At 31.9% G+C, this 60,948-nt stretch overlaps 6 protein-coding genes and 1 long non-coding RNA gene across 7 annotated transcripts; 4 read left to right on the top strand and 3 right to left on the bottom strand.

Moving 5' to 3' along the window:
• Window positions 1-286: 286 nt before the first annotated feature.
• Window positions 287-844, bottom strand: LOC135961264 (craniofacial development protein 2-like). The gene has a single exon (XM_065512762.1). The coding sequence runs from the start codon at window positions 842-844 to the stop codon at window positions 287-289; it is 558 nt and encodes a 185-aa protein (XP_065368834.1).
• A 9,204-nt stretch (window positions 845-10,048) lies between these two features.
• Lamtor2 (Late endosomal/lysosomal adaptor, MAPK and MTOR activator 2) lies at window positions 10,049-11,075 on the top strand. Its single transcript, XM_065511687.1, has 3 exons — window positions 10,049-10,207; window positions 10,266-10,458; window positions 10,800-11,075. Exons 1-3 carry the CDS (start codon window positions 10,140-10,142, stop codon window positions 10,920-10,922), a joined length of 384 nt encoding a protein of 127 aa, XP_065367759.1. The 5' UTR covers window positions 10,049-10,139; the 3' UTR covers window positions 10,923-11,075.
• On the bottom strand, window positions 10,959-35,842 carry Prp19 (pre-mRNA processing factor 19). Its single transcript, XM_065511686.1, has 4 exons — window positions 35,688-35,842; window positions 34,557-35,575; window positions 34,153-34,493; window positions 10,959-11,416 (listed from the first exon to the last, which is right to left on the bottom strand). Exons 1-4 carry the CDS (start codon window positions 35,704-35,706, stop codon window positions 11,272-11,274), a joined length of 1,524 nt encoding a protein of 507 aa, XP_065367758.1. The 5' UTR covers window positions 35,707-35,842; the 3' UTR covers window positions 10,959-11,271.
• Window positions 16,955-34,072, top strand: LOC135962421 (uncharacterized). The gene is made up of 10 exons (XM_065514342.1): window positions 16,955-17,003; window positions 17,101-17,177; window positions 17,242-17,351; window positions 23,534-23,666; window positions 27,967-28,158; window positions 31,991-32,212; window positions 32,272-32,370; window positions 32,437-32,570; window positions 32,652-32,886; window positions 33,899-34,072. Exons 1-10 carry the CDS (start codon window positions 16,955-16,957, stop codon window positions 34,070-34,072), a joined length of 1,425 nt encoding a protein of 474 aa, XP_065370414.1.
• Window positions 35,843-37,565: 1,723 nt separating the features above from the next.
• On the top strand, window positions 37,566-39,509 carry rswl (roswell). The gene is made up of 3 exons (XM_065513659.1): window positions 37,566-38,286; window positions 38,351-38,717; window positions 38,782-39,509. Exons 1-3 carry the CDS (start codon window positions 37,685-37,687, stop codon window positions 39,181-39,183), a joined length of 1,371 nt encoding a protein of 456 aa, XP_065369731.1. The 5' UTR covers window positions 37,566-37,684; the 3' UTR covers window positions 39,184-39,509.
• A 2,443-nt stretch (window positions 39,510-41,952) lies between these two features.
• LOC135961263 (uncharacterized) lies at window positions 41,953-48,436 on the bottom strand. Its single transcript, XM_065512761.1, has 3 exons — window positions 48,291-48,436; window positions 48,003-48,217; window positions 41,953-41,966 (listed from the first exon to the last, which is right to left on the bottom strand). The coding sequence occupies exons 1-3, from the start codon at window positions 48,434-48,436 to the stop codon at window positions 41,953-41,955; spliced, it is 375 nt and encodes a 124-aa protein (XP_065368833.1).
• Window positions 48,437-50,693: 2,257 nt separating this feature from the next.
• Window positions 50,694-51,828, top strand: LOC135962493 (uncharacterized). The gene is made up of 3 exons (XR_010576653.1): window positions 50,694-50,895; window positions 50,951-51,136; window positions 51,202-51,828. It is a non-coding gene; the product is annotated as an uncharacterized LOC135962493 (long non-coding RNA).
• The last annotated feature ends 9,120 nt before the right edge of the window (window positions 51,829-60,948 follow it).

Here is a 60,948-nt window from a genome sequence, read left to right as displayed (position 1 = left end):
TGGCTGTTTTTTGAGGTGATGAGATCTCCATTGTTGTTTCGCAACGGTTTTGAGGAATTAAAGTTTTTATTAGCTAGCTTTTTCGTTATCCTGTATAAGTCGCGGGTTCTACCTGATTCGGCTGCCGTTTGTGCTTCTGTTGCCAAATCATCCGTCCATTTCCGCTTGTCCCTGCGAGCGCTGCGCTTTACTTCTTTATCCAGAGAAGTGTAGTTGTCCTGGAGCCTGGATTTCTCCATACGGGTTCTGGCAACGTTTAGTTGGGTCTTTATCCTCTTTCTCGTTGTTATGAGATTCCACGTATCATCGGATATCCACTGTTTCCTTTCATGAATCTTGTATCCAAAATGATTCGCTGCTGCATCACATATGAGCGTTCAAATTCAGCTTGGAAAGTTTGGTTGGTTTCAGCTGAATCCTTCAAGGCATATGTGTAAGCGGTTTTAATACGGGTGTCATTTAGCTTCTGGACGTCAAATCTTTTGTGAGTTCCAAGTCCTTTCTTTACCGCCGCAACTCTTAATCGAATGGTTCCCACAAGCAAATGGTGATCGCTGGAGCAATCAGCGCCACGTTTGTTTCGTACATCTAGTAGAGAGCCGCGCCATGTCCTGCTGATGGCGATGTGGTCAATCTGGTTCTCCGTGCGATGATCCGGTGATACCCACGTGACTTTGTGGACTGTTTTGTGTGGAAAGATTGTGCCACCTACTACAAGTTTATTGCCTAAGCACATTTCGGTGAACAACTCACCATTTTCGGTCAATCTTCCAATACCATGGCCGCCCATTACTCGTTCGCGGTTTGAGTTATCATTGCCCACTTGAGCATTGAAATCACCCATCACTAATAGTATGTCGCCCTTGTTAACGTTTGAGATTACGCTGGTTAGCTGGCTATAAAATTCTTCCTTCGGCTGTGTGTCCGTAGTTTCAGTGGGTGCATAGCATTGCACACATGCAATATTCCGTGCATGAGTACGGAGTCGTGCCACAATAATCCTGTCGGAGTGTGGGTGCCAGTTAGACTTGCCAACCGTCCCGTTTTCGTCGGAACAGACCAGTTTTAGAGTCGAATGTCCCGTGTCCCGTCGATACTCTGAACGGGACGCCATTTGTCCCGTTTAAAAAAAAACATAACTTTTTCATTAATTACCACAAAAAATATAAAAAAATCAAAAACTCTGAACGGGACGCCATTTGTCCCGTTTAAAAAAAAACATAACTTTTTCATTAATTACCACAAAAAATATAAAAAAATCAAAGACAAGGATGCTTTATTTTCTGAAATATAGTATTTTCTAAAAACTGAATATCACTATTTAACAATATACATAGGTACTTATTGCATTAACTTCTATGAGTTTCAATAAACTCATTAGTAAACATTATTTAACTTTCATGAACAATAAATGGCACTATACTCGCTCTAGGATGCTTGTACCTTTAGTTAAAGGTGAGTTGTTGATCCATTGAAATGGACTGAGTTTGTTGAATTTATTACTTCTAATAATAATAAAAAAGCTGATAAAAGCGATTAAAAATATAAATTTTAAATTATGGACTGAAATAGGTAAACTTTATTAAATAACCCGCTGCGCTTCGTTACTCATACGTAGTAAAATAAAATTTAAAGATTTTATAAACTATTTTTTAATGAGATGAAACAAATTAGGTAATATTATAAAAAATAAATTTTCAGACAATGTTTGAAGAATCTCGCAATTTTAATTATCCAGATATTCAAAATTTACTATGTACTTTGAATGGAAAGTTTCACACCCACTGTTCCGATCTAGACCATTTTAGCTAAACTCTGTACAGTGATATCTAGCTATTCATACAAAGTTTAAATACATTACAATTATAGTACTCCAGATATTCGAAATTAACTATATACTTTGTATGGGAGGTGTCACTCCCACTAATCCAATCCCGACCATTTCACAGCCAAACTATGTAAAATGATAAGTGAGCTACCGGACAAGTTTGAGGAATCTCGCAATTATAGTTCTGAAAATATTTATTTTCCTTTGTGTTGTAGGTGACTTAAACCTTGTTCCGATTCTTCTCAATTTGGTTAAACTTCAAGTCGTGATATAAAATTGATTCACATAAAGTTTGAAGAATTTCACAATTATAGTACTCCAGATATTTGAAAATAACTATTTACTTTAAAAAATTCAGTCTCGCATAGTGTTTATAAAAAACCGACATTTTAAAAAACCTGTTTTTCGGTTAACCGACATCGAAAAAACCGGTTAAACCGGTTAACCGTCATATATATGTAGAAAACATAAAATGTCCAATAAAGTATATATAGCTTTAAATTTTGTAATTTTTAGTAGTCAGGAATGGTTAATATTAGATAACTATAAATACACAAAATTGCTATGTCCATTTATTTTGTAAAAATTTCAAAATTATTATCTCAGTCAAATGGAATTGAGTATAAATATGTTACTAAATATATAATACTTTATTCATTAAATTTCAACCAAAAAATGTAATCACTTTTTTAATTTAATATTTGATAACTTTGAAATTTATTTTCACCTCTACTTTCTGATATGAAAGAGAAAATGTTCCAAGTCCCAAAAAAGGACCTATAAGTTGTAAATGTACTTCCTCTTAGCTGTGATTATTTGTTATTATAAAAAATCTGCATTATCAGATTTCATAAATATTTAAAATAATTTATTTTAGAACGTTTTTTGTCTCTCCTGTAATAATTCTGAAAACCTAACGAAATGATTAATAAATTAAAATTTTAAGAACAAAACACACTAATGAAGTCAAATTTATTGAAGGAAGGTATGTACATCGAATTCAATTTAACGTTTGGTAAGATCATCACTAAGTTTTTAATGAATCATTAGTAAGATTTAGCCCAAACTTATTGATTTTTAATAGGTTCATTATGTGAAATTTATTCTTAAAAAGTTTTTAAGTAAACTCATCGTCCTCTACTATTCAGAATCATTGTAATTCATAAAAATATTAATCTGAAGAGGTTTGTATTGTAAATCATCAGTTTAGGTTTCAAATCAGACCAATAATGTGTATACAATGAATATTAAAAATGCACAAAAACGTGAGATTTATCAATTTTAGTCCCATATATTAAAAACCGGTTAACCGAGTGATAAAAACCGGATAAACCGGTTAACCGAAAATCAACATTTTAAATTAACCGGTTCGCAAAAAACCGAGAATTCGAAGAAAAACCGTTTTTTCGGTTAACCGGTTTATAAACACTAGTCTCGCCCATTTTCAGCCTTTATACTTTACAATTATAGTACACCAGATATTCGAAATTAACTATTTACTCTGTATGAGAGATGCCACGCCCACTAATACAATAACATTTTCACCCAAAAAATGTAGAATAGTAAGGGTGATATTAGGGCAACATTTTAAGACTTCCACAATTATAGTTCTCCAGATATTCGAAAAAAACTATTTACTCCTGTATAAAGTTCGACTACTTTCACAGTAATAGTTCTCCAGATTTTTTTTCGTAATTTTTCAAATTCAACAATAGTTATTTTATTTTTTTTTCTATGAAAACCAAATTTTTATTGCACAGTGCTTTAAAGACAATTTTATATAGACAAAAAGGAGATATTACTTAAGGTATTTATAGACGGCAATACTGAGTATTAACACTTTTCAAATTTAAAATATTATTGAAATCAGTAGGTATTTCAAAAAATCGTTTCGAAAAAACATTTATTGTTTACACGATAGTATTACAAATATTTTATTTCTTTGTTGATTGATATTTTTCTGAAAATTTTATTTTTATTTTATATTTTCTTGACATTTTTATTTGCCTTATTTGTTTTTATAAATACATACCCGATACATATGAAAATAAAAAGTTTTTGAATTGTTTTAAACAAATTTTCAATACCGACCGTATATCAAAAAAATCATTTGTATTTTTTGAAAATCTAATACAAATGTTGTTTAGACGATGAAATTATGATACTTGAGTTTTTGACAAATATTAATAATCAGTATTGCCGTCTATAAATACCTTTATTAAAATCGGTTTATATTTGCAAAACTTTTTCGAAAAAAGTTCGAAAATATTTACCCTGTTTTTTACATTTATATGCGCTGGGGGAGAAAATACTCAAAAAGGTATTAATGAAAAGTTGAATAACTTTTAGAGTTTTCATCCGATTTGAAAAATTAAAACCATGTTTTATTAAGAACTTTTCTTTATACATTGATATAAATTTTTATAAGCTTTCATATCAAAATAAGCAATGAAAAGCGACTCAAATCAAAAAAGATCGTAACAAAAACAATACTTATAACTTACAAATGTATCAATAAATGCATGTCATTTTGAAGTGTAATAAGTTTTCTTTCCCAACACGTTAAACAAATAAAAATTGAACAAAAACTGACTGAGTTACAGATCGATAAGTTGAAAAACATCACTGTAAACGGTTTTTTCAGAATAACATCTGAATTTGAAGGTGTTTCTGAAATTTTTTGACACAATTTGTAATGTACTCAGCAAGTCCTATAACCCACGCTAGGTCATTTTCCATGTTTTTTTCCATCGTTCTCTGATCATTTAGTGGTGTCCCGTTTTGGAAATTTCAAAAGGTGGCAAGTCTAGTGCCAGTCTATCAGCGCATTACGCGTTTCCCTGTTTAGTAGTATCCCTACGCCACTAGAGCGTTGTTGATCAGATGGTTTGCCAGAGTATATCAATGTAAATCCATCAGATGTTAAGAACTCCCCAGAATCCGGCCATCGGGTTTCTGAAAGACCCAGAAAGCCGAAGTTGTAGTTGTTTGCCTACTGACAAATCTGTGCAAGTTTTGATGAATCTAAAAGCGTCCTGACGTTCCAAATGGAGTCCGGTGTTTAAAGCTGAAGGTTGTCATCAAAGGGGTTGATTGGGTATTATTTTCATTTCTTGAGGTTTCGGTAATCGGTTTGTTTAAGATGAGTAGCTGATTGGGCTTCTGCATCCGATCCTGGAACTGGGGCTGCCAGCATGGCCTCCAGGCGGGCTGGCTTAGAAGCCTTACATCACGTTTATATAGCGAGCCGCTTGTTACAAGATCCGACGCCCGCTTCCAGCCGCCTCTAACATGAGGGACAGTCGCTGGTAGTTGTTGGCTATTGGTTATTTGAAGGCGCCAATCACTCGCCTTGACGTTCCAAGTATCATAGGCACTCAGAACTTGATAGGAGTCCGGCGCCACCCGGAAGCCCTCTGACACTCTCCACTCGGAACCGCTGATTGTCCGCGACTGCCATGGCAGCTGCTCAACATATCTACGGAACTTTCCACTATCCGCAACCTGTGGACGCGCCCGGTAGCATTCAGCTATGCTTCCTTAGGTCGTGGAATGAACACACTTGAATAAGACCATAGATCTCATTTTCGTGCATTGCTCAATCCATTCCCGACGGCGGGAATACTTTAATAGTTATTAATTTCGCACGGAAAAAGTTATACTTTGAACTATTTTTTTTTTTTTTAGAATTTAAATTTGGTTGGCGGAGTTGAAAAACTCTCAAATTGCCAGGTTATCCCACGTTGATTTGTAGTTCCCAGTCGACCTATATCTTCATATAGGAAGCTGGAACTTTAAATCATTTATTAAAAAGTTAGGTTATGAAAACCAAAAACGATTGCATGTGGACAATGTAAACTTCGAGAAACTGTAACGCGGTACAGTTAGACGACGCCAAACATTATCCAATGCGAGAGTGAGCCGCAAAACTCTCGAAGGCAGCGAAAAAGGGACGGCCTGATTGCCCTTAAGCGATAATGACAATGACGCGCGAGCTCTTTCTCCACCCAGAGCTGAATTACGACTGCTTTGAACTATAGTGCATTAGAATAAAGAAAAAGTACCATAAAGACCCAGCTTACTCACTTACTTATGACCATATATGCTTAATTTCATGTTTCTAGGTCCATTATTATAGAAAATAAAAAAGTTCCATTAGAAGAACGAAAAATTACCTAAATTTTATCCCTTATTTCTAACTCTAATTTCATTCAGATACATATCAGCTAACTTTAATGTCGATTAGTTAAATAATTTAAAATATTAAAAAAGTACCATTAGGAGAAAATTACAAATTTCTTTTCCTTCTTGAACACACTTCAAGTTTGAAATTTAAAAAATATTTAAATTTTTGACTTTTTTGCAAAATGAAAAACTTTGACTGTTTTTTCAAAATGGACCCTTTTTTATTTTTTTTTTCGCTCAAAATAATGCTTAGGTTTTTATACCCTTCACCTTCGTGAGAAGTAATTTCTACATTTTTCATTTCCGACCCTATAAAGTATATATAATCTGGATCCTTATAGATAGCGGAGTCGATTAAGCCATGTCCGTCTGTCTGTCCGTCTGTCTGTTGAAATCAATTTTCTGAAAACCCCAGATATCTTCGTGATCTAAATCTTAAATAATTCTGTCAGACATGCTTTCGAGATGTTTGCTATTTAAAATCAGCAAAATCGGTCCATAAATAACGGAGATATGAGCAAAAAACCGGGACAACATCGATTTTTGACCTATTTTTGATCTATATCTGGATTACTAAGTCAATAATATAGACATATGGATATCTAATGATAGATATTTCAAAATCCATTGCAACGAAGGCTATAGTAAGTTAGACCTACAATGGGTCAATATCGGGAAAAATATTATTTAACCCGAATTTTTTTTTCAAGAAAAATTTTTTTTGTCATACATTTTATTTCCAAAAAAAAAATTTAAAAACTAAAAAAAAAAAATTTAAAAAAAATTAAAAAACAATTTAAAAAAAAAAAATTGGAAAAACAATTAAAAAAAATTAAATTTTGTTTACCTAAAAATATTTAAAAAAATTTATTTTAAAGTATAATTTGGTGAAGGGTATATAAGATTCGGCACAGCCGAATATAGCTCTCTTACTTGTTTCCTTGAAGAGCTTTTTGGTCACTTAGTGGGATGCGAGTGGGATATCTATCAAAATAAATATTTTGTAACTCAAGACTTACAATTTTTGACCCTTCATGAGAAGGGTATATATAAGTTTGTCATTCCGTTTGTAATTTCCACAATATAATTTTCCGACCCTATAAAGTATATATATTCTGGATCCTTATAGATAGCGGAGTCGATTAAGCCATGTCCGTCTGTCTGTTGAAATCAACTTTCCAAAGCCCCCCAAAAACTTACATACTCGATTCATACATCAATATCTCCGGAATTCTTCCGGCTCGGTTGCTATTTAAAATCGAGAAAATCGGTCCACAAATGGCTGAGATATAAGGAAAAAAATATGACAACCTAGATTTTTGACCTATTTTTGACCTATATCTGGAATAATAAGTCATTAATGTTGTCAATATGGATATTTAATGAAAGATATTTCAAAGACCTTTACAACGACGTATATAAGACCATAGTAAGTTGGACCTACAATTTTCGCTAAATATTCAAAAAAAATATTTCAAAATTTTATTTTGAAGTATAATTTGGTGAAGGGTATAAGATTGTTTTTAATTTTTTTTTTTTGGCTCAAAAGAAAGCTTATATCTTTGGTCGCTTAATGGGATGCGAGTGGAATATATATCAACATAAATATTTTGTTAATCAAGGCATAATTTGTTTGACTTTTTTTTGCAAAATCGAAATTTTTTTTCCAAATTGGACCTTTTTTTAAAAAATATTAACAACAACACTAATGGTAGTTTTTGCAACTCTAGCAAGGATCCATTATTTGGAGTATTATTTTCGTGAATAATGACTACTAGGGTTCTATAAGTCGATTGTTCGAAGAATCGACTTTTTGCTGCAAAAAGTCGAAAAGTCGAAATCGACTTTTTGGTCGGAAAAAAGTCGAACAATCTATTATGTTATCTCAAAAGTCGAAAAAAGTCGACTATCCTAAGAAGACAAAAACTCATATACAAGTAAATATGGATATATTCTAAGTAAAAAGAAACTTTTATTTTAATATTTCTCAAAATATGTTAATTTTGATCCTACATTTCATTTTCTAGTGGCCTGAGACACGTTAATGGCCTGGCGATTTTTTAATAACTTTAACATTTTTTAACCAATTTATTTATTTATTTAGATATTTATTATAATTAAAATTACAATAAATCTTATAACTAAAAGCACTAGCAACTTAGGCTATCGGCTTAAACCAATTTTTGTCTTTTATATCTTATTAGAACGACAATTACGTACACATTTCGATTCTTTTAAATTAAATTGCAAAAGTAATTATTTAATGGCAAAATTTTTAGAAAAACTGAAAAAAATGCATTTTTCCCCTTGTAAATGCACCTCAAAACTAAATCGCTAAGACCCCTTTTACAATGCAGAAATTGAAAGGCAGACAGACGAAGTTTGTTGGCGAGGGGTTGAAGAGGTAGAGTGTGTTTTACACAGGTTTAGGTTAGTTCAAAAGAGAATGAGAAAAATGTCTGCCTTTCAATTTCTGCATTGTAAAAGGGGACTAAGTCGGCACGGGTTGCCCTTCTTAGAACAAGCTAAAAATTAGGTTGGTGGTATTTTATGTCATTACACAAGTTTTCAGGGGGTACCGTCTCAATATTTCCAAAAATTTAATTCTAAGGGACACTCTAAAATACATAGTTTCTACATTTATTGATGCGCCTTTTGTAATGTTTAGCAATAAAAATGAAATTTATCAAGGCGATAATAGAAGAATGTTGTGTAGAAAAAAGCTTTAATTTATAAACATTTATTTATTATTTATATTAGCATACACTACAAAAAATGCAAGTGTACCAAATTGCAATAGTTTTAGTATAATGTTGCAATTAAATATTTTTTTAACATTCTAAAAAGTCGACTTTTATCGACTATTCGATTTTTTTCGACTTTTATCGACTATTTTCTACTTTTATCGACTTAGTATGACCAAAAAAAATTATTTTTTTAACGGCAGTTTCAAAACTCCATTTTTAAATTTTTGTTAAATAAATTTCAGAATTTTTTGATCATCACATGGGGATTTATTAACAACATAATAGGGAATAAAAATATGAAAAAAATATGACCAAGGCGTATTAACAAGGTGAGTGCGTCCCGGCAACAAATACAACAATGCAAAAACAACAGGCAATTTGTTTTTGTTAAAATGTACGTTAAATGTCAAAATCAAGGCGAATTAAAATATTACTATGTTATTTACAATAACAAATGTAAACATAAACAATGTTTGACATATAGTGTACATAAAATCACAGCGAATTAAGAAACAGCTGATTTTATGCACTCACCTTGTTAATACGCCTTGAATATGACAATACCTCCCATAGTTTTTAATAATACGCCTTGAGTCGACTTTTTAGATTGTTTAAAAAAATATTGCACTTGCATTTTTTGTAGTGTATGCTAATATATGTAAATAATAAATAAATGTTTATAAAATAAAGCTTTTTTCTACACAAAATTCTTACAACATTATTCTAACTATTATCGCCTTGATAAATTTAATTTTTATTGCTAAACATTACAAAAGGCGCATCAATAAATGTAGAAACCATGTATTTTTTACAAGAAATGGTAAATAGTTGAAAAAAGTCGAAAATAGTCGGAAAGTCGAAATGTCGAAAAAATTCGATTAACTAAAAAGTCGACTTTTCATAAACTACCAAAAGTCGACTTTTTAAAAAACGGAAAAAGTCGAAAAGTCGACTTTTTGTTTCAGCTATAGAACCCTAGCTATTAGGTGGTGTCGACATCTCAGCTGATTATTCTTTTCTTTAGTTTGGTACAAGGCGAATTTGTTCAAGGTGGAGTCAGTCGAACAGCTGATATTTTTTTTTTCGCTTTTTGGTTCTAACAATTGTCAAAACTTGTTTTTATATTTCAACATCTACATATTCTAATCATTAACAAAATATTTATTTTTTACATAAATAAGTAAAGCCCTCATTATACAATTATCTACACTACATTAAGTTTTAATACATATTTGTTTAATTTTTCATTTTTGACATTTGTTAAGACCAATTGTTGTATTTGTAGAACTGATAGCACCTTGTATGAATTCGCCTTGGTATTTACCTTGTTTACATTCACTGAATTTTTCGAAGAAATTAAAATAACTTTTCAGAGGAAAATGTTAAAACCGAAAGCATTAACTCAAGTTCTTAGCCAAGCAAATACAGGTGGTGTCCAGAATACGTTGTAAGTAACTTAAAAATTAAATATTTGTAAAGACTTACATATTTATTACCATTCGCAGGCTTCTAAGCCAAGAAGGTGCTTTACTGGCATATTCCGGATATGGTGATAAAGATAAGGATGCTAGGGTAACTGCAGCAATTGCCAGCAATATTTGGGCTGCTTATGAAAAGCATGGACGCAATGCTTTCCGGGAAGATCGTTTACAATTCGTGTTGCTAGACTGCGAATGTGGTCATGTAGCAATAACAAAGGTACAATACAGAAAATAAAGGGTCGATTATGGATGGCAACCGAACCAAAGTTGCTTTGTCAGAGGGCAACCTCAAATTTCTGGTTGCTTATTTGGCAACAGAAAATGGTAGCTCCCAGTTAGCGTCTGTAATTCCACTTTGCAAACTGGCAACGCAACTTCGGTTGTCATCCATAATTGCCTCAGAAATTATTACCATAGAAAATACTGTTCACCTGATTAGCATCTATTGCTTTAGAAGAATAATAAAACTAAAGAGAAAATGATCTTTAGTTCTCATTAAAAATTAATTCTAATTGTATATGATGACAATAGTACGTTTGTTTTTTTTATTTATTTCAGGTTGCTAGTATACTGTTGTGTCTCTACGCCAAAGAAAATGTCGGTCTTGGTCTTCTAAAACAAAAATCTATGGCTTTAGCTGCTTACCTTGAAGGACCACTTAAACAAATTGCGGCATCATAAAATATACACACATACAACTAATAATATCTTCGAAGATTAACGATTTACTGTGTATTTTTTATTATTTTATTAAAATTTCATCATACATATTATTTATAATTTAACGCTTATGAGTGAAAATGAAAAAAAAATTAATAAATAGCATAATTTCTCTTTCTCTTTATTTTTTTGAAAATGTATAAAATAATATAAAATAATCAAACATACTGACACCCATTAACACGGTTTGTTTGAAAACTTTCAGTATAACTGTTAGTTAACACATGTGTTAATGGGGGTGAAAGACAGAAGAGTCTTTCCCAATACAAAAAAATCCTTAATGTTAAATTAAAATTCCAAAATGCACAGCTTAATCGATTGAATATAACTTCAATGTCCTATCCATACTTGTTGATGCTATATATTGAGCATTTTTGCCAAACCGGACACCAGTAGCCAGTGCCGTGTGATCATTAAAAACTTTTAAATCTTGCCATTGTTTGCACATATAAACTCTGTAAATAAAAGAAAAAAATGTATACGTATTTTAATTAATTTCATCCCAAAAATGCAACAGAATAAATAAATCAAATGAAGTAAACATTGAAAAACTGTCACCATAATGACAATTATGGCAAAAAATAATGCAACATAAATATTTTCAGTTGTTTGTTAACGGCAAATTTCAGCAAAATTAATATCAGTTTATCTAAAAATTCTTAATAAAAAAATAATAAAAGACTTCTATTTTAGAATGAAGAAAATTTTCTTTCAACAAATTTTAAAATAAAAATATTAAGGAACACTAGATTGGAATAATAAAGGCAAAATTTATAAAGTTATTGAATTTACAAATTAACAAGTTAACACCCCTTCTCAATAACATAATATTTTGTTATTCAATTAAACCTAGAGGGTTCCTAAATTTACAATATTTAATTCTTGATAGTGGTTTTTATTTTCTCAGATTCCAAAATTTTTAAAGTGCTTTGATTATCAACAAACAATTTTGGTATTGAGTCGAGTCCGAAATCTTTTAATAATTGGATTATCCATACAGCTTGTTGGCTAGCTTCAGTTAAGGCTACTAGTTCTGCTTCTGTAGAAGAAAGGGTCACAATATTCTGTTTTCTGGCAGCATAATGAATTGTTGAATTTCCTAATTTGAAAAGACAGCCACTTGTAGATTTTCTTCCATTGTTATCACCAGCTCAATCTGAATCAGTAAAGCCTTCCAATATTAGTTCTTCATTTGTTCCAACACGTAACTTATAATTTCGAGTTCCTTTTAAATAACGCATTACTCTCTTCACTTCGTTCCAATCTGTTGAATTTGGCTTGCTAACTTTTCTTGATAAAATAGAAATTGCTAATGCGATGTCTGGTCTAGTGTTTCCTGCTAAATATAGCAACGATCCAATTACTTTTCCATATTGATTATTATTTTCTAAAATTTGATCATCTTCTAGCTTGAAATATCCTGGATCTAACGGTATTTTTGAATCTTCTTTCCATATTGTTTTCTTTCAAAATTTTGTTGATGTATTCTTCTTGGTCCATGAAAAAGATACAATTTCTGTCTCTTGTTATTTTAATTCCTAAATATAGCTTTAAAGATCCCAAATCTGTAATTTCAAAATTTGATTGTATTTATTAATGTGCTGTTTTTCTATAGCGAACGAGTACTTTGAGTGGAAATTTAACATGTGTTTTGTTATTGTAACAAAAACAAAACAGCACACAAATCTTTAACAACTTTTTCATGCTTGCAGGCAATTATGATGTCATCAACATATATAAGAACATAAATAAAATCGTTTTGGTATTTTTTAACATATAAGCAATTATCAGCTTTTCCCCTTCTGAATCCGAATTTAATGAAAACATCATTTATTCGCTGATTCCAGCATCTAGCTGATTGCTTAAGGCCATATATGCTACGATTTAATTTACATACCAGTTTTTCTTTTCCTGGTTCTACAAAACCTTCTGGTTGCTTGATGTAAATTTCGGTGTCTATTTCACCGTTCAAAAAAATGCAGTTTTCACGTCTATATGGTGTACAAACATATTTTTATAAGAAGCTACTGTTAGTAACGTTCTTAGTGTTGTTATCTTGACAACGGGAGCAAATATATCATCGTAGTCTTAACCATATTTTTGCGAATAACCTTTCGCGACTAATCGAGCTTTGAACTTCTTATTACCATCAACCATTGACTTTATTTTATATACCCATCTACAGCCAACTAGAGTTTTATTTTTCGGCATTTCAACAAGATCCCATGTGTTATTCATTACCATGGAATTAATTTCATCTTGCATAGCCAAAAACCATTCATTACATGAGCTTTCATTCCCACGACAGCCGGTTCTACGCACCGGAATGACCCGAGTTCACTTGGCCAAGGGCTGTCAACTAAGCAAACACTGCTGCTACAACAACAACATGAGCTTTCGATAGCTTCTTTAAAACTTTTAGGTTCCTCTGAAGTCGATGTCATATTATCGTATCTTTTAGGTGGTATTCCTTTCGTGGATCTTGATGATACTCTTTGGTTTACTTGATTTTCTTCTTCAGAACTTGTATTATTATCTGCTGTTTCAAATCCAGCAAAATCACCGCTTTCAGAAGTAATAACATCGTCACTACTAATATTAATGACACTGTCGGTTATCTCAGTGTCGTTGTCTTCTTCAGCTGTTTGAATTGGCTCTGCATTTACATTTTGTTCTTCATTGTGGGTTAGATCAAACGATATTAATTCCGGAAACTTATCATCAATGTTTATTTCTTTTATAATTCAACTGGTATCTGTAGTTGACTTTTTATTTTCAAATTCACCATCAATAAAAGTTACATCTCTGCTTATGGTAATCTCATCATTTTCTGGATTTAAAAATCGATACGCCTTTGATTCCTCACTATAACCCAGTAGAATTTGCTTCTTAGAAACAGGATCAAGTTTACGACATTTCTGTTTATTTATATGTACAAAAGCATAAGAACCAAATTTTCTTACATGTTTCATGTTTGGTTTCGCTCCAAACCATTCTTCATATGGGGTTGTGTTTAATGAACTAGATGGCAAACGATTAAGTAAATAATTTGCTGTATTCACAGCCTCAGACCAATATTTTGAATTTAAATTCGAGTCAAATAACATGCACCTTCCCATTTCGATTAGGTATATGGTGTTGTTAGTTGATGTTTAATGCCTTTACTTTTAAGAAATACATCCATTTCCTTACTACAATATTCACCACCTCTATCACTTCGAATTGTTTTTATTCGCTTTCCAAATTTATTTTCAGTATACGCAACAAATTCTTTGATTTTGTCTATGGTTTCACTCTTATTTTTAAGGAAATATAAAGTACAATAACGGCTCTTATCATCAATTAATGTTAAAATGTATCGACTTCCAGATGGTGAGGGTGTCTGCATTGGTCCACACAAATCACTGTGAATTAAATCTAAAACTTCTGCAGATCGATTTTCAGAAAATTGGTTGGTTTTCTAGACATTTTGGCTTTTAAACATGTTTCACAAACATTATTACAATTACCATTAGAAACACTTAACATTATTATTTAATTCACATTTGACATATTTTGCAGAATTATTTTTATTTTTCTTATTTAAATAACAATTCTTCTTTTTATGTCCTGGTTTGCCACATATAAAACATTTTGAAATAGTATTTTTCTTGTATTCAGTTTTTAAAACTACTTGAGATTTAGATCAGTAGGATTTCTTTTGCTTTCTTGAATTCATTTTTCTTTAATCATATCCAATGTCAGATCTGTTTCTGGACGTACTTCGAGTCCAGATACAATACCATTGTAATTATCCGGCAGGCTTCCTAATAAAAATGCAACAATCTTATGTTTCGGAAATTCTTCACCCATATCTTGTAAACGATCAGCAATATCCAAGAATTCAGCAATATGATCATCCATTGATTCTCCATCTTGAAGTTTCTTCGAAGTTAATTTTCGCAAAAGACTTACTCTGTTTGTTAGATTCGCCTTTTCATGATGTTTCTTCAGCACTTCCCAGTATTCTATAGCAAATTTCAGCATCTTTATTTGTACCTTTTGGTTTTCTTCCAAAGACAATCCAATTACCGCTCGAGCTTTTCCATCTCGTACCAGTCATTTATCATCCGGCTGCTCCGGAATATCAGACGTTATAACATCCCATAACTCTGGAACGTGAGTTCCATTTCCACATTAAATTTCCATGTGTGATAATTATTGTTATTTAGTTTTGGGAACATTGCCTTGATATCCATTTTTATTGAGATAATTTAATTCCGCGTTTATATTTTATTTAGTGAAATAATGGAGGCCCATAACCTCTTGAATTAAAAAATAATAAAAGACTTCTTCTGTCTTTATCCAAATTTTATTTTAGAATGAAGAAAATTTTCTTTCAACAAATTTTAAAATAAAAATATTAAGGAACACTAGATTGGAATAATAAAGACAAAATTTATAAAGTTATTGAATTTACAAATTAACAAGTTAACAAAAATATTCAAACTGTTAGTTTGCCGAACGATTAGTAAAAAAAAATAATTTTCACCATCCTTCGCGAGGAAGCAGATTATGCTACTCTTTAATGTACCTATTTATTAAAATTTTTATGATTAAAATTTGTTGTAATGAATAAACAATTCGATTATCAAGCGTTTTTCTCTAAATATATCGTTACCTTAATAAAACAATAGTGCATAATTTGTTTGCCATTTCGAAATAATTGAGTTTAAAACTTTTGTATTAGTAGACATCTGGAACAAAAGTAATCAGTCTTATCATGTAAGGCGTAGGCGTTTTACGACAACCACAGTTTCGTACTAGATTAATGAAACTGTCGTCGACTACATATAGAATCAGTTATGTAGATTATTATGCAATAAAAAAATAATGGTGTATATGCTTTTACACTATTGTTTTATTGAGGGGACGATATGTTATTCTATATACTTATGTTATTTCTATAATTATATTTCCTTAAAACTAGTTCATTTCAAATCGAATCACTAGTTACGAAGAATTCCTAAGAAGCTGCTCTAAAATTAGTTCTGAGTTCATCAAAATCAATCTGAACGCCAAACTAGAAAATGTACTGTCTAAAACAGGGAAGCGCAAAAAGAGAAATTGTAGTTTGTGTGCATGTATGGGTTAAAAATAAAAAATTCGCAACAACATCAAGCAACAGAATGAAATATTTGTATTTTTACGCTCTATTGTTTGAAACTAAATGAGTTATTTGTATTTTGTACGCTCTTGCTGTGTGTTTTGTTTACTTTCGGGTTGTGTACGTGTAAATTCACGAAAATGTTCGTAATCTCAACAATATGAACTCCTACCAATGGTCTAAAAGAATACATTATAGAATTAATTGTGAACGGATATAGTTTTTCTAGGTTTTTAGATGTTTTAAGAATCAACTTTTGAATATTAATTTAACCTTTGATTTACCAAAGGTTTTTTATGTACATGGTTTACCAATTACCATCCGGCTGGTACTGCACTTCAATACGTATGCGACGAACAAAATTTAAAAAAACCAAAAAAAAACCTTATTAAAAATTTTATCATGTTTTATTAAATTCTACAGAACTCTAAAATTTGTTCAGTGAGTCTAAATTTAATTTAAATCGAAAATAAATTTATAAAGTTATTAAAGAAATAAAACCGAAAAGTTCACCCGGTGGGTGGGTATTGGAAAGCGAAGGTTAAAAAATTAACTTGAATTTTTTATTTATATTTTAGCATTTTTATCAAAATAATCTAGCACAATAGTAATTTATGGGAGTAAAAACAGAAAATAAACATTTTGTGAACAATATTTTATTTCCGTATCTCCGTGACAACAGTGATATTTTTAAACATAGTTACGAGAAAATGTGTTTGTTAATGATATACACCAAAGAACTATTTATTGTTTTCTCAATTATAAGCATTATTTTTCCATTCTGCAATTAATAAAATAACTACCTTGGAAATATTTTATAAAAATATAATAAAATATATGCCAAAATATGTATACAATTTTTAAAAAGAAAAATAAAATATTTCGGTCGTACCAAGGTAAGACCATAGAGAAATACACATGTGTATTTATCTATGGGTAAGACTGTTATTGTCTTGTTGATAATTATTATTTATATTTATTTAATTAATATAGATTTTTACAACGAGAAAGATTTAAAGGATCCTGAAATACCACAACTAATAAATTTAACTATTGAAGACTTCAATGCGGCAAGTGTTTTGTTGTTATTTACTTTTCGATGTCTTAATTCAGATACTCGATTTCTTATTTCAGAAAGGACAAGTTGCCAACCCACGTGCTCCATGCGTGGTAACAACAATTGATCCAGAATACATTGTGGACGCTTCATTGCAACGAAGAACACGAAAGTTTCGTATGAAAACGTAAGTATATACCTACTCAACAATTATGTGGTACATTATAGTGATCCCGTAAGGAAACATGAAATATTCGTATGTTTCGAAGGGTCTTTGAGAGCTCTGGAGGAGAGGTCTTTGAGAGCTCTGGAGGAGAGGTCTTTGAGAGCTCTGGAGGAGAGGAGAGCTCTGGAGGAGCTATTGGTACACTACTCAGTGAGATTGTGTTGGGTGCCAGGGCACTGTGATATACAGGGTAACGAGGTAGCAGATGAACTTGCTAGACATGATTCTGATCTGGACCATGACACTAGGGAACGGGCTGTTAGACCACCCATTTGTCACTACTACAGGGTAATCTACGAAAGATTCCGGGACTGCACGAATCGATCCTGGTGTAGTAGAACAGATTGCAAAGTGTCCAGGGCCTTATGGCCAAGACTGAATGCGAACGCGACTGGGACACTGTTAGAGTTGGATAGGTACAATCTCAGGATTCTAGTAGGAGTGATAACCGGTCATTGCTCAATTGGAGCCTTTAAGGGAAAATGGGATATTGGCACACAGGACTTCTGTAGAGTATGTGGGGATGCAGAGGAGATAGAGACAGTAGAGCACATTATGTGCAACTGCCCTATGCTACAGGGTCACAGACTTAAATGGCTAGGAAATAGATTTCTGGACGAACTTGGTAGTGTTGCTGGCTGCAAACTAAGCAACATACTAGGTTTCATTAAGGGAATAGGGTGGCTATTTAAGGGACGTTCTACGGCAGGTCCAAATCCGTAAAAAGACTTATCTTTCCTTTCTTTCTTCTTTTTATCAGACGGAATTTTGGACTTCTTTTTTGCTTATTCTAATGCTATCATCTTTATCTTTATCTATCTCTATTGAAGGGAATCACAATGGACCTCAAGGTCTCTGGGTGGAAGTACACTTAGTGTACACCCTTCTAAACCTAACCTAACCTAAGGGTCTTTGAAATGCGCTTTCAATGCTATATCAGACATTTCCGAGTAACACAAATTTAAATTTGTCTCTGAATTTGTTTATTTATTGTTTTGTTATGTTTGTTATGTTTTGGATTTTTTGTTATTTTTGTATTTTTAATGACGTTTTTCACTACTTCGAACCAGAGTTCGAGACAAAAGCACTAACATTCCTTATGTTAGTGTTCGATAGATTACTCAAACTGCGAAGCGATTTGCTTGTCTGCAGGTACACCCAGAGTCTCTGACGGGAATCGAACCCGCAACCCTCAGATTAATAGTCCAGCACACTATCGACTGATCTATCGGGGCACCCTTCATCTGTAGTACACATAAACATTCGCTACAAAATGTACGAAATACCCAGCAGTTAAGCAAGTAGTCAAGTATCCCTTATAGACAGTAATTGTTACTAATGGCTGATTACTTGGCTGACTCCAACTTATATATTGTGTGTCACATATATCCCATATAATGTAGCGTGAAGACAAGTGTCACTTAAATGTCTCTAGTAACCTAGGATGTAGTCACTTTAAACGTTAATTGTGTACTGCATTTGTTTATGAGTAGTAATTCGTACAAACTAGTTTAATATAAATTGTGTTGATATAATTCTTACACAGTTTATTTTCTTTTTGCTTAAGTATACAGATATCCCATGTAACCTAGAGTGAAATCAATTGTCACTTTAGTGTCTCTAAATAACATAGAGTGTAGATACTTTAAATATTTGTTTGGAACTGCCCTTTAAAAATTTGTAATTTTACCCAGCAGAAGTAATCTTGGAGAGTTGTCGGATGTAGGTTTGTTTACAAGCAATCGGTTATTGGATTATGAGATGTCTTTTAAGTGACTGTTTCAGGTCAATTAGCACCGGTACATGTTAAAATAACTAGTTATGTAGCTATGACTACTTTAGACCAGCTATTTTGAAATTCGAATTTTCAAAGGGAAAATGGTATCCCTTTTTTGTATGTATCTTTTAGATTTTTTAATGGGATGTTTAAATGTATATAATCTTTGACAAAACCGTTACCAATGTAAACACAAAGCTTTTGTTATTTTTGCATATTAACTAAAAAACGGACGTTAAATTTAAATTATATTTGAAAAAGAACAACGGTTTAATAGTGCTTTGTCCAAATTTTATTATATTAAATCTTTTTATTCACATTTTCATTCATGTTTTTTGATTTAAAATTTTTTTTCTTTGAAAATAAAATTTATTAATTTTTCAAAATAAATTAAGTTTGACAAAACTCAAGCACTTTTAAAATAGATAAATAAAAATCAGCTGTGTTGTTGGTTTCAACTTACTTAGTGCATCCTGTACTTTTTTATTACAATTTATTTTTTCAATAAAAGGAAATATAATTTTCTAATTTCACTTTTTACTGGTAATTATATGAAAATTTTCATAAATTACACGGTGCTACGATGGAAAAAAACTTGGAAAACGACCTAGCGTGGGTTATAGGGCTTGCCGAGTACATTTCAGAAACACCCTCAAATTCAGAAGTTAATCTGAAAAAACCGTTTTCAGTAATGTTCGTCAACTTATCGATTTGTAACTCAGTCAGTCTCTGTCCGACTTAAAATTTTTAAACGGGGTTGGAAAGAAAACTGAATGCGCTTTAATATGACGTGCATTCTTTGATACATTTGTAAGTCATAAGTATTGTTTTTGTTAAGAAACAATACTTATGACTTTATTTAACAACTTTTTTGATTTTAGTCTATTTTCATTGCTTATTTTGATATGGAAGCTTATAAAAATGTATACCAATGTATTAAGGAAATTTAGTTCTTAGCAAACCATCGCACAGAGGGGCCAAACATACTAATTTTGCGGATTAATTGAAAAAACAAATTTCAAGTATCGTGAAAACGAAAGTTCCAGCTTAAAGAGCACAAAATTCTACATCAGCAGGCAAAAAATTAATGTGAAATATTAAAAGGTATTTTTATAGTCACGTGTTAAAATTACATATTGTGAGAAAAAAAATTGCGCAAATAAATACTATTTGTGATAGGTTATTTAAAAAATTTAACAAATCTAATTATGCAACCATCAAGTTCAGGTATTTATGGATATGTTTTCGTTAAATTTAAATTTGAATTATTTGTGGAAGTGGCTTTGATTTTAGTTTTTATAATGGAAGGGCCAAAAATATGGATTTTGTCAGTTCAAATGGACATAAAGTTATTAGCTGGGCTCAGCTGGGAAGAGAGTTTAATATAATTTAAAAGCCTGGACAGTTAGACGTTGTTTCAGAAAAAATTAGGTTGCGCATCGCTGCGCCTCATAAGTTATATGTAAATTAGTAAAAGCCTTTAAGTCTACCATCAAAAACACTTTGCGATTCTGATAAACGTTTTATTGCTGTCGTTGTTGTTCTTGCCATTGTTTTTTTTTTTGTTTTATAAGGGATGTGCAAGTGTTGTGATTAATAATACGAGAGTCACGTGTGAGTCAGGCCTGGACGTGGCTATATTCTTGTATTATAATGAGATAAACAATAGTAAACTTTTACCAATTACTTTTCTTTATTTCAGTTTAGTTTTCCATCCGTTGATTTTCTAATCGTGAATGAATAGCACGCGGAATTTTAACAATTTAACTCTCATGCACTCACGCTTGTATATGCTTGTTTAAAAGTGTTTTTTTTGTGATTAATTCGAAGTTTTTTCTTGTGGTTAATACGAAGTCATCCGATAGCAGGCAATTTAGATTAATAAAAAAATCATGTTAGTGAGCGCGATCGCGAGAATTTTAAAGTTTTATATCGGGAGCCAGTTATCACTCACGTTCAGATCTGTAGTTTTTATATTGTCACATTTCAAATACAGGTAGGCCTCCATTTACGCGGTTTGTTGGGCCCAAAAAAATAGCGTGTAAATCAAATTCGCGTAAAACGAGGTTCTAATTTAGAACGAAATGCTTTTGTGGGGTCAACAATTTTTTATTTCGCGTAAAACAATACATCAGTCACATAACAAAAAAGAAATTGGGACCTAAAAATCGCGTTAAATAGAAAACACATAACGTCACCTTAAATGAAAGGGGACGTTACTACACAACAATTCAAAATCGAGTTTTTGATTGATTGAACAATTGCCAAGAACTCTATTATTGATTTTATAACGTATCCTGTAAAAACAATAAAAATGTAGTTATGTCCGTTTGGATTTAAGGCGACGATATATGTATACTTTAAGTAAACTTATTTTATTTGTACTTTTAAAAACTTACTTAAAACAAAAGTAAAAAAAAATTATTTCTTATCGAAAATTAAGGAAAAAATGTCAATTAAAAAAACAAAATATTCTAATACATAAAAGAGATCAAAACATAACAAAAAATTCATAAAAATTAACGAAGTTTTCAAAAAAAAATCTTTTATTCGCTTGTGTTTTTTTCAATTCTTGTTGTTTGTTGCCGCGTTATATAAAAATCGTGTAAAAAAGTCGCGTATTTGAAAAAATGGTTGCTAATTTGAGTTCGCGTTATATCGAATTCGCGTAAATAAAGTACCGCGTAAATGGAGGCTTATCTGTATTGTATAAATTTCAAAGCAGTGCATTTAAACTTTGCAAGTCTTTTAGTGGCAGGAGTTGGGAAAGATCTCTATTATTCAACCTCCCATTACAATAACAATAACATGCATAAATTTAGTGTGTCTCACTGATGTAGTTCTATAGATACATATAGGAGAATTAATAATTCATTTGTATGGGGGGAACCCGATTCCACCCTCGTATACCCTTCCGATTTTGGCGGAACATGTAGTTTGTTTTTAGAGTTACCCGCAGCAAATTTAGTGTGCATAACTATTGTAGTTCTATAGATATAGAATAGTTAATAATTATTTTATATGGTGGGTAATTGACTTCCCCCACGTATATCCCTAAAATTTTGTTACAATATGCGTATTGGTCTAAGGGCTACCCACTTAAAATTTTGCGAGCGTCGCTATTACTGTTGTTGAGATATTAATAAATCCGTAAAAAAGGGACATTTAACCCCACTGTGCATTGTTTTAATTACTAAAATCAGATGAAAATTGTAAAAGTTATTCAACTTTTCATTAGCACCTTTTTTAGTATTTTCTCCCCCAGCCCATATGAATAAAAAAAAACAAAAAACTTATAATTAATGTCTCATTTTTGTCTATATAAAATTGTCTTTAAAAAACTTTGCAAAGAAAAATAGGTTTTCATAGAAAAAAATTTGAAAAATTAATTAAAAAATAAAAAAGAAAGCGAAACTATTTATAAAAACTTACACAATTTCTAGGAATATAGATTTTATACACACATTTTATAAAAGCTTAATTCTTTACCTAACTTTAATTGTTTAAAATTTTGAAATCGGTCTAAGAATGTGTGAGTTAGAGGTACTAAAGTACTACGACAAAATAACTCAAAATTTTGAGGGTGTTTCAAAATCTTTGAAAACGGTTTTAGTATGTCCTCACCTAGGTCTACAAACTCCATTAGGTGGATTTTCAAGTTCTGACAAGAAGTGTCATTTTGTAGCAGAGTGTTATTTTTACACGGGGAAAAGACCTAAAAACGGGGTAAAACTGGACACTTGATATGATATTGATTCATTTCTGCTATTCTATTTGAATTTAATTTGTTCAATAAAATTATTTTGCTTCCACTGAGATCCGAATCCAGGTTATTCGACTACAGTTCAGTAGTCTAAATCCATGTTTTTTATTTTGAAAAATATAGTTTCTCACCCAATTCTTCATTAGTTGAATTCAAATGGTGTTGAAAATAGCAATCATATGATATGTATAAATTTATATTAGATTCATATTTAACATTTAGCTAATGTGTTAAATTTGCGTCTTATAGATATCATGGGAAGATATTATTAAAAAACAACAAGAGTTATGGGCGAAAAAATATAGTAAGGGTAAAATAAATAAATATGTATAAAGTTTTCATGACTTTTTCGGAATTCTAATGCTGAACAGATTTTTCTAATGAACAGATTTTAATTGTAATTTTGAACATATTTTTTTAACATTGCAAAATTGCTTTATTGCTAATATTTTATTTTCGCTTGAAATTCTTGTATTTGATTTGTGGAGTAATAGAACATTTTAAATGTTTATCGCCAATTTTTGGTTTGCTACCTATAACATTTATTGTTTTTGTAAAGATTTATATGTAATATTTATAATTGTTATATTTTTCTTCTGTAAGAGATATATTAACATTACGAGAAATAACTCGGAAGAGGTTTATGTTCTATGCAACTCAACAAAGGTATTTGGAAAAACAAAGTGAAGCTGCATATCAACAACGTATTTTTGAGCGCATAACGGATTATCAAGAGGTACAAAATAATACTAAATCTGTAGCTTAGAATAGGTAACATTTTTTTTAATAATTTATTTATTTTCAACAACTTAACCTATTGTGAAGGTATTCACATCACCATTTTTAATTACTGCATAATTTCGCACAAATACATAATATTGGGTAATCGTCAGTATATTATTGGTTTGGTCCATACGCCAAACACTTGTTATTGAGAAAAACGACAAAGAAGGTTTAGATAAACTTTTCTCAAAATTTACGAGACAGAAGTTTTATAAATTTTCACACTTGATTTCGACATATGCTTTATGCAAAAAATTATAGATTTATACACCATTATGTAAAATTTAAAAAAAGTTACTAAGATTTTAATGAAAACAAAAATTCGTGTGTTATGGTCTATATCAATTTTTTATTTTTGTTTTCATCCATACATACAGACTATTTTTTTTGGTTTTTTTTATGGAATAAAAATCTTTATTAATTACATTTTGTATTTATTAAAATTAAAAAATCAGTCCTACTGTTTTCATAAAAAACTAAAAAAAACCTTTTCTAAAGTATTAATATAACATTTTTAAGAGAATATAAGGTACAGTTTCTTTTAAGACAAAAATTAAATTTGAAGCAAATTTTTAAAACAACCTTTGTCAATATTTGGTAAAAAATATAAGTACCTAAGTCTTTAATATATTTTTTTATCGCTGGAAACAGCCGACGTGCCAACACCTGTAATTTATGTGCTAAAATATCTTTTGGAGATTTAAAACATTTTTTTGACGCTGGTTTTATCAAGGTTGCTTTCCGACTCTTTATCTCTACATGCATTTTTAAATTGAATATTTAATTCGTCGGTTTTTTGATAATGGGACATTTCAATATTCCATTTTATTTGCAACCAGCGAATAGGAGTAGAAATCATTTGGAAGCATCCTTAAAACATTTAATTTGTTTTATTAGTAGGCCTATTTTCAAGTAGTTTGATGAGATGGAGAGGGCTGTGGATCTCCATATTTTTTAAATATCAGTCTATTACTCCATGAACACAATCCACATCCTGTATTAATGAATGCCCCGGTTCCGAAAATTTGTGTATTATCATGTCAATATTATTTTTTTAAGGAACATTTTTATTGCGGTGTTATTTATTAAATTTTTTATTTTGTGGTACGCAAGAATCGCACCATAATGTTATAGTTTTAATGCCAGGGAAATATTTTACTAACTGATTTAAAATTTTAATTAGTGCGCTGGCTATATCATTGCCACTTCGACCACTATGAGCTTCGGTCCATAAAGCTCAATAAGTAAATATTGGTTCATTTGGTATAATAATAGTAGCTGTAAGGTTATACATACTTAATTTTCTTTTGTAATAAAATATAGACGCGTTTCCCTTGGGAAGACTAAATACACTTTGTAAATTATAACAAATTGTGCAATTTGTCGGCTCCGAATTTTGTCTATCGTTATCACGATCAGACTTCAATGTATCTTTTTTAGCCTTATGTTCTTCATAAATGGATTTCTAGTTGGTTGCTAAAACATTGTCCTTGTTGTTAAACAAAACACACTTGTCGCACTGGTCTTTCTTAGGTTTGTAAAAGGAAATGTTAAAATCGTTTTTAAAAACTGATCGATAAATATGTAGAGCAATAGAGTTTTCATATTTTTGACGATATAGAGAGTACATTCGATTTACATTTAAAAATCCGTCAATATATTTTTTTTAGAATTTGCTCGACAATAATGAGAATCAATGGCCGGAAAACTTGAAATGTGTTCTCGAACTTCAGCTAATTTTTTGGGAGGTTTAATATTCTTGCCTTTTTTTCGTGGATGAGGAATTCCCGTGCTGGCATCATTTAAGTGTTCGAAGCAATAATATATTCTCTTTTGAGTTATACTTAATGTATTTTATCTTTTTCCAAGTAATATTGAAACGAAAACAGTTTTTTAGCTGAATTTAATGTTCTACGGAGTACTACAGGATGCCGGGCAATAAATTTAATATAAAAGTTATTTCGTCATCAGACATATTCCAAAAAGATTGGTGCAAATTCATACGATCTTCTTCAGAAAAAATATATGTACATTTTTGAAAACAATTGGGGCATGCTGATTTCATTTTTCTTGCTGGCATTTTGGTATTAATTATGCTAATGTAATCCTTTCCCGATTCTCTGAACTTATTTCGTATGTTACACATCCATGATTCAGTATTTTTCCTCCTTTTCTACGTTTTTGTTATGGCAGTGAAGCAAAACAATAGTGATTAATTTGTTTTCAATTTTTGTATGAAAATTGTGGTGTATACTCCAAACAGTGACGTATGGAGCAAAACAATATTTATTTAGTCTTAAAATTGTGGATATAGACCAAAGTTAACACCCGATATCTCGGAAATCTTACCAAATATTGAAAAATGGGTTTCGGAATTGAAAAGAGGATGTCCAAATTATATACAACCCACTCCTAACTCACTTTTTTTAAAATGGTCGGTGGGTCAAACCAATAATCTACTGACGAAATGGTGGCGTGAATGGTGGCCAAAATAATAAGTACATGATATTTTTCCGCATCTTTTGATGAATTAAAAATTTATATTTATTTTAAATGGAATATTATTTGTATATTCAGTTAGTTTATGTTATGTTTAACATAAAACACAATCACTTATCCCCTAATAGCATAAACTAATTTTTTTATTAAATGAAAAATAAAAAAACTTCATAAAATTGGTGGACAAAATAATAAGTACATTGTATAAATCCTTAAATTAAAAGTTATAGTTGAATATTATTTGTTTTATTTTTATTAGTTTTATTAATATCTAGTGTATCCTTTATTATTTTTAATAATTTTGTGGACTCTTCTTGGCATACCGCTAATCAGTTTACGGCAGGTATCCAAAGGGACTTCATACCACGTTTTTTTTAACAAAATCAAAAAATTGACCTTTATTGAACTTTGTTCTGAAATGTTTGCTTACTTATTCTGTGTTTCAACTCCCCCTAAAGGTTTTCAATTGGATTTAGATCCGGTGACTGACTTGGTCAAACTAGGAGACTTATACTATTCTCACGGAACTAATCTTCAACATAGCAGGATGTGTGTTTTGGGTCATTATCCTACCGGATAACCCATCTAATCGGCACGATTTCTTCAGCGTATGGCAATACAAAAATATGTTTGTATTCAAAACGTGTTATAGTACCGGTAATACGATAAACAGGACCAACATAATATGTCGAGAAATCTCAGAATACAATAATGTAGGCACCACCGTACTTTACGGTCTTTTTTGTATAACGAGGCTAAAATTCCTTACACTGAGGACGACGCACATTACGACCGTCATCATTTATAAACAAATTTATTTTTATTTGTCGCTCCACAAGATATTATGCAACTTCTTCCCACCTGCTGGTTCGCACAACTCAAATGATTTTTTTCCGACTGACTGATTGCCCATAATATTTATGTTCCGAAGGAGAGGAACTTTTCTGCCTATTTGATCCTGTAAAATAGCACACTATAGTCTTCGCCGGATGGTTCGAGCAGATATCGCATATTGGAAGAAATTTACCTAGAGGATATTCAAGGTAAATATCTGGATAGGTCACTGTTTTTTGTCCAAAATGATCTTAAACCAGAAACGGGTATGGAAACTCGCTGAAAATTGTGTAAGTCTCCCAGACTGTCCATGTCGGTCACCGGTTCTAAATCCAATTGAAAACCTTTAGGGGGAGTTGAAACACAGAATATGTAAGCAAACATTTCAAAACACAGGTCAATTTTGTGATTTTGTTAAAAAAAAACGTGGTATGAAATCCCTTTGGGTACCTGCCGTAAACTAATTAGCAGTATGCCAAGAAGAGTCCACTAAATTATTAAAAATAATAAAAGATACACTAGATATTAATACAACTAATAAAAATAAAACAAATAATATTCAACTATAACTTTTAATTTAAGGATTTATACAATGTACTTATTATTTTGTCCACCAATTTTATGAAGTTTTTTTATTTTTCTTTAATAAAAAATTTAGTTTATGCTATTAGGGGATAAGTAATTGTGTTTTATGTTAAATATAACATAAACTAACTAAATATACAAATAATATTCCATTTAAAATAAATATAAATTTTTAATTCATCAAAAGATGCGGAAAAATATCATGTACTTATTATTTTGGCCATATGTGTACATATATTTTTTTACTTCTTTATTTTTATGCAAAACAATAATAGCAACCTTTAATATTAAAACAACCGTTAATTTAAATAATCTTAAATGTTGAACTATTTTAGTTTGCTGCCGATGCTCTTCGAAAATCTGAATCGAGCGTATTTAGTGAAATGAAAAAAACTCAACAGCAATTGGAAAATTTACAAAAAAATAAGATTTCAAAGGAACTAAAAAATGAAATTGCGGAACATCAACGAGTTCTAATGGAGGTTCAGGAAGTTTACGGTCGTTTTTTATTTCTACTTAAACTTATTGTAAATATTTCAAAACAAATATCGAAATCGCCAAGCCAAACACGTACATTAAAGAAAAACTTTGTATAATAGAAGTCCACCAACATTTTTATATAAAAGTCCAAATTACCGCATTCCATTTGAGACAATTGATTGTAATTTTCTTATTTGGAATTTGACATTCGATATCGAGCACGCAATCTATTCGGCCCCAGGTATTTTCCAATTCGTAATGTTTTGGTTTTGCTTCTTAAGCTTTCGTAAAAACGTTCTGCTACATAAACTGAATGTGGAATTTTTAGTTTTTCTATAAAACCTAAATACGTCTTTTTCACTTTCGTACAAATTTGATGTCTGTGACATCATTGGATCTCTCGGATTCAAACAGTACTTTTAACTTAAAAATTACATGTTCTACACATGTCAAATAGCATGTTTTGCATGAGCAAATTTCATCACTATTTTTAATGCAATTTTTACAAAATAAATTTAACGGGTTTTATTCCTACATTTTTGAAATCCGATACTTCAGGGACATGTATCGATTGTGTTCGTAAAGTTTAGTAGGGAGTTTTAATCAGAGACCGAAAATAACGGGTTCACTTTCATTTCAATGGTAAATTCTCATTCGAAGCCATTTAAAAATAATTGTTTGTGATATATCACTGAGAGAGTGATTTATTCGAGAACATTATAGGTTTGGGGTTGAGATAAACAGAAAAGAAACAAACACAAATAATCTAAATGAGTGATTTATAATTTATTTTTTTCGTCAGCTTGTGACTTTTATTTCCGAACATGAAAAATAAATCTCAAAAATGCATTTGATGCAAATCAATGCTTAAATATATAAAATTTATCAAAAGATTAATAACAATTTTAAAAAAAATTCTCAGACTTCATTACTTCATACTTATCATATTGGTGCCTATTATGAATTAAATTCGATTTTCGACTGTAGTCGAAATAGCTGATCGAACGAATTGTAATTTGGTATTATGGCGCACATTCGTTGCTTATAACCTTAGACCTGCATAAAATTAACGAAAATATTTCAGTTAGTGATATTTGGTCCACCAAAAACAAATAAAATTTCAAATACTTACATTTTCAACAATTTTTTTAATTTTATTAATTTTATTTATCGCACAACGAAATTTTCGACAGCGATGCCAAATTATAATACGAATTTTACATTCGATAGTCGATATTCGATAGCCAACGAATATCGTTTGTCGAATGCAACTCATAATAGGGGCCATTATTTCCATAATTTGATAAAAATTACTAATAATATGTTATTGTATGTAAATAAAAGAGAAATTAACAGTTATTAAGAACAAGAACAAATGAATTGTTTATCTCACACCAAACCATTAAAAAACAACAAAAACGAATAAAGGCCATACCAAACCATTTAAATAAAACTCATTTTATAACTGTTATTTTCAGTGATTTAGTTTTATCACAAAAATATAAATCACAATTTGGGTTTTTTTGGTATATGGACGAGTTATTTTCGACCTCTGGTTTTAATTTATTTTATAATAATGTTGACTTTGTGTGCGAAATTTTGCACAAACACAACAACAATAGGTATCGCTCGTATTGAACGACATTCACAGAGACGACATCAATTCCGCGGTAGCAGGATACCGTATGAATGTCGTACTTGGAGGTCGCCCACCACCGATAGCAGACGCTGAGAAGATTCTGCCGCGTAAAACAAGAGTCGTTCTGGCACAACTTATATCAAGATGGAGCAACAGACTTAATGCCTTTTGGTCCCGCATAGACCGTGCCGTCCTAAACTTATGCCCAGCTTGTGGTCAGGGTCCTCATGACACCCTCCACATATTTAACTGTTCAACCAACCCTACTTCACTACGTCCTATGGATTTATGGACTCATCCTGTTGAAGTAGCACAATTTCTTGGACTTGAACAGAATGCAGAACCCCCAGAACACTCAGATTGATTATTGTAAAATTGTTTATGCTGCTACAACAACAATAGGTATTATGTTCCCAGCTGTTGAGCAAGTAGTCAATGTATTCCTTATAGACAGTAATTGTCACTAATGATCACTTGGCTGACTCCATTTTATATATTTTGGGTAATTCGACACGTATGTATGTCCTTTTTATAGTGCAGAGAGAAGTCAATTTTATACATCACAGGTACTCTAGCGTGAAGTCAATTTCACTTAAGTGTATCTAAGTAATCTAGAGTGCAGTCACTATAGTATTCAATCGATTAACCGATTAATTTTGGTCGGTTAACTGTCCGAATAATTTAAATTAGACGATTTTCAAACAACAAATAAACCGATTAATTTGTGTCGATTAACCGAGTTAAGAAATTTTATTTCTTTACTCGTGAACATTCCCTTCTAGCAATAGTTTTTGATGTATAGTACGAAAACTGCGACTATGAAATTAGGAAATGACCTTTTTTCGAGATGGTAATAGACAATACTGAAGACATTACTGAAATGAGACTTTTATCAGAACTTAACAAAACTATTAAAGTATTCAAAATCTAAAAAAATCCAAAAGGTATTACAATGGTATTGTTTACGCCAAACCAACACTCAGCGATTTTCCTCATTTCCCTGCAATTTCTTTTTTTTTTCTCAATATATATAAATGCCGAATGCTATGTTTTGCAGTATACTTCCAGTTGTCATTTAATTCTAAATCAATCGTAAATAGTCATAAATACTTCTTTTCGCGGGAGATCAAATCAAACTTTGAACTGTTCACTTCATTATCCTACTTCTATTGTTCCTTATGGTAAGAATACACCTTCCAAATAATTTAATAAATAATTAGAAAGTTCCTAATTCCTTTGGTTTTATTCATTCCTTTTCGTTTCATATTGTTTTTTAAATTATTCTGAGTACAAAATCTAAACGATTTTGTTTCGGCTCAGAGAGTTTGAGAGCTTTCAATTTATCCAGCCTTTTCTCCCTTCACCAGACTTTTCAGCTAAACATAAAATAAAATGTGTATATTAGGGATATAACTATTGACATTTTTTGCAAATATGCAAATTGGCATAGCATAGTCGAATAGAGCATTAAAAAAATATGAAAAACCACATTATTTTTTTTTTCGAGGTTGTTAAAAAAGTTCACACACCAAACGCAATAAAGTTTTTCATTAAATATTTTCAATTATTTTGAAATAAAATATGTACAGTTTGTCAAAAATATCTTTGCACAGTAAACAAATTTTTAAAATTTTATTTTCATTTAAGAATTCCAAGAATAAATTCATTACATTTTTGTTTTTTTCACACATTCCGTTATTGGACCTCTTACGACTATCTGACTCCACCAACATATTTAAAATTGACAAACGCGTTACAACACCAACAACAAAAATATATGTTTTTTCAATATGAATGGTGTCAAAAAAATTTTGCATACTGAGTGAAGAAAACAAAAAATTGGTTAAATATACTCGAATTTTGTGCAAACGGTGAAGTATGTATGTACTCTAATGCATATATGCACATACAGTGGTACCTATTATTGTAAAATAAATACAAACCACTTTTTTAATATTTTTCAAACCACATTCGATTCAAGACCGTGAAGTAACGGATTTGTGACGATAAAATTGAAGATGCGACATTTGTCGATTGTACAATATTTCAAAAATATATTGCCAATAAACAATAATTTTTTGTAAAAATACAAAGTTTATTCAGAAACAAAATAAAATGTTCGTACACACGTAATCGTCTATTTTACACCATTTTTTGTACAATGTTCGTTTAAAAAGGCATAGATGTTTTGTGTCGCTGTATGTATGCATTTTCGATTTCTTTAAAATGTATTATTTTAGGGATATTTTGATGAAATAATTGCACCAGAAGATATAGAAGATGGCATTCAAGAAACTGAAGGATGCAAATTATCACAGGCAACAGGAATTGTTGATTTACAAATAAATGAACGTTATCCAATTGGTGAGAAAGAAGTCACATCTATTATTAATTATATGAATAAAATTATAAGGCCATATTTGGAAAAAAGAAATCACCTCGACGCTGATATTTGGATAAAGGTTTGGAACAACGTTGTATTATTTGAACTTTACTAATTGCATTTTACAAAACTATTAAGGGCTACGAACGTACTAGACAAAAAATATTCAACTACAACCGACGATTTAACCATCTGGCATTGTTAAATCACTTGGTGGCTATTGTTCATGAAAAATCGGTAGAGTATATCCAACAACTTTAGTAATTTATTTTATATAATATACAAAACAAAATTCCTATTCAGAAAAAGACTTTTGCTCGAAACACGCAGAAACCGAAATATTTAAAAGATCCCAATTTCTTGCAAAGAAGAATTGAATTTCTAAAGCAGCGTTCGTTGGAAGTGTTGGATAATTTTGAAAGGAATCAAAAAAAAGAGTTAGAAAATTAAAATACATTTTATATAAATATGTTTTTGAATATATGTACATCTGTTTGTCTTTAACAATTTCATTTTAGTTCACTCCAAATTAAATTAAATGCAATACTGCCTGTTATTCTTGAAAACGTTGAAGTTAAATTAGCACAAAATAATTCCAATATGGCTAAAGAACTTCCAATGGAAAAGACAAGAAAAAAGAAAATTTCTTCAAAGAAGACATCTAATAGAAAATCGTCAGATTCAAATGATTTACGCAAAAATACTAATAATTCCACTCTAGAAAAAGTGGAAAAACTGCAATGGCATTTGATGGTAAGTTATAACTGATATTCACCCCTATTATGTATCATGTTGACAACACAAAGTCACGTCGACAGCGACAAAATGTTATTTGCGTAGTCCTTATCGATCATTTTTGGTTACTATTGACTGCAATTTGCAATTATCTAATGTTAAAGTCGACATTGACTTAAAACGAGTCTTCTCTGTCGTAATGGCAGAACTTAGAGGTGCAATTTCAAGTCGGTTCTAGTGATAATTTTAAAATCACTTCAAAAATTTTGACATTAGTGAAATTTCAAGTTTTAATTAGAGACGAAGATTTCTTTTTATTGTAAATAAATATTACATCGTAGAAAGAATATGTTGCGTTTTTAATTAAGATGCACGTAGTGCTTATGTCGAAGAGTGTTTTTAAATTCTAAAATAAAAAAACATAATTTGGTGGCCAACAATATTTAATATATTCCAGCAAAGTTGCATACAAAAAAGGAAGCAACATAGATTCTAACGTTGTTAAAAATAATATAATTCGTTTAATGTAGTTATTATCAAAAGGAACAATGTTTGTATGCTAAGTGAAGGCAAGCTAAGCTTGAAGTTTTTATTAAGCGAAAGCGGTGTTCGAAATATTCAAATCATTGATAAATTTCTTTACTTTAAAGCCTAAGAATTTGTTTGTTTCACTGGAATCCAATACAAAAAGGAATATTTTAAATGAATAATAAATATAATTCAACAGCTGTCTCGAAATGCAAGTCGACATCAACACAACAACACCGATTTAGCGTCGAGGTGATGTCGATTACGACTCGAAGTGACAATGATTAGGAATTGAAGTCGTTTTTGAATACATTTAAAAAATAAAATAATACATACTGTCACGTTGACTGGGAACGACGTTCTTCAAAAATCACAGGATCATCACTAGTAAATACAAATTTAGTTTCGAGGTGATGTCGACTCCAAGTGACAACAACCACGATGACATACATAATAGGGGTGATATTTATAAAAACTAAACCAAACGTTTTATACTTTATAGGGTCTGCTGCAAGATTTAGAAAAAATTCCACCCGAACATTGTACAAAGATTGAAAAACAAGTGAGAAAACGCGTTCAAATTCAAAAGGAAATCTCCAGGAGGGTATTAGTTAAGCAAAATCGTCTTCACAATTGGATGGAACATTTTAAAAAGCATGCCCAATTACAACAATAATAATAATAATAATATGCAAAATGACGAAATATTTAAAATTATAGTAATAGTAATTATAGTAATTTAATTGTATATCTTACCTGACATCAGTGCCTGCAATTGCTAAATATGTACCACTTTGATCAAAACATAAATCTTTTACTTCATAAGTATCGTCAAGTTGTATTGTTTTGAAATTTTTGAGCTTACGTAAATCCCATAATTTAACGCAAGCATCGTCAGCTGCTGTAGCAAGATAATAGCCGTTCTCCGAAAATGAAATTGCAGATATAGGACCCGTGTGACCAGGAAAGTTGGCAACATTACTTTGTTCTTTAAGATCCCAAATTTTCACTTGTGAATCATCCGTGCCAGTACCAAAAATTAAACCATCAGGATGAAACTGAGCCGTTGTTAAGCCAACCTCCGCAGTATCAATAACCTAATGTGGAAATTAACACAATAAATAAGTAGAACACATAATATTGTAGTTTTATTTACAAACCTTTGTTAGTAGACGTCCAGTGCGAATATCGGAAAACGCCCAGTGCTTATCCGACGATGTGGAAAGAACGTAATCACCTGTTGGATGCAGAGACAATCCAGTAATTGGACCATCGTGACAGCGTAACAACAATTGCGTCTGGGATGTCGGTACATTCCAAATACGTATGGACATATCCGGTGAACCAGTGATTACTGTATCCTCATCGGGATGATATATTACTTTGGTAATCTTTTTTGTGTGACCCTTGAGTATGGCAACTACTTGTTCAGTATCTTTGTTGAACACTGTGGCATTCTTGTCATTACCTCCTGTCAGAATTTTACTATGATCTGCACTATTGATGTCCAATGCCAATATACCAGGTATAGAAGCTGAATGTAAACCTGGATGTGACGCCACAGTAAGAAAGGTCTTGATTTGGTCTTGAGTCACCAATTCCTCGGGTACTGTTCGACCACGTTTTTTTCTCTCTTGTGTGAGTACGGTGGCCTTATCCTGCAGCTTTTGTATAATTTCTGCACTCATGCCTGCCTGCTCTATGGGCTGAGTTGCAAGACCGGCTGCTTCCGAGGCGATCGCTGGTTGAGGTATGTTTGTTGGCGCAGTAGCTGCTCCAATACCAGCCTGTGGTTTCAGTGTAGCTAACGCCTCTCGTGCAGCTGCAACCTCTTTGTTAAGGCGTGCTATCACGCGACATGCAGCATCATGTTGGTAAAGAGCGTGTGACAATTCCTGACGAGTTGTTTGCAATTGCTGGCGCTGTGTGAACGAATGCAGCATTAATGCGTCCCATTCGTCTTGTAGTGTTTTTAATGTAGCTGGAATGCTTGTTGCCGTAGGAGGCTTCGGCTTCACAATCGGAGGTGTTTTAACATCAATCAATTCATCTGCTTTCATTTCTTTACCGGTAATGGGATCAACACCATTTTCCAATATATATTTTTCTATAATTCGTTTCTCGAAAATAGCTCCAGAGTGTGGTGATATAACAGGGGTATCGGGTACCTCATTTGTAACTGCAAAATGTGTAAATTAGTAAAAAAAAAATTATTACAAGTCTGTAATTTTGGCTTTCAGCTCAAACATAACCTAAAATAATAATTCGTATATATGATAAATCAAACTTACTCGCACAAATCAAGGACATTTTTATAAGTTCAAACTCTTTAAATTTTAAGTTTTTTCAAGTTATAATTGTTTAATAATTATTAAAATAAAATTTCCAATAAAATATCCAAAGAAATTATGCGGCGGCAATATTAGCAATCAATGGTGTTTACTTAAATTGTTGCCAACCAATGTTGCCAACCTAATATTTGTCAATTACACATCACTGATTCCTAAATTACACATCAAAAGAAAATTTACACAGGAAGTTGCAACGCTGTCGTCATATTTAAAAATGTCTCCATTCGTATTTACGTTCTGTAACGTTCCTGTTCTTTACCGTTCTGTTGGCAGTTTTTTGTAATTAGTTTTTCCGTAAATAAGTTTTTAAATGTACATTATATGAAGATGCCTAAAATTCCTGCTTCCTAGGATATTCGTATTTAATGAAAGTAATGACAATAATAGTGGGTTTAAACAAATGCTACCCACGCAATTTAAAAATGTATACACATTACATACAATCAGATTTAAAACAGTTCTCAGTCGAAAAATTACCTATTTTCCCAGATTTACCTATGCGTAGATTGGTATACCTCATACATTTTAAAACAAAATTTTTACAGATTTAGCATTAATTTAAATTTTTAAAAAGCACTGAAAATATAACTTAAGTTCTTCATTTGTGACCAAATAGATACCAATTTATGAATGACAAGTTAAAAGATCATTTAATTAAAAATGGAAGTTCGTTTGAGTTAGTTTCGTGATCGATACACCCCATAGTTTAAATTCGGTAATGCACAAAATATGAATATTAACGAAAAAAGATTATGAAATCTGACCCAAAGCAATCAGAAATCGCTGTGCTGTTGTTCTGTCGACGTTTTTGCTTGTGCTTACACTGCAGCCACACGATCAAGTTTTTCTTGATAGTCTTTTACATATACTGTTTGTCAAAATTTATAAAAATTGAAAGCGGTGAAGTAGGCAGCACGCAACTTGAAAACAATTTTAGTACAAATTGGACATAAAAATGTAATCAGCTGTTTTCTTGAATGAAAAATTGAACACCAACTTGAATGTGAAATTGAATGCAAGTTCGTTTCAATTCTTAAAAGTGTGAGTGTATTAGTAAAAAAGTGTGAGTGTATTAAAACTTGAAAGGCAAAACTTGATCGTGTAACCCCCAAGTTAGCGAAAAACTGTTGAAAATTATTGCCTGGTACGAAAAAAATTCGTCTTCACTGGAGATAACATAATTTTAACATTTGTTGCAATTTATTGATAGTCTTGATGGGGGTAACTGCTTGTTACTGAGTATTAAACTCAAAAGCAACTAAAGCTACGTATACACGGTTGTCATATTCTTACAATATTGTCAGAAAATGTTCAATAAATGGTTAACACCCATATGTTTCAACATAAGTTCTCATGGTTGTGATAACAATTTTCTGAGCATGTTCCCGACAATCTGACAACCATGTGTACGTAGCTTAACTGCACTTTAATGCAGTGTTGCCAGACACAATGTTACACTCTGGAACCTCAAAAATCGCTAAAACAAATTTATGATAAGGCAGTTTTCATTGTCGGCAAGGCAGGTTAATGTGAAAACGTAGTAAAAGAAATGTCAAAAACAAAGCGAATTCATACAAGGTGCTATCAGTTCTAAAAAATACAACAATTGGTCTTAACAAATGTCGAAACACAAAAATGAAAAATTTAACAAATATGTATTAAAACTTAATGTAGTGTAGATAATTGTATAGTGAGGGCTTTACTTATTTATGTAAAAAATAAATATTTTGTTAATACGATTAGAATATGTAGATATTTAAATATAAAAACAAGCTTTGACAACTGTTAGAACCAAAATTCGAAAAAAAAAATCAGCTGTTTGACTGACTCCACCTTGTATAAATTCGCCTTGGTCAAAAGTGTAAAATTCGCTTATCAAAACAAATGTTATTTAAGAGTTAAAAAATAATTTTTATTAACGAAATTTATAAAAGAAAATGTTTAAAAATCTTCTAAAGCTAAATGTGGTGAGACCACTCAGACGACAAAGTGAACAAATTGCTAATTTTGGAGCTCGCATGAAAACAACAGATAGCTTTACAGGAGACTTAAGCAGCACACAAACACACCAGGAACCGACAAAGAAGCCTATGAATCCATTTGCACGTGAAATAAATAAAAATAGTGATAGTAAATTGGATGGTGCAGTACCGTTTAATATTAACAAACCGGAGATAGAACTTACCAAAGATGAAAAGCAGAAACGTCTAAAAGTTTTACAATTGGAAGTGGACATTGCAAATCAGGAAGGAAGGCGAGTTCCTTCCTTAGACTTCTTTAAGGATCATCACTGGGAACATGTTCTAACGTTATCATCCAAATCAGCTCGTATAAAATATTATAGCTTCCTGTGGCAAATTGAAATGAAAAAAGAATCAAAACAACGCAAAAAAGAAGAAAGAGCAACCGCATCTCAGGAGCGGATGGAGAAGGTGCGCCAGGAGAGAGCCGAAAATCCTCATATTGTTTATGGATTAGGTCATGTTTCAATGTTTATGAGAGTTTATGACTCTACCATTAATAATTGGATGAATCACAGGTAAATTGTCAATACATTTTTCAAGTTCTATTTGAATTGGAGTTTTTTGTTATTTGCCCTGCAGACTTATTAGAGCCATGCAGTTTTCTCCAAAAATAGTACTGGACTGCTCATACGATGATTATATGACAAAACGAGAAGCAGAAAATGCTGCAAAACAACTAATGCTTTGTTTTGCTGAGAATCGGGCCCATGATGATCCTTTTGACTTGCACTATTGTAATGTTAACTTGGACACATCCTGCATGAAGAGTTTACAGCGTTATATACCTACCATGTTAAATCCTGAATTTCCAATAAACGTTCACCAAAAATGTTTTACTGATATATTTCCCAAAGAGAATTTGGTTTATTTGACACCACATTGTCGCACGGATCTAGTCGAATATAATCCCGACGATGTGTATATAATAGGTGCTATGGTGGACACGGTAAGTTTTATCACGTAAAATAAAATAGTTTTCCTCATTCTTTAATTGACTATCAAACTTGCAGATAAATAATGAACCCCTGTCATTGGCAAAGGCCAAGAGACTGGGTCTGCGAATGGCACGCTTACCTCTTGATCATCATTTGCAATGGGGTGCGGGCTCCGGAAAATCCCTTACCCTAAATCAAATGGTTAATATTATGTTGGATCTTAAGCAGACTGGTGATTGGATGACAGCGCTACGACATGTTCCACGTCGAAAGGTGATCGATTTAAAAAAAGACGCAGAGAATTTTCGCTACAAATTAAATAAACACGCAAATCGTATAAATATTCGTATTGATCGGTTATTACAGAATGATGATGGCAGTATACAACAAAAACAGAATAGTAATATACGTTCTCATAAGAATAATTTACAGTTTAATTTATCTACTTGGGGCTCTAAAAAGAAAGAAAGGCAATAAGAATATAAGACTGTTTTTATTATTATAAAATTATTTGTTGAATATTTGCATAACATTTATATACATTCAAGGAAAAAAGTCTACATACACCCTATGATTTAGGGGTTTTAGAGTTCGCGAAGAAATTTAAAAAAATTTTTATGTCAGTATTTAAGGCATTAATAAATAACTTTATTTATAAAATAAAAAATTAAATAATATACATATGTTTGGCATCAATCCAAGTTTTCCAAAATTGTTATAAAAATAAAACAAACAAAGTTCAAGTTTAAATTAGAGACGAAGATCTCTTTTTATTGTAAATAAATATTACCTCGTAGAAGGAATATATTGCGTTTTTTTTAGTAAGATGCACGTAGTGCTTATGTCGAAGACAATTTGACAAGTGTTTTTTAATGCTAAAATAACAAGCATAATATGGTGGCAAACAATATTTAAGGACCCGTTAACGGTTTACTCGCTAAAATCTAGTAAAATACTTCCAGCAAAGTTGCATAAAAAAAGGAAGCAACAATAGATTCTAACGTTATTAAAAATAGTATAATACGTTTAATGTAGTTATTACCAAAAGGATGCAACCTAAACATTGCCGGCCACCTTGCAACACTAATGTATGTTGTAATGTTAGCAGCATAGGTATGGTTTTTAGACAGATCCATAAACTGAATGGTTTTTAGACAGATCCATCAACTGAATGGTTTTTAGACAGATCCATCATCTGACCCTTGCGGGCAATGGTTTTTAGACAGATCCATCAACTGACAATTATATAGAATTAACTGGACCTGTCAGTATCCAGCCAAAAATTGTTCTCTGAGCCAATAATGACCCTAATACGTCTCGTCGAATTTCCGGTAACATAATTTGCGGATATAAATCAGCCCCAATAAGAATATCAACAGGCCGGCTATGGAAAGGATTGGAATCTGCCAAATGAAGATTTGGCAATAATCCTTTAATGTCGGCGTTTACAGAAATCGAAGGCAAATTCTCCGATATATCTGCCAAAACAAAGGCCGTTGTATTCAGTACTACAGAAGAATCCAAATCAGAGCCGATCTTCAGAGAACAAGCCTTTCTTGAAACTACAGAAACCGCATTATTTACGCCAGAAACTTTAGCATTTGCATAATGCGTGGGAAGTTTAAACCTTTTTCGTAATCGATTACTAACAAATGAACATTCCGAAGCTGAATCAATAAGAGCTCTGACCTGATACCTATTGCCATTATGTATGATATTTACTGATGCAGTTCCTAAGATAACAGATTGATTTTGACGTGTATGAAATACTTGTCGAGTTTGCGTAACATTAGTAGAAGTAGAAGGTCGTTGATAAGTCGGTGACGAGTTAGTGGGTCGAAGAACCTCAGCAGAACTCTGACCGGAAGAAGTCGTAGGCCATTCCACGTTTGAATTTTCTATTGGCTCTTAATGAAGCATAGTATGGTGTCGATTATCGCAAATTAAACAATTATTATTACTTTTACAATTGCTAACATGGTGTGTCCTTGAAAGACAATTAGAACAACAGTTATTTTCGTTCACAGCTAAAATTCGGTCAGTTATTGGAAGACTTTTAAATCGTCGACAACTGCGTAAAAAGTGAGATTGGTTTGGACATAAAATACAAGAAATATTCGAAGAAGTAACATCGTCAGAAGGTACAGAATATTTCACGTGGTTTGACTTTGTTTCCAAAACGTTACCCTTAAGATTGTTAAGACAGTCCAATGTCAGAATTCTTTCCGTCAGAAAGTTATCCAAATCTTGCCAAAGGGAGAGAGCGGTCTTGTTCTTTACACTGTGTTCCCAAAGAGAAACTGACGATGAAGGAAGTCTTTGAATGCATATAAAGATGATAATTGGGTCCCAATTATCAGTAGACACTTTATAAATAGAAAGGGATGTAAGACAACTATTAATTCCGCGTTGTAAGGTCTTAAGTCCGACACTAGTTTCCTTGTCAAAGGATGGCAGACTAAACAGAAATTTCAGTTGGTTGTTTACTAACATACGAGGATTCTCATATGCAATCTTAAGATCACGCCAGGCTACTTCAAAGCCCTCATTACTCAACGGCCTTTTCAAAACAATATCCTTAGCTTCACCTTCGGTCTTACGTATTAAATGACAAAGACGTTCTACATTACTAAGGCGCGAGCTGTTTATATAAATCGCCGTAAATAAATCTCTAAAGGCCGGCCAAGAATTATAATCCCCTCCAAATGCGTCGACATCGCAAGGGGGTAGAGTCAAAGAATGCCCAGAATCAGAATTCACCGCTGGCGAATCACTTGCGTTCGGTACCGATTTAAATTTGCTCACTTTCTCATTAATCGAACCTAAACATTTCATATAGGCTACATATGTGACATGATATTTAGACGCAGCTACATCTACATCACTAGGCTCTGTATCAGAATTCTCCAAAAAATCTAAACAGGCCTCATATGTTGTCTTAACTTTCTCCCATAACACTTTTATTTCAGCGCTCTGAACCTCCAAGGTATAAACATTATGAATGTCCTCAGGAAAATCATTAAAATTTGCCTCAAAAGCAATAAGAGCATCCGATGCTCTTATGAATCTATTAAGTGGAGTGACTGGCATCTTCCTTATTAAATTTTCGATAATATATAAAAATTAATTACAAAAATATAAAAAATTTAACAAAAATATATACCGAAACTATTTTGTAGTCAAACTGACCGACAATAGGGTGACCAATAAAATGTAAGAAGAAAAATATTGTATTGTTATTGTAATTTACAGATGTAAATCTGTAAACAAATAATCGCACAAAAGAAAATGTAAGAAATACTAATTTGAATGCGATAATAATATCGACAATGATCACGTTAGTTTATAATACGGCTAAACAATTAAATTTATTTGTTCAAACAAAACAAGAAATAGTGACAATATTTCTAAAATCGAAGAGTTTTATATTTAAAATAAAGCACAAATGAAATATGTATTTTTTTTTCGCGTTAAAAACAAAATAATTTTAATCACTTCACTTTTGCTCAAATTGAAATATATTTACGTACCTTATTTTATGAAAAATAAAATATGTAATAAATATATATTGCCGGTGGACTGTATTGTTGCCAAGGGATGATGGAGTTCAATGATGCCTAAAGATCCAGTACTCGTTTCAAAATCCGGTTCGCTAGGACCAAATGTTTGGCATCAATCCAAGTTTTCCAAAATTGTTATAAAAATAAAACACAAAGTTCAAGTTTAAATTAGAGACGAAGATCTCTTTTTATTGTATATAAATATTACCTCGTAGAAGGAATATATTGCGTTTTTTTTAGTAAGATGCACGTAGTGCTTATGTCGAAGACAATTTGACAAGTGTTTTTTAATGCTAAAATAACAAGCATAATATGGTGGCAAACAATATTTAAGGACCCGTTAACGGTTTACTCGCTAAAATCTAGTAAAATACTTCCAGCAAAGTTGCATAAAAAAAGGAAGCAACAATAGATTCTAACGTTGTTAAAAATAGTATAATACGTTTAATGTAGTTATTACCAAAAGGATGCAACCTAAACACTGTACATAATATAAACCATAATAACAAAATCATTAAAAATTCATAGGAAAAAAGTCTACATACAGCAACCAACAAATAAATATTATTTCAAAATTTTATATAAAATTAAAAAAAAATAACTGTTTATATTTGGTTGGTACACCTTGGGCATCAATAAGACGACGGTGCATTAATTTCACCAAATTCTATGTAATAGAGGGTGTTTTTCGGCTTATGCTCCAATAAGAGCGGTTTTTAATGTTTCAAGGCTACTGACGTCATATTTTCGCACAAATTTTTACAAAACGTCCCATATGTACTCTATTGGGTTTAAGTCTGGTGACTGGGGTGGTGAATATAGCTGTCTTGGGGCATAATAAAGAAGCCAGCCTCGAACTACGTGCGCAGTATGCTTAGGGTCGTTATCTTGCTGGAAAATCCATTGATTTCCCAGGCCCAAACTATCAACAAATGCCTTAATATTTTGTTCCAATATGTTTTTATATTGATAGCGGTCCATGTTACGCTCGACAAAAACCAAACGACCCACTCCAGATGACGCCATGGCACCCCCAAACCATAACTTTGCCTCCACCATGTTTGACTACAGGTACAATATTCTTTGGATCAGTGTATGGTTTTCTCCAAACTTTGGATCAGACATCACTTACGAAAATACTATCAGCCCAATTATGAATAAAAAATTCCGCGGGAGTTTTTTCTCATTGAAATTAAATAGGAAAAATGAGAAAAGGGAAAAAACTCCCGCGGAATTTTTATTCATAATTGGGCTGTATACTTACTTTCGTCGTCAAATACAATACGATTCCAAAAATCCATACCCTTGTCCTTATGAGCTTTAGCAAACTCAAGCCAAAGTTTATGTTTCTTCGCTGAAATGAGTGTTTTTTTGCGTGATGTTCTGCTATTAAATCCATTGTCATGTAAAATGTTTATAATTTTTCGTAGAGTAACAATGTTATTGGAACATTTATCGATCTGTTCCGCCAATTTTGGAGCGCTTATTTTCGAATCCTGGTTCACTACTTTCAAAAAAAGTCTACATACGTTGTATGTAGACTTTTTTCCCGCTAATTATTATGTTTTTTACCAATAATTTCTATGTTACATTTTTTTCATATTCTTTTTTACTTCAAGCTGTCTTAATATTAAATACCTTAAACATTGTTATAACATATTTTTTAATTATCGCCACTAATTCTCTAAAACTTCAAAATCGTAGGGTGTATTTAGACCTTTTTCCTTGACTGTAAGTACATATTGTTGTAATTTAATTAATTGACTATTTATTTTTAAATTATATAAACTTTATTCAACAAATGAAAAATGGAAAGTAAGAAAAAATATTAATTTTCATAAAAACAAAATCTAAGAATAATTGATTATATTTATAAACATAAAAACAAGTGCAAATAGTATTTTAAAGTATAAATCGTTTCTTTCCAAAACTCCTTCGCGATCAGTGTTGCCACAACCTCAAAATATTTGTAACCAAGTTTGATTAAAAAAATAACCAAAAAGCTAAAAAAGTAACCAAAAAAAATTGATTGCAAACGTCATGTTTTTAACGTTTTTTTTAAATACGAACAGAAGTATGAAATTTTATTTTTTTTTAATACATTTTACACAGGTTTCAAGATTTCAACATTTAGAATATTATGAAAATAAATTATTAATAGCAAAATATTCTGAAAAATCGATAGAAATAATTTTTAATTACATTTTTTTTTAAATATTTTAAAAATATTTTTTTGATATTTTTTTATTTTACACAATTATTTTAACTGAATGTAAATCTTTAATTTTTTTTTTAAAATGTACTTTATTTTGTCTAACCTCTACATGAAATGCATACGACATTGGTAGTTTTAATAAAATCTAAACCAATAACAAAGGTTGTACCTAGCTAAATATTGAAAATAAACATTCTTGTTTAGAATTAAACAAATATTGGGAACTCATTTACATACATCCCTAAATCGTAAATATCGATGAAAACAATTACTCTTTCTCAAATCTTTTGGCTTCAATTTTTTTAGAGTACAGATCTAGATAGGATCGTATATTAAATATTGAAAAATATGTCTATAACAAAATGTTTTGAAAAAAGTAACCAAAATGAAAATTAAATACATATCTACAACATCAGGAAAAAAAAATAACCAATTTTGGTTATAAATAACCAAAACGGCAACACTGTTCGCGATTTGACTTTAAATCAATCCAATTAATTCACGAAAAATTTTAATTTTAGTAGCTTGTAGAGGTTTTGTAAGTATGGGCATTTTCGGAAATGCATCACTGCGCTGCATTTGATGCGCATCTGTGATTAGTTTGCGATGCTCATGCAAATCAGCTGATGCTGATGCGCAGACAATGCATCAGCCATTTTTGTGATGCTTGTTTGATGGGTTTTTGCGCATCATATGTTTCACTGTTGCTTTTTAGAACTCATGACATTTGCAGTGTTGGCAACTTTTGCATTTTAGAATGTACTGCGCATCAGATGCAGCACAGTGATGCATTTCCGAAAAGGCCCTATATCAGCTTCCATTTGAGTTGTGGGACAATATATAAATTTAAGAATATCTTTTTCAATTAAGTCACGGACGAAATTGTATTTGTTCTGTTTCGTTCTTCTACTGAATTTTTCGTTTTGAGTTAACTTTAAGCAACTCTGATTATCTTAGTGGATTATTGTTGCGTTATTAACTTTAATTTCAAAATCATTCATTAATCTTCCTTCTCAATTTTGATTCCCAAATAAAAATTGATATCGCCCATGTCAGATATTTCAAAATTAGATTTTAAAATTGTTTTTACAAATTCTTGGTGGTCCGCAGTTTTTGTTGCAACGAGAATATCATCAACATAAATTAAAATGAATAACCACTCACCATCTTTAAAATATTTTAAAATACAAGAATCGGCCAGTGCTCTTTTGAATCCAACATTAAGGAATACATTTACTAGTTTTTCATTCCAACATTTTGCAGATTGTTTTAAGCCATATATACTTTTCTTGAGCTTACAGACTTTATTATTTTCTAGCTCGAATCCAATTGGTTGCTTCATATAAATATCTTCGTTGATAACGCCACACAGTGGTTTAGAAACTTTTTTTTTTTTTTGGAAATAATTCGGTATCTTGTGAATTATTGGATATATTCACCCCTATTATGTATGTCGTTGTCGACATTAAGTCACGTCGACGGCGCTAAAACGATATTTGCGAAGTCAATATCGATAACAATTGTTAACTATTGACAGCAATTTGAAATTTTCTAAGACGCGTTAAAGTTGACATTGTCTGAAAACGAGTCTTTTCTGTCGACACGATATTTGACAACGACTCATACAAAAATTGAAAATAGTTGTGATTAGAGAAATTAAAAACATTAAATCAGCATTGGGAAGCAATTTGAAACCGTAATGGCAGAAGGTAGAGCTACAATTTATTTATATTTTATTTTTTTTCAATTAATTTTAAACATGATTCTGCCATGGTTGGGATGAACTGGGATCACTTAAAAAATATTGCTATTAGCGGAGTTATCTATTGTAATCAAAATAAAAAAAAAATTATCCTGCCACGTACTACCACAGTGTATAACATTATTTCGGCCGGGCGAGTGCCGGCTGCATATGAAATATTTACTATCGAAGCCGGTGTTCGAAATATTCAAATCATAGTTTCTTTTGATTACATTGAAGCTTAAGGATTTGTTTGTTTCACTGGAATCCAATAGAAAAAGGCATTTTTTATACGAATAATTTTTTTTAGAATTTTAAATTTGGTTGGCGGAGTTGAAAAACTCTCAAATTGCCAGGTTATCCCACGTTGATTTTAGTTCCCAGTCGACCTATATCTTCATATAGGAAGCTGGAACTTTAAATCATTTATTAAAAAGTTAGGTTATGAAAACCAATTGCATGTGGACAATGCAAACTTCGAGAAACTGTAACGCGGTACAGTTAGACGACGCCAAACATTATCCAATGCGAGAGTGAGCCGCAAAACTCTCGAAGGCAGCGAAAAAGGGACGGCCTGATTGCCCTTACTAAGTGTTTTTACTATCACGAGGTAAATAACGTCACAGTATGCACTTTTCTGAAAAAACTCAGTTTTAGGAATTTCCCGTTTTAGGAATTTCGTTATTTGAAAATAAAAAATGTCAAAAATTCTAATGCTATTGATTTAAGGGCATTTTAGTCTATATTGGTTTCAAATTTTGTTATGATTCTCTAACATTTGGGTTGTTTATTGTTTTTTTTTTGGGCTTTTTAATGTAAATATTTCTGATAGCTTTTTGGAAACTTAATGTTTTTCTGCACTGTTGGTTTTTCGTGCCAATTAATTTCTGTTCTAATTTTATTTTTATTTTAAGATAATATATTGGCAATATTATGATCGTAAATATTTGTAGGGTTGTGCTGTGAGTTGCTGTCACATTTTAGGAGACTTGGAGCTGATGGAGTGTCGTATTGTATAAAGACATCTGGTGGATGCACCATTTTATATATTCGCGTGGAAGAGAGATTTTTAAGCTTGTTGTTTGGATATTTACTACCTTGATGACTTGAATTTCCCTTGCAGGACTGTTCTATCTATTTTTTTTCGCATCTCTGTGAATGACATTGACTAATGTACACTTCTTGACCCTTTCATTAACACCTATGTATACTATCTTGTTCTCGTTATTCTCATACATATGGCTGCACTGCTGTTTATGTACCTTGGGTGATTCTATCTGTTATATGCTTATGTAACACTGGTGGAAGATGTTTTTTATTTTTATCATGTTACATGTGCTGATGTCATCTATCAAAACATTATAAATAGTTGATTATTGTTTGGAGTTGAGTGGAGTTTTGTTTAATTCGTACAATTTGTGTTAAGCATTATTTATATTTATATTTTTATTAATTAAATTTTTTGTAAAAAATTTTTATTAAGTAGAAATTTATAACCGATTATGGCCAATAAGCTGTTGTTGAAAAAAAAAATAAATAAATAAAAAAATAAAAAATGGTACCCTTGCAGGCTAGGTAAAGTACAAGGCGAAGGTAATCCTACTATGATCCGAAAAGGAACAGTCCGTGGATACCCTCCAATCTCTAACGAAATTATCATTATGGTTCGGCAATATAATATCTATAACCGCCTGCCTATCCTTGTTCCTAAACGTGGGCATGTTGCTTTTGTTACAAATAACTAGATTATTGACAGATATGAAATCATAGACGCACTCACCTCTTTTATTAATATCAGCACTGCCCCACTGGCTGTGATGATCATTTGCATCACATCCTATCACCAGGATAACACCTCTCCTTTCTGCATACACCGTTAGCTCCAGCACCTCGTTGCCTGGTGGATCTGCTACCTCATACGGCATATACACCGAAGAAAATGTCAGCGTCCGCTCAGCTCTGGTTTCTCTGTTGACGACAGTGATGTCACCGAACCTAAAAGAATGAGAAATTATTAGTTTAAGTTCTCTCTTTGCCAGGATACACCTCAGTGGACGGGATAAATAACGTGTATCCCGCTATCCCCAACCCGCAAACCTTATTTTGATTGATCCAAGGTTCTTGGATCAGGGCCACGTCGGTTTGGGATTTGGTGAGAAAGTTTGTCAATTCTGTCGAGGCCGCTTCACAATGATGCAGGTTTATCTGCATCATTGTGAAGCGAGTACCGAAACCTGACAGTGCCAAATCCAAAATTGACAACCCCTTTCACCTTATCCAGAATCTCGAGGGATTTGCGATCCACTGCGAACCGGAAATCCCACCCGTTGTACTCCTTACACACCATCGAGGCTACAGCCTTCCATTGGTCTATAGGGAGATCAGCGTTCTGTTTTTTCAATAATGCCAGTATAGTTTCCACCGGCCGTACGGGTGGAGGAATCCATACTGTCACTATTGACCTTAATGGTAGCTCCGAAGCGCGTATCACTTCTAGTTTTAAGGCTGGATTTAGGTCGCCAAGTTTCCCAACAACGGTCCTTAAAAACTAAAAGGAGTTTTAATTACCGCAGTTTATGACCTTTACTCTCTTAGCCCAGTCAGCACCTTTGAAAGATACGTCTTCAGAGCTACCACTATAGAAGGCCATCTCGTCAAGGAGTCTAGCTTCAAGCAGCTGCCATTGGTCGGTACTGATCTTCCCATCCGCATCATTCCGATCAATTATGGCTGCCTGAAGATATACATCCTGAATCAAGGACTTCTTTACCTTCTTTGTTGACGAGGTAGGCTGGTCGTCACCAGATCTAGCCCTCTTAATGGTCTCCTTTTGGGTGCCCTTAAGAGTGCTAGGTGGGGTTACACCAGCATTTCCCGCAATCTTGCTGTATCCTGGTGCCTTTGATGACGAGGGTTGAGGACCACCGGATCCGTTTCCCTTAATGTTACCCATACGGACACCCTTAAGGGGATCGGCCGTAGGGTTCTTCACTCCCTTCGCACCTGACACCTTTATGGGTGGTTTCTTGCTACTATCCACAGATCTAGCCGAGGCACCGATTTGTAGGATAGTGGAAGAGCCCCCCTCTTTAGAATTTACCGCACTGCTAGTGGCTGGAGCTGTCGACCTTATACCCTTTTGGGTGTCAGCCAGATCGACAGCAGCTACCACTTGCTGCTCAACAGGAGAAGACTCTCCCAAGAGTACACTTACAGGGCCGTATATTCTTTCAAATCTGGCGACATCTTGTCTGTGTTTCTTGAGAAGGTACTTCTCCATTGCAGTTAATGATAATGTCATAATATTTGACGCGACAGCTATTGAACACACTATCGCCCCAATATCTTGACAAGATGAGTAACCTTCAGTTAATACACTCCCTTAAAGTCGCGACCTCCTTTGTGAAAGTGCCAGAAGAACATGCTCAACCACAAAGGGGGTCTTGACCACAGAGTGTATATAAGCCCTCGCATCGCTACAAGATCGTTACCCAGGCGAAGGTAGGTTGATATTTTAGTAAAATTAAATAATATTATAAAATTTTGTGACGTCATTTGCCTTAAAAACTAAAAAAAACATGCTCAACCACAAAGGGGGTCTTGACCACAAAGTGTACATAAGCCCTCTCATCGCTACAAGATCGTTAACCAGGCGAAGGTAGGTTGATATTTTAGTAAAATTAAATAATTTTATAAAATTTTGGGACATTTTGCCTTAAAAACTAAAAAAAATACAATATGGTGATTTTCCACGAATAAAAATACAAAATTTGAACCAATATAGACTAAAATGTCCTTAAATCAATAGCATTAGAATTTTTGAAATTTTTTATTATCAAATACCGAAATTCCTAAAACGGGGAAAATGTGTTCCAAAAACTGAGTTTTTTCAGAAAAGTGCATACTGTGACGTTATTTACCGTGTGATAGTAAAAACACTTAGTAAGCATTAAGTTGTCTTTTCGGATCATATACAAATTCTATATAGTCCCGAAGAAAATTTGTTTCTAACACTCGTATTTTGTATAAAATTTGCGATGCGAGTTGAAATCGCCAGATAGGTATTCTGCAAATCGCAATCGCAAGAAGTTAGGCGACTTCAAATCACATATGTATGCTCGTGTGAACTATAATATTTTTAAGAAACTAAAGTTTAAAAATAAATTAAAATTAAACACATGTAAACTTAAATATGTTTTTTAATAGTTTGCACAAAAAGTAGTTATATTTTCACAATATTTTAATTAAAAACTTTAAGTTAAGAAAATGTCTTTCTCTGTTGTATATTTATATTCTAGCGATTTAAACAGACAGCTGATATAAAAGATCTTCGAAAAATTTATGTATACAGTGATGTGGAATAAATAAATGAGGTTATTTTTTTTTTTTTTTATAAAAATAGAAGTAAAAAATGTAGAATTTTTAAAAAATCTTGTAGTACTATAATGAAATTTGTAAGAAAAAGTGTTTTTTGTGTTAGACATGAGTGTCGACACATTCATACATACTCATTAGCAATAATTAAACATGTAGAAAATATTTTACAACGAGTACCTACGATGAAAGTAGTCTATTATTCTAAAGTAATTACACACATGCATGTACAAGTACATAATTTGATGTCACTATTAAAAAAACATATTTGCCGCCAACAATTTGATTGCTGAAGATATGTAAGTAATTTTAAACCGTTTATATTTAATAAATTAAATATATTTTTATATCCAGGGCGCCACAAAAGTCTGCAGAGCAGTGTAAAATATTCCTTGCTTTCATGGAAAGTCATCCGGATATTGCGAAATGATTTTGCAAAGGGGATAAGGTGATTAACCTTAACCACAATTGTGGTGTGAATTGGCAAATCTCCTTAATTCGAATGGACTTCCTACTAGAGATGTTGCGATCTGGAAGAAGGTATGTACATATGTATAATTTGTTAGTTGTCTAACTTCATAATATTCTAAAATGACTTACTTTAGACTTGGTGCGATTGGAGGCGGAGTATCAAAACCATATTGGGAGAAAACAAAACTTCCCTCAAAAAAACAGGTGGAGGAGATTTCCAGCAACACTACATTTCACCAATAGAGGAGCAGTTAGCTATAGTTTGTGATATATTTCATGTGGTCGATGGAATACCAAAGGCAAAATCTTATGCAGGGAAAAACAAATGTAAGAAATCCGACTACGACCAAGAAATCGCACAAGAAGAGCCGACGGCATCCACTTCAAATCCAACTTCACCAACTCTTCTATCGTTTGAAACACCAGAAAAAAACGTGTTAACGGTGAAATACAAGACTTAATGGGTGAAGAAAAAAAGAATTTTCAGCTGGTTGCTGAAAAATTAAGTGAACTTGGCGGTACCACAAAAGATAACAGCATGTACCTAAAAAGTTTAAGTAAAAGCATCGATGAAATGCGTTCTCTGAAAAGGAAAGAGTTAGAGGAAATGAAGAGGCATCATTTGCAAATGGAAAAGATTGCAATGAGTCGCATCGAAACAAAATTGGAATTTTTAAAACTAGAAAAAATGAAACTGGGTATCCCAGAAGACTAGCTCTGATCTCTTAAATGCATTTTTTTAAATTTTACTAAAAGTGAATTGTGATTTATTATTTTGTTTTGTTTAGTTAATAAGTTTTGTAACTGTTTTATTGTTTTAAGTGAATGAATTTGTTTAACTTTTATGTGAAAATGTTTATTTTATTTTTTTTAATAAAAATATTGAATAAATAAAATGTATAATATCTTTATATCAAAGTTCTTGCAATCTTATTTCTAATTTCAATTCCTTCGTTATTGCTTTGTGGTTCATTAGGTTCTTCATTTACTTGTTCTATTTCTTCACTCAGTGTAGGCACTATTTCACACTCGTCTTCTACTGGAACGTTAAAATGCTTACAAATGTTATGCAAAGCGCAACAAACATTTGTAATTTTCACCACTTTTAATGGAGTGTAGGGAAGACACATTTGAAGGCATCTAAAACGGCTCTTTAAATTGCCTATAGTTCTTTCAACAATATTTCGTTCAGATGAATGGCGTAAATTAAATCTGTGCTCTATTGATCCAAACGCAGCGGATTTGTATGGTACTTGTTATGTATGTGAACAATAAAACGCACGCGATTGCACTCTGTATCAGACTGGTTTACTGAATTCTTATTTTAATATTCTTAACCTACGCTTTCTGTTAGATTTGGTATTAATATAACTGTTCCTCTCTTATTTCTATTTACATTTTACATATATATCATTCCTCCCTTTCTTATAATTATGATTTTATTTTCTTAACAATAACAATATATGTGTATAAATAATCAGCCATTATAACAATTATACCAAACCGAAAACACTAAATATATATAAGTATATAATACATTCAAAAATACAATAACTAATTACTAACTTACATAGAAACACACTTAAATACATAAATAATAATACTAAAAAATAATACTTAATAAACATTAATACAAATTCAAAAATTTTCTTAATCAATATCAATATCCATATCCTCTCCCTCTATTTTTTATTTATTTTGATCTAACCTTCTTTGTCTATTTCTTGTCACAATTTGATACTCTTCATTTGACCCTTTATTTCTTTTAGATTTATTTATATTCTCAGTTTCATCTTCACTATCTGTTCGAACTCTCTTTGATGTTCTCTCTGTTGTTGATTTAAATGAAACAAATGGACTAAATTTAATTGATTTTATTTTCCATTTCTTTAGCTGATCCATATGTGCTTGTCTATTTGTTCCATTTATATTTACAACATATCTGATATTACTCAACTTTTTCACTATTATACCACTTAACCATTTGCAATAGTTATTAAACACATTTCGGTACAATACAGTCTCTCCAACTTTAAATGATTTTACTTGGTCTCTTCTTCTGTCTTGGTCTGTTATTCTATTTTCGTGATTCTGTTTTGTACTGACAATGACGTCACTTTTTTTTAAATTCCTACCTATTTCCTCCCCACATTTATTGAATTTTATCTTGTCTAAGAGAGATTTCGGTTTTAAGCTAAACATTAATTCTGATGGTGATTTATTGATACCAACACACGGAGACGTTCTATACCCCAAAAAACAATTTTCTAAAATAAGTTGAAAAGGCTTATTTTTTGTTCTGGAATCTAAAATCATTTTTTTCAAAGACGACTTCAACGTCTGCACTGCTCGTTCAGCACCTCCGTTTGATTGCGGGTGGTAGGGTGGTGATTTTGAACACTTAATTCCATTTTCCTTTCAAAAACATTCAAATTCATAAGATGCAAACGGTGGTCCATTATCTGATACCAATTCGGTAGGCAAACCAAAAATACAGAAAAATTGTCTCAACTTCTCGCATACAACTTTAGCTGAAGTCGATTTCATTACAATAGCGTCAATCCATTTGGAATATGTATCAAAAATGACTAAAATTTCTACATTTCTAAATTTACAAAAATCTATATGTATGCGTTCCAATGGATATGTTGTTTTTGGCCAGGAATGTAATGTCGCACGCTCTCGATTCTGCACAAGTTGACAGCATTCACAGGCTCCTACATATTCTTCGATATGTCGATCTATATTTGGCCACCAAATTGTTGACCGGGCACTTACTTTCATTCTTATTCCGTGTAATGTCTTTAACATCTTCTTTTGCAAATCCTCTGGTATGATTAACCTCTCCCCATAGAACAAACATCCATGTTCAAGTGCAATGGAATTTCTTTTATTAAAATAGGGCATTATACTTGCTGAAAATATCTGTTGTTCTGGCCAACCGAATTTTGTATATGCTTTTACTTCCTGTAACATTGTGTCTTGATTGCATTTGTTTAACACTTCATCCAAATCAATAGGAATTTCACTATTAGTCGTGCAGTTGTTTATAATATATTCGTCTATATTTGTTGGTTCTGGCATTGGTAACCTTGAGAGAGCGTCAACATTTATCATTTCTCGGCCTTTTCTGTACCTTATTTCATAATCATACATAGAGAGGATAATCGACCATCGTTGTAACCTGTTAGCAGCTACAATTGTGATAACCTTTCTTGGATTAAAAATTTCTCTAAGAGGCTGATGATCACTAATTATTGTAAATTTATGGCCATATATATATTTATGAAACCGTTGCACAGCATACACTATTGCTAACGCTTCCCGGTGCAATTGCGAATAGTTTTTCTCAGCCGCGCTTAATGTAGCTGACACAAACATTACCGGCCTTTCAATTCCATTTACACAGTGTGACATCACACCCCCCACACCATAAGGACTAGCATCCGCTGAAATAATTATTGGCAACTCAGGGTTATATGGTGTTAACACATTTATATTTAACACTAGCTTCTTAGCTCTCTCAAATACCTCATGTTCATTTTCCCAACAAAATTTTGAATTATGTTTAGTTAAATTATATAATTCTTTTAATTCGGAATGCAATTATTATAATAGTTTATCATTCCAAGGAATGATTTCAATTGTGTTACATCTTGTGGTCTTGGACACTTTGCCACCGCCATAATTTTACATTTACTTGGTCTTATTCCAGTACTATCAATTTCATATCCTAAATATTCTATTTTATTTTCGAAAAAAACACATTTTTCTAATTGAACCTTTACATTATATTCGAGAAGTTTGTCCAAAACTTGTATCAATGTTTTTTCACATTCTTCACGATTTCTGCCACCAATTAATATATCGTCGAAGTATATGTGCTTATTTGAAATGTTTTTTAAAATTTCTTCTATAATTGAGGTAAATATTTGTGGCGCAGTTTTACGGCCATACACTAATCGTGTGAACTGAAAAAGACCACGATGTGTGTTGATTGTTAGCAGTTCTTGTGACCTCTTAGAAATGGCAACTTGTAGGTAAGCACTTGTCAAATCGAGTTTGCAAAAAACAGTCCATCCTGCAATTCCAGCTAATATGTCGTCAATTCTTGGTATAACTGTATGATCCATTTTGACAAATCGATTGATTGTACGTTTAGCATTTAAACACAGTCGCAAACTTCCATTAGGTTTAGTCACCACCACCATTGGGCTTGCCCACCGACTATTTTTTACTGGAATTAAAACTCCATCTGCGCACAACATATCCAACGGCTGATCCACCTTACTTCTCAAGCCAAACGGTACCGCATAACTTTTTGAAAATATAGGATAAGCCTCATCAACTAGATCTATTTCGGACACAAAGTGATTAATTATTGATTTATTTTCTCTTGAAAATATATTAGAATTTTTAGTTAGACAGCTTAATGACACTATAAATATTACTGTTACTAAGATTTCCAAAAAAAATTCTCCAATTAGGGTATAAAACATCTAACCATGTCCGCCCTAACAGAGGACTAAATACTTTTAGTGCATCTATCACAAATATTTCTAACTCTAAATTTGTATTATTAAATTTTACATAGACTTTTGTTTTTCCAAATAACCTTAATTTCATTTCCATTAACCGTTTTAAATATTTTTGAACTTGTTTCCAGCTTATTATTTACAAAATACTTATCATATAATTCTTTATGACATAAAGTTTCACATGCACCAGTGTCACATTCAAAATCGATCCAAATACCTTCCACATTTAATTTTACTAATAAACTCTTATACGAGCCAATATTATTTATGTAATAAACATCTTCTTCACTTTCGTCATAACTATCATTATTATTTACATGTTTTACAAAATTATTTTGTTTATTATTGGTTGTTCTTTTATCATTTTCATTTTTTAAATACCAGCATTCTCTCAAATAATGTCCTCTCCTTTTACAATGAAAGCACGCCACATCTTTTCGCTCACGTTTTTGGTAATCATTCATTTCATTGCCTCTTCTTCTGCCATTCTTTTGTCGTGCTCCACCTCTTTCCACTGCCACTTGTTCTGCCATCACATAATTATTTTTTACAGCATGCAGATCAGCTCCTCTCATGGATTTTATGTTTTCTGATGTCATTTCCATTGCTAATGCCATATCGGTAGCTTTTTTGAAGGTGTCCAAATTATCTTCACTAAGTAGTCGATTTTGCATATGCTCCGATTCTAAGCCACACACGAACCGAATTAATAGAGCTTTATCTAAGAATGTTTTAAAGTCATATGTTTGTGCTAAACTTTTTAACTCAATTATATAATCTGATAAAGGTTCATTTGGTTTCTGGTCTCTCTTATAAAATTTAAAGCACTCCGCTATTATATTACGTTTTGGTTTAAAGTGTTCTGAAAGTTTTTCAATTATTTCTGTATAAGTAAACTCATTTTCTGTTCTTGGAGCAATTAGCGAATGTAAAATTTTGTATAATTCTGCACCTCCGATACTAATTAAGAATGATACCTTTCCATGACTTTCTTTTATGTTATTTAAAATAAAAACATGCTCAAGACGCTTTGCATATAATGAAAAATCGTCACCGATTGTATAACATTCTACAGCCCCGACAAGATTTTTAAGATCCATTTTAGATTTTAACACATTAACACATGGAACCCTTTTTTATGACTCGTCGCCAATTTGTTATGTATGTGAACAATAAAACGCACGCGATTGCACTCTGTATCAGATTGGTTTATTGAATTCTTATTTTAATATTCTTAACCTACGCTTTCTGTTAGATTTGGTATTAATATAACTGTTCCTCTCTTATTTCTATTTACATTTTACATTTATATCAGTACTAAGACATAGGGCTGTAAGACGTATGCTGAGTCGGCTAACAACCAGTTACCACGGTTACCATTGGAATACCTTTCAGTGTAGTATGAATTAGAATCGCTTAAATTCCACACAAAAGCATCGTGACAGGAACCAGGTCTAGTTGCGTCGACAGCTCGTATCTTCATTTGGTGATCACAAATCTACATGCACAATAAATACTTCGTTTATACAAAGAAATTTCATATAGGGCTATGTACTTACAATTAATACATTTAAGCTGTAATATCCTTTTCTGCAATAATATAATTCAGAGGCAGTCGGTGGTTTTGATAAACGTACATGGGTGCCATCTACCGACCCAATAACGCCTGGAATTTTATATTTTTGGTAAAAATACAATTTTGATGCTTTCGCCTCTGCCTCGGTCATGTCCAATTGAATCCAAAGTGGACATAGCCTTTCTTCAAGCTCATTAAGTACATCCCATAACACTTTGAAGAATGTTGTACGTCCCATACTGAGGTTTAAATCGCTGGCAATTATACCTTGAAAGGAACCGACCGCTAGAAACAAACGAATTGTGTCAGGAATAGAACTTTTGCTCAGATGAGCAGCAGTTTCTTCCAAAAATCATCCTAAAAACACTCTTATTTAGGCGGTATAGAGCTATGAAACTAAACAAAAAAAATTACACATCGCAACTCCTAAATTTAATATCTGCATATACTTACGCTTGCTCGGGAACGTTTAATGGATTAGAAAAATCCCTTAGGACGCGTTTTTTAATTAATTCCTTTCTGTATTTACGTTTCTTTAACGCTTAATAAAAAAGCTGCTGGCATTTTTGCGTCTAATTTTTTATACTTTTATTTGTTTTTGTTTTGTATTACTAAAACATGTTTTAGTTTTTCGAAAACAATATCGAAAAATGCCAGATCGCTAGCAAAACGCGTGAGTTTCAGAACACCCTTAAATAAATCTAGCGTTTTGCAAATCGTTTTGCGATTTCAAAACGTACGAGTGTCAGAACATGCCTGATGGGCTTTTTTGGGAAAAAACGTAAAAAATGCGTCCCTTTTTACAAGTTCCAACTTTGGATGCGTATAACTTTTTATAGGGAACAGATCACTGTTAGCAAGTTTATTTTATTTAGAATTTTATTGTCAATATAGCTGGTATTTTAAAAATAAATTTCGACCCTCCGTAGGCCCACCATATCTAAAAAACCATAAAAAGATTGACCAAAATTAAAAAAAAACAAGTAAGAGTGCTATATTCGGCTGTGCCGAATCTTATATACCCTTCACCAAATTATACTTCAAAATTTTAAATATTTTTAGGAAAACAAAATTTAATTTTTTTTCCAGTTGTTTTTTGAATTTTTTGGAAAAAAAAATTTTTCGATTGTTATTTTAATTTTTTTTTTTAAATTTAAAATTTTTTTTTTTTTAAATTTTAAATTTTTTTTTTTTAAAATTTTAAATTTTTTTTTATTTAAATTTAAAAAAATTTTTTTTTTTAAATTTTAAAAATTTTTTTTTGTTTTTTCAATTTTTTTTTTTTTTTTAAAAAATTCGGGTTCAAAATTTTTTTCCGATTTTGACCCATTGTAGGTCCAACTTACTATGGTCTTATATACATCGTTGCAAATGTCTTTGAAATATCTATCATTAGATATCCATATTGTCTATATTAATGTCTTAGTAATCCAGATATAGGTAAAAAAATAGGTCAAAAATCGAGGTTGTCTTGGTTTTTTCCTCATATCTCAGCCATTTGTGGACCGATTTTGCTGATTTTAAATAGCAAAATTCTCGAAAGCATGTCTGACAGAATTATTGAAGATTTGGATCCCGAAGATATCTGGGGTCTTCAGAAAACTGATTTCAACAGACAGACAGACAGACAGACGGACAGACAGACAGACAGACAGACAGACAGACGGACATGGCTTAATCGACTCCGCTATCTATAAGGATCCAGAATATATATACTTTATAGGGTCGGAAATGAAAAATGTAGAAATTACAAACGGAATGACAAACTTATATATACCCTTCTCACGAAGGTGAAGGGTATAATAAATCAATAAACCTGAATATCTCTTCAACTAATAGAGATAACCTACACTTGTAAGCGTATTTTGTAGACCTTCTCAAGAACTATTTATATTTAAAATTTCAGCTCATTCGGATCATAAATTTTGGCGATTTTTTAAAAAATTTGAGACCCGAGGTGACCAACTTTGGTGGGCTACGCACTGGCTCCCACTATCGCTAGGAAGCTGAACAAACGTAAATCAACTCGAAAACACCTCAGCTCAAACCATGTGAAATTTCGTAACAATATATCCAATAATTCACAAGATACCGAATTATTAAAAAAAAAAACTGTGCGCCATAAAGAAAAGCGGTTTTTATATCAAATCATTTGTTTTTCACCAGCTAACGTCAAAAACATTCGAAAAGTAGTTTGCTTCACTACTGGAGCAAAACCTTCATCGTAATCCAACCCGAATTTCTGATTAAAGGCTTGGGCGACAAGTCTTGCATTATATTTTATTATATTTCCATTTGCTTCAGTTTTTATCTTGAAGACCCATTGTCAAAATTGGTTTGCGACCTTCTGGAATATCTGTTAATACCCACGTACCATGTTGTTCTAATGAATGGTCTTTGTCCTTTATCTTCAGAGCTTCATGAATCGTTTTTGGTTCATTTAGATCTTTAGTGACAATAACTTGAAATCTTTCAGGTACTTTACCCTTTGTTGATCTTGTTGACTTATAGTTTCTTCTAAAACTGAATCATCTGAGATGACACCAACTTCTGGAGAATTTCTCTTTCATTTGGTTCTGTATCAAAAAATTCACCTTCATCGTTTCCATCACCATTATTTTCATTATTTTGCTGTGCAACAGTCTCATTTTGAATTACATCTAGATTGCTTGAATTATTATGTTTATCCTCAAATGAAAACAAATCGATTTGGACGTTATTTTTGGTTAATAAATTATTGTTTTGTACTTTTTCAGATAAAATGTTATAGTCGCGACTTATGGTAATCTTATTTGTATTTTTATCTAAAAAACGTAAGCATTTGGACTCCTCAGAGTAGCCAACAAAAATTAAATACTCGGCTTTTTGATCTAACTTCTTTCTTTTCTCTTTTGGGATGTGAACTAATGATGAAATAGATCCAAATATTTCAAAGTTGTATGAGTCTAAGCGCTTACCTTCCCACACTTCTATTGGAATTTCATTTGTTGATCTAGTTATCAAATTATTTTGAATAAACGCTGCAGTTATAACCGCCTCACCCCAATAACATTTTCCAAAATTAGCATCCAACAATATGCATCGCACCATTTCAACAAGATATCTGTTCCGTCGTTCTGCTACCCCATTTTGCTCAGGCGTGCTAAACTCTTGCTTTATTCCTTTATGTTTAAAAAAATCTGCAACCATTATTCTTACGTATTCACCTCCACGATCAGATCTTATTACTTTTGGATATCTTCCAAATTTAGTATTAACCATTTCGCAAAATTCTTTCATTTTATTAAATACTTCAGATTTGTGAGTAAGCAGGTAAACCTTGATAAATTTACTAAAATCATCAATAAATGTTACAAAAAATCTTTTTCCACTTGGCGTTTGAGTGTCCATAGGTTCGCATACATCACTATGGATTAGATCTAAAATATTGTCAGATTGTTGTTTAGAACATTTGGGAAAGGCATTTTTAGATAATTTTCCATGAGTACAGATTTTACATTGTACATCATCACAATTGCATTTGTCAACAAGTTTGTTATTTGCTAATAGAACCTTTTTCACAATATCAATATTACGATGACAAAAAACTCGATGCCAGTAATGAACACATCTTTTAACAACCATTGCATGTTGATTGATTGTATTATCATTAGAAGTTTTGATTTTATATAATCCTTTTGTCATCAATGCGGTAGTCAATATTTAATTTTTATTCCAAATCTCACATAAATTATCGTAAAATATTATTTTTAAGCCTTGTTCGGGTA

This window comes from Calliphora vicina, chromosome 5 (genome assembly GCF_958450345.1).
Source record: "Calliphora vicina chromosome 5, idCalVici1.1, whole genome shotgun sequence".
In the NCBI taxonomy this organism is placed as follows: Eukaryota; Metazoa; Arthropoda; class Insecta; order Diptera; family Calliphoridae; genus Calliphora; species Calliphora vicina.
This window is presented reverse-complemented; position numbering and strand designations above follow the sequence as displayed.

What these genes read in the sequence shown, in the direction of transcription:
- LOC135961264 (XM_065512762.1), bottom strand. Translation starts at nt 844, where the DNA reads ATGGGTGATTTCAATGCTCAAGTGGGCAATGATAACTCAAACCGCGAA.
- Lamtor2 (XM_065511687.1), top strand. Translation starts at nt 10,140, where the DNA reads ATGTTAAAACCGAAAGCATTAACTCAAGTTCTTAGCCAAGCAAATACA. An exon ending in GGTGGTGTCCAGAATACGTT is followed by an intron (nt 10,208 to 10,265) that starts GTAAGTAACTTA and finishes TACCATTCGCAG; the next exon opens with GCTTCTAAGCCAAGAAGGTG. An exon ending in GTCATGTAGCAATAACAAAG is followed by an intron (nt 10,459 to 10,799) that starts GTACAATACAGA and finishes TATTTATTTCAG; the next exon opens with GTTGCTAGTATACTGTTGTG.
- LOC135962421 (XM_065514342.1), top strand. Translation starts at nt 16,955, where the DNA reads ATGTATACAATTTTTAAAAAGAAAAATAAAATATTTCGGTCGTACCAA. An exon ending in CTATTGAAGACTTCAATGCG is followed by an intron (nt 17,178 to 17,241) that starts GCAAGTGTTTTG and finishes TTCTTATTTCAG; the next exon opens with AAAGGACAAGTTGCCAACCC. An exon ending in ACGCTGATATTTGGATAAAG is followed by an intron (nt 32,213 to 32,271) that starts GTTTGGAACAAC and finishes AAAACTATTAAG; the next exon opens with GGCTACGAACGTACTAGACA.
- Prp19 (XM_065511686.1), bottom strand. An exon ending in CTGGACGTCTACTAACAAAG is followed by an intron (nt 34,494 to 34,556) that starts GTTTGTAAATAA and finishes TTTCCACATTAG; the next exon opens with GTTATTGATACTGCGGAGGT. An exon ending in ATTGCAGGCACTGATGTCAG is followed by an intron (nt 11,417 to 34,152) that starts GTAAGATATACA and finishes TTTTATTTACAG; the next exon opens with AGTTTATATGTGCAAACAAT.
- rswl (XM_065513659.1), top strand. Translation starts at nt 37,685, where the DNA reads ATGTTTAAAAATCTTCTAAAGCTAAATGTGGTGAGACCACTCAGACGA. An exon ending in AATAATTGGATGAATCACAG is followed by an intron (nt 38,287 to 38,350) that starts GTAAATTGTCAA and finishes TTTGCCCTGCAG; the next exon opens with ACTTATTAGAGCCATGCAGT. An exon ending in TAGGTGCTATGGTGGACACG is followed by an intron (nt 38,718 to 38,781) that starts GTAAGTTTTATC and finishes TCAAACTTGCAG; the next exon opens with ATAAATAATGAACCCCTGTC.
- LOC135961263 (XM_065512761.1), bottom strand. Translation starts at nt 48,436, where the DNA reads ATGATGCAGATAAACCTGCATCATTGTGAAGCGGCCTCGACAGAATTG. An exon ending in TTGGGGATAGCGGGATACAC is followed by an intron (nt 48,218 to 48,290) that starts GTTATTTATCCC and finishes TCATTCTTTTAG; the next exon opens with GTTCGGTGACATCACTGTCG.